The sequence below is a fragment of the Brachypodium distachyon genome, chromosome 1, assembly GCF_000005505.3.
Source record: "Brachypodium distachyon strain Bd21 chromosome 1, Brachypodium_distachyon_v3.0, whole genome shotgun sequence".
Taxonomy (NCBI): Eukaryota; Viridiplantae; Streptophyta; class Magnoliopsida; order Poales; family Poaceae; genus Brachypodium; species Brachypodium distachyon.
The window spans coordinates 60,368,085-60,429,382 of NC_016131.3; the positions used below are offsets into that span (position 1 = coordinate 60,368,085).

The window sequence follows — 61,298 nt, forward strand, 5'->3', positions numbered from 1 at the left end:
AATCACCAGTGGCGGATCTAGAGCCCGCCACTAGTGTCCTCTATGCACCTTTCAGAAGGTGCCGAAGGCATCTCCACTAGCGGGGATTTTACCCGCCTTGCTGCCCTATGACCACCAGTGGCGGGGATTTTGCCCGCCACTGGTGGTAAAAACACTAGTGGCGAGCGTGATCACTGCTACTAACCCTATTTTTCAACCGCCACTAGAGGGGTTTTCTGCAGTAGTGAGAAAAGAAGTTGCAGCACGAGCTTTTAGAAAATCTGGGAAAATTGAGATGTGTTCTAAGTATTAATAAGTTAGCCAAGTATTATACATATTAGCTATTAGACTGACCATTGAAGACATGGCAACAACATATAGCAAGCAGTTGGCTATATTATTATTCTTGTTTTTACTGATAGTTAGACTAGGGGGGATAAAGTGATCTCCAGGATGCTTTGAGTCACTGGTCAATATGGCCAATCCTCGATCAATTCTTCTCCTTTATCTTCAACAGGTCTGCGATAACCTGGCATATCTCCAAATCTCCATTGACTTTTATCTCATATATCAACAACTCAATTAGCAACCTAGGGTGTACCAAGGAAACGAGCCTAGTTCACTTGGTTGGGGAAGTGAACGTACAATTTCAACACTTGAGTTCAAACCCATGAAAAGATATATAAAAAAAAATTCTCCTACCTCCACTGGAGATTCTCACTAATGTGAGACCGTAGTGAGGCCGTATAGCTTTAGCACTTGACTTAAGCCTGCAAAAGGTTTGGTTCCTCCAATTGTTTGGAAGTCACAGAATTAAGTATAAATGGTCAAAGCATTGCTTTTGAAAATCACATGCATATTTAGCTATCGTTCATCACATTGACATTCCCAATACTTTCAAATGGATCTGGGATTTTTGTTGTAGCAAAACCACAAAGTCATCGTTCGGGTCCTGTTGGACAACAATTTAAACACTAGAAGAATGCTTCCGAAGAAGTATTTCAACATTCCTAATGAAGTGTGCTCTGTAATCACTTTCAAGTGGAAACCAACGATCACCTTTTCTTTACCTCTCTCTTTCCAAGCCGTGCTGAAACTATAGTAAAACCTGTTTTTTCACATGGAAATAAAAGGAAACATGCTGGCTTTAGGTCCTGGATAGATTTTTTTTATATACTCTCTCCTTTTCATAATGGTTGACAAATTTGATTTTGCTAAGGCAAGGGTTTGACCAATGATAACTCTATTAATGTGTAACTTGCATGATATGAAAAATATAATCAATAGGAGAACTTTTGAAGCCGAATTTAGTGATATAAATCTCATGTATGAAAACCACGTATTAATTTAGTAATTCGCGCTCATGAAAGTGGGACACCTAACAAGGAGGTCAGAAGAGTAACTAAGACTAGAAAAGGTCATTTATGAACAATTACACGATGCGTGAAAGATAGTTGGTCCTTTCTAGGACAAATGAGTCGAATCTAAAGGTGCAACATGGTGACGCTCAGTGTACCCTTTGACCCTACTTAGCTCAACCAAATGAACTAAAATTTTGAAATCAAAAACTAGTTCATTTGTTTGAACTAATGAAAATCAAAGGGTACCCTGAGAGCCACACTTTTGCAGCCCTATTCGAATCCAACACATGTAGTACAACTTTACAACCCCAACCACGTGCTTTCATAACTAAGTCGTCTGCGTTGGGACGCCTCCAAATTTCGATCGATCCAACGTATAGTCGCGTGCTATGTGCAGGCTATGTGCAGGGCGCCAATTGCTGTCCTTGCAGTTAATCTATCTTTGTCTGGATTGCATCCCAAACCGTCATAAGATATCGTTGCTGCGATCGATGCAACATATCACAAGCAACCAGGCATGGCGGCTACTCTATAACGGGCAACCATTGTCCTTTCTTGGCCGATTCCTTGGCCCCTAAAGCTGCATTCATATACTCTGTTAAAGGACTTGAATATTCATTTTTCCGCTAAAAGGACTTGAATATATGCACGCCATATCACCCATCACGATACGCAGGGCACCCGCCGGCCTCCGTCGCAATTTTGAGAAGGGTCGTGTTTATTCGATCGGAAATTCGATGTGCGATCTCCATCCGAGTATATGTGAATCATGCGTTAAGGTTGCACTACATGTTTTTCGTCGTCTAGGAGACGTAATTGTATATGCATCATGCGTATTTTTTTATTTCCTGATGATGCTGAAAGGATTGCATGGACATCCTGTCTGGCATGTGAATGGAGGATTATTCTCAATTTGTGTAGTGTAGGTAACACGTGCAAGAGCCGTGAGCACCATTTTTTCTGCTTCTTAACTATTAGGTGTACTACTTCGGCTTGATTCACCTTTACCTAGTTATGATTTTGTGGCAGATTTCAACTAATTTAGATTTTAGATTACCTTGCCCCGCTTTACCCTTTTTGAGAAAATGCCATCATGACTAGCTTTATTAATACTCAAATATGGGTAACATCATCAGCAAGAAGTGGAATAAGGAAACTCAAAGGATCGTCCAACCAAACATTCGGTGGATTGACCCTAGCTACCCTAGCTAACTCATGAGCAACCTGATTTGTTTTTCTCGGACAATGCTCTATGGCTACTTTCTGGAATTCCTTCAGAGGTTCAAGGCAATCAACATAAATTGCAAGATGAAGGCCAAAAATCACTCGTCATTTCTTGTACCACCTCCAAGCTGTCTGAGTCAATCAAGAGATTTGAACATCCCACTTTACCCCTTAGTTTGGACTTTGTTGCATTGTTTTCCCGGAATTGTGAAACCTGATCCACGGATCAGAACCACATAGCCTGACAAATTTTGACACCAAAAGAAATGAATGTCTTCAGTCTCAATATTTATTCTCTAGTACCAGTTTAAGTAAATAAGCTAAACTAGCGATAGAAAAGTTGTTTATACATTTTTTTTTTAGAAAACGGAAACCCAATAACTCAGAGAAGGGTTACATCCGGTGTCGATCTCATCAAGATGAGAACACCTTAACCAGCTGGTGGGACCTCGCATGCTAGAGGGTCCATGACTAACGCTATTGTGAAGAGATTGTTTAGGCTAGTCACAGTGGTGAGTAACATGCATATGTCACTAGTCTATGTTACTATTTCAACAGTAGGTAATAACATACTTGTAGTAACATAAAACCCCATAATTATTATCTCATAGACTCATTCTACCTTGAAATGTGTGATGTGATGGTAACATATCAAGTTACTCCAAAGCTCTCTCTCCTCATTTAATACATGCATACCACATCACCAGATTGCTTAGTTGGCGTTCTATGTTATCACCTATGTTATTCCCACTACGAGTAGTCCGGTGAATGCATTTTGCTTTTTTTTATTGGTTGGATTGCACATTGTATTTCGTCAAAATATATTCTGCCATTATGACCACACCGAATAGTTTCGACTTCGTCGCAGGGTCAGTGATGCGCTAGCTAGATCTTCTTGATTCTGTCTGGGCGGATCTAGGATCGTCATTCAGCCCTCTTCGTTGCTTTCTATAGGATGTTGGTTTGTTTCTCGTATCATTGTTGCCGGCGTTTTTTGGTTCTGACCAGTGACTTTCCATCTGCTATGTTTTCAACAACTTTTTTTTTTGCTCCGACGTGTTTAGAACTCTAGAAGCAACATCGAGATTCGCTCATGTGCCACCTGTGAGTGCAGAAGGAAGATGACATCTTTTTTGTTTTCACACAAAAATTTGAATAATTCTCTTTTAGTTTAAGGATAGTGCTATAAAATTTGGATAATTTAATATATGGCCTTATCTTTCACACGAAGTTTCCTCTTCCTCGAGAAAAAAAGAAGAGAAAAAATTGTGTGACGACTTGACGATCCACAAGTAACAGGGTCCGTCACGAACCATCACTGCAGTCGCCGAGGACCAAGGACCGAAACCGTTCCTTTTTTTCTTAAGAACAAAACAATGGAAGTTTTTTCTTTTGTGATAGCTCAATAGAAGGCTTTGAGCCTTTGATTTTAACTGTCGCAGAATTGTCCTACGGGCCTAATTCTCTAGCCCATTAGCGCTCAAACAAAACAAAACAAAAACTTGACCGGCGCATAATAGTTATGTTTAGCGTAATACTCCCTCCATTTCATAATTCTTGTCTCAAATTTTCAAAAAATGGATGGATCTATTCCTAGAAAACGTCTAGATACATGTAATATTTTGACAAGAATTATGAAACAGACGCGATATAAAATTTCATCGAAGTATCCCGAACAAACGGGGTGGTGGCGCAGTTGGCTAGCGCGTAGGTCTCATAGCTAATGCGAGTGATCCTGAGGTCGAGAGTTCGAGCCTCTCTCACCCCAACTAATTTTTTTTCCAGTCTGCGCTTCCACACACATTCTCCACATCTGACCAATTTCTTTTTGACAAGGACATCTGACCTTTTCTAAATTGTAAACCGTCCTTCTTAGTATATGAATACGATTCCGTCTTACCCGCACGTCGAATAAAGCATCGAATGCTCTTGAGAATAAAGCAGCCATGGCCGAACCGAACCGAAAGGTAGCTAGCAATAGCATCAATACAATCACCCTGCCATCCACAACGCATCGTACCATCCTCACCACACTCCAATGCGCTGCGCGCGATGCCTTCTTTCTCGAACGCTGGTACCAGTTGCTCACCTCACTTGATAAAAAGAATGTTCCTGCGCCGCCGCCTGTAGCCTACCTAGGCAGGCACGCGCTCTGAGTTCTGACTTCTGAGTTCTGACGGGCCAGCAGAGAAGCAGGCACTCTACCTCTCCTTCATCCGTTGATGGCGAGCGCGAGGGCGAGGCATGCGCGGACGACATGGTGCAGACACTGCGGCGCGTCCCTGTCGGCTGCGGCGAGCGCGCGCTCCGTCCGGTGCGCTCTCTGCCACGCCGAGACCCGCGTGGAGCGCCGGCCGCAGCACCAGGGCGGCCTGCACCAGGCCATGGGCTTCATCAAGGGTCTCTTCAACAACGCCTTCGGTTCCGCCTCCGCGACGTCGCAGCCGCCGCCCTCGTCCTCCGAGTCCATGCGCGCCGGCGACGCGTACGGGCTGCCGGCCAGCTACCCGCGCGACCGGAGCAGCAAGAAGCGCGCGCTCCTCGTCGGCATCAGCTACGCCTTCACCAAGTACGAGCTCAAGGGCAGCGTCAACGACGTCAACTGCATGCGCTACCTGCTCCGCGACAAGTTCAACTTCCCCACCGACTGCATCCTCACCCTTACACGTACGTAGTATGTGAGTCAAATTAAGAATCATAATTCGTAATTCACACTGGCGAGCTTAATTTAATCGGCCCTGCAAGTTGTTGATCTTGATTTATGAAGAAAATAAGGATGAATTGACTTCATTTTGTGATCGATCATCATCATCGATGCATGTTAATTACGTGCAAAGTGCAGCGGATGAGAAGGACCCGTACCGGGTGCCGACCAAGGACAACCTCCGGCTGGCCATGCGGTGGCTGGTGGAGGGCTGCACCTCCGGCGACTCCCTGGTGTTCCACTTCTCTGGCCACGGTGTGCAGAAGCTGGATAACAACGGCGACGAGATGGACGGCTACGACGAGGCGCTCTGCCCACAGGACTTTGAGGACCGCGGCGTGATCCTTGACGACGAGATCAATGAGACCATCGTCCGGCCTTTGGGCCCGGGCGTCAAGCTCCACGCCATCATCGACACCTGCCACAGCGGCACCATCCTCGACCTCCCCTACCTCTGCCGAATATCCAGGTACAACTTCATCACATGCAAATATATATGCGCCAATGCACGAGCTCACAAATTAAAACAATCTCACAAATAAACCTTAATTTTTGTGATCGACCTTCTCTCCAAGAACTGGCTACTGGCAATGGGAGAGCCAGGCACGTCAGCAGGAGACGCCGAAAGGCACGAACGGCGGCATCGCCATCTCGTTCAGCGGCTGCGGCGACAGCCAGAACTCGGCAGACACCACGTCCTTCTCCGGCTCCGCCTCGACCGGCGCCATGACGTACAGCTTCATCAAGGCGGTGTTGTCGGAGCCGGGCCCCACATACGGCCGCTTGCTCAGCGCCATGCGGGCCACGATCCGCGACAACGGCGGCGAGTGTGGCATCCCTGGACCCATCGGCTCCTTCTTCCGCCGGGTCATCACCTTCAGCTGCGCACAGGTACGAAATGTCGTGATCGATCAGTTAAGCGTAACCTTGAAAATCTGCTTAAACATGTGTGCATCCACTGAGATGCATGGTCGTGTGACGAGTTGATGATCCCTAATTTGCACGACCAATTTTCCATATGCAGGAGCCACAACTGTGCGCGTCCGAGACATTTGACATCTACAGAAAGCCATTTCTCTTGTAGTTAAAACAGAGAGCTCTAAAACAGAAGCATATTACTGTACATCTCTGATTGGCCAACGCCGTGAAGGCACTGTCTTCCGGCGCCGTGCTGGTGGAGCCGCTCGGCTCGACACCAATGCTGTGTGCACGCCGCACCTCGCGCGCGTATGTGTCTTGGTCCATTTCAAATTCAATACAGAGTCTGATTTGGTTTTTCTGGAGCAAATTAAATCCCAAGGTCTTCATTATGTGCATCCGAAGGAAGCCTTAAGCATTTTCTTCACAAAAGGAGGGAAAATACATTTTGTGGTTGTGTGCATCATTTTGATGAAGAGCCCGGAGGTTTCAACCTCCTTTTCGAAAGAAAAAAGTTTCATGAGAAGCAAACAAAAGACTACGCACTCTTTTGAACATTTATCATAAATATTATATTTGCAACCAATGGGTATTTATTCACATTTTCGAATTACAAACCAAAAAAGCATTCACAATTTTACGTTTTCAACGTTATATCACCGAAATATATCTTCGATGCATTACTTCATCACCATTTTGGATCATAACTGGATTGCCCTGCCATGCAATTTATAGACACACCAAGAATTCATGCATATTTTGCACAATAAAAAAATGCATGAACCTGAATTCCATTTATTAGGTAGATTTTCATATATTAGGAAGAAAAAAATTCAGCACGCATTTGGAAGCAAGGTCTATGGGCACATGGATAAATCATTGTCAGATGCAAAGTGTGGATCTTCATGGATAAATTGACTATGTTGGGTTTGGGCAGCAACAATGCAGTACACCAATTTACCCACACACCAAATTTTCATAGCACAATCCCGTCAACATGTACTGAACTTTGAGAGCAGATTCAACCAACAATTAACCAACGGAATAAACACAATGTAATGTTCGAGAGACATAATGATTTACATGGAAAACCTCCTCAAGGTGAAAAACCACGAGAACCGACCGGTTCACTCCAACTTCCACTATTAGTAAAATGGATACGATGGAGTTTTCTCTAAAACTTCAAGAGTAAACATCAACAAAACAAGGAAACACAATTTATGTGCCCTATGGTTTTCAGATTATTTCTCTTAAACAGCTGATCTAAATTGCGTGAAACTTGTTAGATATGTGGCACCGGGGGTCTTGAACACGGCATCAAAATTACAGCTCAATCTGACATCGTTTGACCTCTCAAACCGACAATATCCCAAGACTGCGTACCTATGAAATTCCAGCAAACAGATCCGACAAAACATCTGATTCTCTCCTCTCTTTGGGTTTGTGTGCCCCCCCCCCCCTCCTTGTTGGCTCACTCACTCTCAGTGAGGAGCCAAGTGTTATGGTTTTCGTCTCTCTCTCAAGGAGGCATCTTAGACATCGGATGGAACTGAACAAATTTCCCATATGAAATAACGAACAAATATGCAACAGTTTCTCCTGCATGTGTGAGAGAGAACGGATATACATCACTACCCATATCTCACTCCACTTTGAAAAAAGAAAAGGTAGAAGAGAATACTCCAATCCCTCTGTTCCTAACTAAATATAAGATGTTCTAACTTTGCTCTAAGTCAAACTTCTTAAAATTTGATCAAGTTTATATAAAAAATATATAAAGAAAATTGACATAGGAGAAAGCATCTACAACTATAATTTAGTTTTATTAAAGCCATGATATATATCTTCATATTGTACTTATTGCAGATACTTTGTCCTATGTCAAACTTCTTTGTACATTTTTTATAAACTTTATCAAATTTTAAGAAGTTTGACCAAATTTATAGAAAAAATATTAATATTTACGAAGATATTTGTGATGCAGATTTAATAAAACTATAATTTAGAGTTGCAGATGTTGGTAGGCTTTTGTGTAAACCTAGTCAAAGTACAAAATTAGAGCATCTTAAATTTAGGAACAAAAGGTGTATTATATTTAGGGATAGAGGTAGTACAAAACAAAGTATATATTCATACCTAACGTTGTCTACAGAGCTGAACCAAAAGAAAAACTGGAGAAAACCCCCCAAGATTCTCCGTGAGCCACCCTGAGACGACATGAATCGTATTCTCATGCTAAGCACACGTCGAAAGCAGCAGCTGACGGGCTGAGCCATTACCCAGTAGTGCTTCTTCGAATAAAGCAAGCGCGTTTCGTTTGCCTCCCATCCCAATATCCCATCCCATGGTTGGCATATTTGCCAGTCTCAAGGCAGAATTAATGGTGCCACGCATCACCAGCATCTCAATTGGCATACACGCACACTTGGACTTGGGCACGTACGTAATTCCAGATCATCGTGTTGCAGTTCCCGATCGATCGGCATGGGCAACACGGGGCCGCCGAGGACGAGGACGAGGCCGTGGTGCAGCCACTGCGGCGCGGGGCTCGTGGTGCCGCCCGCTGGCGCTGGCGCGGGGTCGAGCAGCGTCCGGTGCGCGCTCTGCCACCGCGTGACGCGCATCGAGCGGCAGTACCGCAGCGTGGGGGGCAACAGCATGCTGTCGGCGCCCTCCGTCGACAGGCGCGAGCTGCCCGCCGCCGGCGCCGCCGCCGGCTACCCCGTGGCCCGTGGCAACAAGCGCGCCGTCCTCGTGGGCGTCAGTTACACGGGCACCGACTACGAGCTCAAGGGCACGGTCAACGACGTCAACTCCATGAGGGGCCTCCTGTGCGACAAGTTTGGCTTCCCCAGCGACTGCATCCTCATCCTCACAGGTAAATCTACTACTCCGTAGTCACTAATACTCTCTCCGTTCTTAAATTCTTGTCGTTGTTTTAGGTCAAACAACGACAAGAATTTAGGAACAGAGTAAGTAGTAATTTTTCTCATGATGTTGTGCTCTTGTATGTGTCAGAGAAGAGCGATGACCCGCGTAGGGTGCCGACGAAGGAGAATCTGCTGGCTGCGATGCGGTGGCTGGTGGCGGGGTGCGAGGCGGGCCACTCGCTGGTGTTCCACTTCTCCGGCCACGGCGTGCAGAAGCTTGACACGGACGGGGACGAGGTGGACGGCTACAACGAGGCGCTGTGCCCGCTGGACTTCGAGGACAAGGGCAAGATCCTGGACGACGAGATCAACGAGACCATCGTCCGGCCGCTGGTCCAGGGCGTCAAGCTCCACGCCATCATCGACACCTGCCACAGCGGCACCATCCTCGACCTCCCCTACCTCTGCCGAATGTCCAGGTATGTATGCATGCATCTTCTGCACAACCTACTATGGTTTCTTCTACTTGGTCGCGCGCCAAAGGAAACAAATAATAACCTGACGAATTAATCTTGCTGCCCGTCGATTAATTCCCTCCAAGAACCGGCTACTGGCAGTGGGAGAACCACACCCGTCGGCCGGACAAGTGCAAGGGCACCAAGGGAGGCCTGGCGATCTCGATCAGCGGCTGCAACGACGACCAGAAGTCCGCAGACTCAAGTGTACGTACGCGCCTCTTCTCCTGTAAACTACCGCCAGGAACTCTGTCTGCATCTTCTGATCCTCTGCGATGGTTGACGTGCATATCCAGGGGTTCTCCGATCAGTCCGCTTCCATTGGCGCCATGACGGACAGCTTCATCAAGGCCGTGGGGTCGGAACCTGGCACGACGTACGGGCGGCTGCTGAGCGCGATGAGGTCGACCATCCGCGACGGCCAGGGCAGTGGCCGCCGTCTCCTCACCGGACGGTTCGGCTCCTTCGTCCGCAACATGATCGCTTCCAGCAGCGTGCAGGAGCCTCAGCTCTGCTCCTCCGAGGCCTTCGACATCTACCGGAAGCCGTTCCTCCTCTGAGGCTCCAATCCATCACACCATTCCCACACGTCCCAAAACAAGTTTACAGCCGCCACTATAATTCCGTCTATGAAAAACATAATGTACTGCAGTGCAATTATATTACTGATGTTTATAAGAAACATAATAATATACGCGTCGTCTTGGTAATGCAAAAGAACAAAGCGTCAAAACCGAACCACATGTTCTGATGCTCCCCGAAGAACACTCCAGTTGCTAATACCACTCGGTGAACCCATGAAATTGTAGTACATACTCTCGTGGACTGGAGCAGACCAGGGGATTAGACCAACATGACTCTGCCAGCATTTGGACTCACGTATTGTGCCTACTTGGGTTTATCTGTGAGACTCACGAGGGATTTCACGATGCCAGGACTGATCTTGTCAGCAAGGGCACCTTTCTCGGAGATCAGGAACGACTTCTCCTTGACAAAGCTTTGCAGCTTCTTGCTGTCATAGTCTAGGCGTTCTTGATCTGCACCGTTGTGAAATGAGATAAGAAATATAGCAAATACAGTAGTAAGGGGCTGGCTAAAGACGTGTAATTCAGAAAAAGGCATGCATAGATTTCCATTTGGAAAACATACAAATTGCACACTTCAACAAAAAAAATAGTTCAAGTTTTGCAAAAATGAAGGATAAATAATTTCAAGTGTCCACATCATCACAAGGACTTTGGATGCCAGAAGATATAATTGCTTAACATAAACAACTAAATGAGCATTGGACTAAGCCTGCTAACCCTGAGATCCCATAACAGTGATTTTAACAGTCCATCTGCAAAGAAAATGTAAATGCAAATTTTCAACACAAGTATGGAACTAGACCACTACCTTACATAGGTTATGGAAACGATGTAGTGAATATGAGTAATCCAACAAAATGGAATAAACTTGGTTTTCAAGGATGGCAGATACTTTGAGTGTAACAAACCTACTTCAGTAGTAAAAATAATGCACTGCATTCATGGATCAAGATAAAAGAAGGTACCTTTGTCTAGAATAGTGTGCGTTACATGAAATGGAACGCGGGCAAAAATATCTGATCCTGGAAACATTAACCATGTATGTTCTTTGGGGTCGTGGTTTCCACATGTTGGGCATATCTCCTTTATCAGCTCTCTGCCTGATGTTCCTTCCATCTCTTTCATTATGACATCAAAGGGAGATGGAACACTAGTTTTGGTTGTCCTGGCTTTTTTCCGGAGGGCCGTCAATGCCTCCCTGTTAGCATTCCGCATCTTGTCATTTTCCACTAACTGATAGTGACAAAAGAACAAACCATAAGATATCAACATTGTGATATGGCATGAATAAGTCAGCAACACATACATGCATATTGTTGTGACACGAATAAGTCAGAAGAAGTATTGTCATATGACCTGATGTCTTGCCAGAAGAAGTTGCTCTGCATCAGTTTCAATATCAACCAAAGTCTCTTGAAGGTGCTTCATGTTGGGATCCATGACGAAACTGCAAAATAACGTTACTTAAGAATACAATCCTCTCTGCATACCATACACGAATAACCAAAATTACACTCAAATCTTAAGAGTTTCAATTCTAGCAATACGCATGGTGTGTTATAGAGGCAACAAAGTGAGAAAAAAAAAACACAAAAAGAAGTGTGGTACAAAAGTGTGAGATCCCATCCCTTATAAAAGCGATCTAATATCCCCAGGCTGAAGGTCCTGCTCTACTACAATTTAAAATAATTAATATTACTTCCAAGTAGATGAATTCTCTAAATAGGGAATGAATTGTGTTTTATCTTACCAAACGAAATCTACGAGGTTGCTCAACAAATTGAATTAACAAGAATGCCTAAAATAGATAAGGTAATCAGTGCTAACTGTTAACCATGGACCACAAAGAAGTTAAAGATTAACATATGGCAATCATAATGGAATAGATCAATAAGCACTCAGATATGGGAGAACCTCAAACTACTTCAAGCACAGCTTGCTAGTTGGTTTGAAGAGATTTCTGAAATTGTACAGCGGTACTGTAATATGTGTATATATTAAGTTCTGTGCTCTGATGACTTTGTTCAATAGCCAGTTGGTTATCATGGTACAGTCCTTTTGCCTCTGTAACTACTAGCACAATGGCACGCTGTGAATTGGATTATCTAAATGCAAAGATAATGCCAGAAGCAAAACATGCAAAACAAAACATTTTGCAATTTACATCAGTGGCACAGTTATTTCAGTTCTCACTTTATGTGCAAATCCAAGCGATTATAACAAAATTAATCTAGACTCTAGATAATGAATTTGATAGATTATATGAAATAGTTCACCCTAATATACATAGTCAATAGAAGAAAGTAATATTAGTCAAACAAATAAACTTAAGCAGATTAGAAATAGAACAACTCAGAGGGTGCAATCGAACTAATTGTTGCACTATTGAGCTACACTACAATCAGTTTCTTTGAGAGTAAATTACAACTGCAAAGGGACTCCTCGCGATCTATGTATCTATAAACAACATATGGAGTTCAAGGTGTATCCCCTGTTTTAAGAGAGAAATTCCCACAGCAACCAGAAGAAGAGAGAAAACCGAGATCACTCGCTGGTCCTATGATGGCCACATGTTGTATAGAGATTGACAGTAAATAACAGAAGAAAAAAATTAGGCAAGAAAAGCCCCGACCATTGAATTAAATTGAAAAATTAATCAGATTAAGAAATAAGAGAGCCCTAGTTAGTACTACATGTCTAATACGAATTCCGACTAGATAATAGTGGTGCGGATTAATTCTGGAGAGAAAATATAGACCGGTTATTTTGGTATGAATGTTTTTTGTGGCATAGTACTTTGGAGAAATTATATGTCCATACAGAGAAAGGATATAATTTGTACTGGAAGGAAATAACTTAACAATTGTTGCAATTCTCATTTTCCTTGAATTTCTATTTGCATTTGCATGACCATTCTACAAGGGACAATGTATGGATCATACCTAAACAAGGAAGAATGTAATGGTGCAAAAAGAGATAATGAACCGTCAAAATAGACCAGCCTTGTGGACTTGATCGAGCCAACAAAAAAATTCAATCCACCATCTCCTTTTTACTACTTTTATGAAATTCTATTGTAAGCTTCACAGAACCTAGATACAATACCTTACTCACTACATTAAAGGGTCAAAAGGAAAATTAAAGGGGGGGGGGGGGGTGCGAAGGTAACATGGCAGTGCTAGCAAGGATTTCTAGAAATACGTTATGTCAAGCTCATTGTAAGTGTAACCCAACAACTCAGGTATATTTAATAAATTCCGTGCTACTTCAAAATAAAATCTACCTCAAACATAAACATGAATCATTGAACTAGAAAAACATCGACCTATTCCCTTATAATGCAAAACTATAACAGTATGTCCTCTGCATGTGAACGAAATTGGTAGCATGAAGATCCAGATCAAAGTTATCGGTAGCATGAAGTATCTTTGTGATGTGTCCCTCTCTCAAAGCCTTACTCCCTTTAGATTCATATAATTCCTTTCTATTGGTTGAGAAAACCACTCCATCAAAGATATTCAGCACAAATCATGAGCTTCTGTAAAGAACATCTTTTCTTACCACCCCAATAGCATGTGAACGAAATGTGTGTGTTTTAATCAGGACTGTACTGTGCGTACGGATACGACTAGATAATTTCTCTGCAAGGAAGTAAGTGTGCCAAACTGCTACAATACTAACTAGGCGATATGGAGGGACTGCTGTTCATAATTGAAAATAAATAAATGACCATGTCAGTATTTTCAGTCAATTTTAACAAACCGCACTACAAATTATCATATCTACACTAGGACAGCATGTTTCAACTCTTGGATAATTGAAGCATAGCAATATTATAAAAAAATTGTTATACTCCCAACGTCCAACAAAAGATGTCTCAAGTTTATCAAAATTTGGATGCATCTAGACATGACTTAGTGTATAGAGGCATTCAAATTTAGTCAAAGTTGAGACATCCTTTGTTGGACGGAGGAAGTACTCAAATTTCAGAGAGAAGGCAAGAAGACAAACCAAGTGACTGGAGGGGAATTAGGGAAGCGCCGCTGCAACCGTTCCGCCGTGGGCTTAGGGTTGCCCGTGCGGAGGACGCGTGTCAACCGATGCAGCCAAATATCAGCACGGATGCGCTTGTGCCCACCTCTGCCGATGACTATGAGCTGCGCAATGTCCGCCGCCCGCGTCTCCTACCTGCCTTAGGTGGTGCAGAGGCTATGGGAGACGCGTGGGCTGAGTTGCGGCGCAAGTAGATGTCTTTGGCAAGAGCAGGAGAAGAAGCAGTAGCTGCCTAGGAAGGAGGAGGAGATGGGATGAGCAAACAGCAGCTGTTGGTCTTGGACGGCGGCGGCGCTGACGGAGTTGAGGCTTCGGGGGCCGCGAAGAAATTGAGGGATTGAGGGAGAGACAATGGAGCGGTTGGATTATTCTGTAGTCTGGACGGTCAGGATTGCAAGGTCCAAACAGTTCCTATTTCCATCTGGGGAAAGAGAAAATTACGCAAAATCATCATTAACCGGTTAATTGTGTTTTGATGTAAAAACTGACAAATGGGCCCACATGTCGGTGCCACCGTGGCGCCAAGCTGGACAAGCCGTCCGAGCTGTCCGAACCCGAGCGCTCGTCTTCTCCGGCAGAGACGCCGCGGAGCTCTTCCGCCGGTCGCGCCCAACTGGAGCATACGGGAGGCGCCCGAGCCGGAGCTGGACCTGCTCCTCGTTGGAGAGCGCCTGCGACACGCCGGGCTCGACGACGCGTTTGGGGATGGGCGACGGCGGGCGTACTGGCGGACGGCCGTCTGTCGGCGGCGTGTACCACCATGACGACTCATCGGGCTAGCAATATCTGCAGCACCCGCAGCCACGGGATCTCCTCATGCTCCGCTGCAGATCCTCGTGCTCCGCTTCGCCCCAACCCACCCGCGCATCTTCCTCCATGACGCATCGCCGCGCTCTCCCTCTAGCGGACGTCTGGGCCACTGCGCCACTCTTCTTTGTCGACACCAACCTCCCCCGGCCTGTCTGCGCGACCACTTTGTTAAGTCGCAGAGCCTGGTGTTCATGGCTGCTTCCGGCAGCACGTTGGAGTCCTTGAAGTCACCGTGCACCACCTGGGACTCGCACTGCACGTGGAGGTACTCCAGCGCCTGTCCCACCTGTAGCGCCACGTGCACCCACCGTGCCCACGGCATCGGCACCGGCACCGGCGAGGAAGCTCCGCCCTGCGGCATATTATCGAGCACGTTCCATGCACGGAGCTATATAGCTGAGCTCTATGTAGGCCATGGACATGGAGTTCGTGGCAGAAGCCATGAATGGAACATGCGGACGATGTGGAGGTGGCTCCGTGCATCTCCCTGGACCCATTCCTTCTTCCAATTTCAGGAAACTTCGACGTTCGACCAACGGTGAACGCCCCAATTCTTCGCCGTCGGCTGCCGTGAGCTCGGCGTCGTCGTTGCAAGCGTGCAGTGGTACAGGAGCTTCTTGTGACGCGCTGCAGGAAGGTGAACAGCACGATGTAGATGGGCTGCGTTGAGTTCCTGCCCCGCGCATCGAGCCTCCCCCATGACGCGCAGCTCGTCCGGCCGCCACACCTCGCCGTCGCTGGGCTTCTCCAGCGCCGAATCTGCCTCTCCGCCGCCGCCGTTCGCGTTGCTGTACCGGCGCGCAAGCACGGCGCACCTCGGCGCATCGAGCAGCGCCCCCGAAGCCCGGCGCCTCCTTCTTCTTCCCCATGCCCGACGACCGTCACCGCCATCTTCTCCGTCGGCCACGCTGTATTGACTCGCTGCATTGAACCGCGATGGGCAGGTCGAACGGTCATGGGGGGCGGAGCGGCGGCGCGGATGGAGCTGCGCGGCGAGCTTGAGGACAATGTAGGCGACGGCGGACGGAGCAGGGGAGGGTGCCCCGGCGTCGGCCAGGCTCGTCCACGACCGCGAGCTAGGGGCCAGCGGAGAGGTGGGCGCCTCCGGGACGAAGTCCACCGTCGGCACAAAATTCATGATTTTTCTTTGCTGTCCGTTGAGCACTGATGTGGCGCCACGCTGGCTCCGACAAGTGGGTCCAATTGTCAGATTTACCGTCAATCGTGTTCAACCAAAAAATTGGTGTTCGGAGCGACCTGTATCCTCAAAATTGGTGGCGATTTACAAACAAATTAAAAAAAAGGTGGTTTTCATAGAAGGTTGCTCCAAATGTGGTACTTTTGCGTAATTTTCTATCTGGGGAATTTGATTTGTTATCTCTCATAAACTCATTTACTCCGTCCCTAATACTCCCTCCGTCCCATATTTAAGTGACTCAAATTTGTCTAAATTTGAACGTATTTATATATTTAAATATGTCTAGATACATGTAATATTTTGACAGCTAATATGAGACTATATTTGCCTTAATTCATTTAAAAAAATTGATCAATTTTTTTAAATTTTTTTGATCAAATGTATATAAAAATCTACCAACATATAAGAAGAGGACAGGAGAGGAGCAGAGACATAAAAGTTTACCACTTAATCTATCGGTTCTACTTATTGTACACAACTTCTTTTTTCACGGGGATTATTGTACACAATATTGACTTATTTAAAAATTGATGTATCATAATTGTATTAGTTTTGTGCATGATAGTTTGCACCAACAAGATTAACGGGTAAACTTGTGTATGTCTGACTCTTTTTGTTACTAATTAGTCTTCAAGTTTTGAAGTTGGTTTTTGTTAAGTTTTCTTGGGAGTTATAGTTTCTCTTGCTCCATCTCTTGAATATGTTCTGTGCAATTTACTAAACTCAAGAAAAAGAAAAACCTCTAGAAATAGAGTCTTAGAAGTGAGATCAGCCGTTTCTTAGGCTCGAGCGTCCTCTGTGTGTCCCTGCCTCCGTGGAGAGTTTGATCTGTTCACTCTAGAGCCTTAATTCAATAGACCCCCCCTCCCCAAACTTTAGAAGGTTTTTTCAGGCTTTTCTTTCTTCTTCCTTTTGCTCTCCCATCGCCTGCTATTTCCTTCCTCCTACCTCCTTTTTCTCGCAAGGTATCCGCTGTCTCGAGAACTGTTTCGACGATACCTCCGGTGAGAATGTTCGGAATTGTGTCTTCTACGACGTTGTGGAATTTCATCGCGATCCAACGGTGAAATCTCCGGACAATACCAAAATACCGAGTGTTGTTCGGATTTCTTACGGCTGTGCGCGATAACATGCTGTTCACATGTTTCCCGCTGATTCGAGCAATGTTTCGACGATCTCTCGGGTCCTGTTTCCGTCCACCTTCAAATTAATCTTTTTTGGAAGGGACCTTCAAATTAATTGAATTCCTATTCAATACTCTGCCCCGACAGAACATGAACAATATTCCTCCTGATCCACACCTCCAACAAAGTAAAGTAGCAGACAGTGCTGGCAATGATATAAGATACCGCTAGCACATGCACGTGACATTCTTAGCTCGCAATTTGCAAACAGTGCTCGCAGTCATATAGTAGTACCGCCTTGCCCTGATTAATCTCTAGGGCAAATCAAATGAGCGTTCAAACACTGAGGAAGCAAAGCTCTGAACTTGAACGCAGAATGCCACTATGTGGCATTTGTGGTAGTGGTTCCTGGAATCCTGTGCCCACTTCCTCCATGCCGTCTGTTAATATATTGACCATCGTGCCGTTGAATGCGATCCTCCAGAAATAAATTAGCAAAGGGAAACCCAAGAACGATGGTGCAAAAAATGCTCAATGCCGATGCAAATCTTTGGCGTTGGCCGTACGATTTGGCTCTATAAAAGGGGGCATGGAGCTGAGACACTGAAGTAAGGCAAGCAGGACAAGGCAAGCACCAGGCAGAGCAAGCAGCTTAAGCCACAGCGAGCCATATATATGGAGTGTGCCCAGTGCGGTGCATGGTTCACCGTCCCGCGGGGCGCGAGCAGCGTCCAGTGCGCGCACTGCCACGGGGTTACGCGTGTCGAACGTCGCGGCGCCACCGGCTTCGTCAGGGGCGTGTTCCCCAACATAGGCTGGGGCGGCCGCACGAGGCCGCAGCCACCGGCGGCGGCGCCGCCCAGACTGTCCGTCTACCCGCCGGTTCACGGTAATAAGCGTGCCCTGTTGGTGGGCATCAACTACGCCGGAAGGGAGGACGAGCTGCCCGGCCCCAACAACGACGTCAAGTGCATGAGCTTCCTGCTCAACCTCAAGTACGGTTTCCCAAACGACTGCATCCTCATCCTCACCGGTAAGGGCATAAGGGGTCGCATACATCCAGAACTCCCGCAGTTTTATTATTATTCAGAGTTGACACGTCTCTCATTTTTTGTTTCTCCTTCCTTCTGTTAACTAGATGAGGAGCGCGACCCGCACAGGAAGCCAACAAGGTCCAACATCCTGCTGGCGATGCGATGGCTGGTGCACGGCTGCAGCTCCGGGGACTCCCTCGTGTTCCACTTCTCCGGCCACGGCACGCAGGCGGAAGACCAAGACGGCGACGAGCTGGACGGCCAGGATGAGGCCATCTGCGCGCTCGACGGGATCATCCTGGACGACGAGATCAACGAGGCCATCGTCCGCCCGCTCCTGCCCGGCGTCAAGCTCCACGCCATCATCGACGCCTGCCGCAGCGGCACCGTCCTCGATCTCCCCAACCTTTGCGACATAAAAAAGTAGAGTACAAAATTGAGTAAACCAGACCGGCCATTCGACCTGCTGTACTTGGATCGGTACCATTACACTAACACGCATCTATTTTTTAGAAACGGGAAACCCCAGTGGAAGGATCACAGTCCTCCCACGGGGGCCTGGAAGAAGACGAGCGGCGGTCACGCGATCCTGATCAGTGGCTGCAGGGACGATGAAGATTCCAACGATGGTTACGGCGACGATGAGTCGATGGTCATGGGAGCACTGACGTACAGCTTCGTGGTGGCGGCGTGGTTCGCGCATCGCCCGCCCACGTACGGCCAGCTGCTTGCCACGACCAAGGCAATCATCGCTGACGTCAACGGGGACAGCCGGATAAACTCCAAGCTCCCCGCGCCCATCTGCGCGCTTGTCCGCAAGGTCGTCAACTTTAACAACGTGCAGATGCCTCTGCTGTCTTCTTCAGAGAAGTTCGACATCAACCGGAAGACATTTGTGCTATAAATTAACCATGCGCGCGCTTCTAGAGCCTACTGCAGCAATGCCAGCTTAATGCTCGTTGAATAATTTCCATCTTGTTAGACTTTTCAACAAGGTGACCGGTGTGCAAATAAAACTAGGCGTCGCAGGACTAGTTCCTTGTCGTAGGCCTACTTACAGGGCTGCTACCCAACAACAAACACTCGTAGCATATACCCTGGAATGTAACCTACTCTTTCAAAATCGTGTTCTAATTTGGAGTTTACTTTGAATAATTTCTATAGTGCCGCCCGCTTCCACAGCTCCACCCAACCACACGCCGGCTCCGCTGTCCGGCTCCCGTGCGCCGGCCCCACCTGCTAGGTCAGGGACTCGCATCGGCAATGTCTGGCCGTCGAACGTCGGCCCACGAAAATTCTAATTTCCCGGAGCCGGTACCTACCGGAGCATTCATCCTCTCGTTCGATATTCGTTTTTTGTTTTCAGGTTCCGTAGATTTTTGTTGGCTATAGCTAGCTATCCAGACATGGATCTCAGGGCCCTAAATGCGACGTGGTTGCTGGTTGGGGAAGGCAACGATATACAAATACATTTTGATTTTTGCACAAATTATTTGAGGGTATAAACGAACTCAAAATTTGATGAAAATTTTCAAAAAGTTTTGAGCAAGTTCAAAATCTCAGCCGATCTCCACCGATACTAGTACTACACTAACACGTTTTGATAGTTGTACAAATTATTTGGTGGTCCAAACGGACTCAAAATTTGATGAAAATTTGATGGTTGGTTTAAGATGTTGGTTCTGACCTACAGAAAAAGTTTCAAAAAATTTGGAGCAAATTCAAAATGAAACTTGTTGTAGTAAAATAAAATCCTTCTATGGGCCGGACCGTAAATCCTACGTGGCGACGACCAAGTCAACGTTTCCCAAGCACGAGTCAAGACGTCCACGTGGTACGGTCAATTCTACGTGGCAAAGGAAGACAAGTCAACAAATCAAATCTCTCGTGCCATGGTCAAATGGTCAAATGAGCTAGAGTAGGGGCAAAAAAGGTGTGGGATGAGACTTTTGGTCCATGGACCATCCCTCACTTCCCCCTCTTGGTGCACACAAAAGTTATGGACCAAAAGAGTTACTTTTACCATTTTGCCCTCACTTTTCTCTCTCTCTCAAAGATAGCCATGGTCTTTTGTCATGAACACCTAGGCTATAAATACTCCCCATGGGGGCATGTACCATTCACTCTTACTTGAATAAACTCAAGGAGAGAGGGCTATAGTGCTCCCTCTAAGGTTCGCTCTCGCGCGCCGCTCTCGACTGAAAGTCGATCGGCCTCGAGGAAGCCTTTTAGGGGACTCTAATTTCAAGGCTCCGAGCTAACCTTGGTTGGCACGGGCTCGAAGGAGAAGGGGTTGGGTTAGAGTTCCAAGGGTATCCTAATCTCGATACTTGGAAAAACGCGTTCGGTCCAAGTACGAGGCGGCCCCGACGAATCTCTCGCCAAAAGGTTTCTTGGGAAGATCCGCTCGGCCCAAGCCCTTGGCTAACAACCCCCTCGAATTCTTTCCTAACATAGGATTAAGTCGCACCCGCAGGGTCGATCGAACCTATTCAAAAAATATCGACGTGTCAACTTGTCCAAATGTACGGCGACCTTCGCTATAAGGCCGGCGTACACACTCTACTTTTATACCCGCACTTGTGCCATCGAGCATTGGCACCTCTTACTCTAATTGTTGTCAAGAACAACAACAAAACTTTCATTGAAACAATAGTGTTGCAAGGATTGCCGATAGAAACATTGGTGTCCCAATGAAACTTTCCTATGCAATTTCAATTAGATAAGAATGCCGATAGGAATGGTGTCTCAATGAAACTTTCTTATAAATTCCAATCACATAGGAATGTCGTTCGAAACATTAATGTTTTGAGGAAAGTTTCAAAAAAATTGGAGCAAGTTCGAAATGAAACTTTCATTGAAATATTAGTGTCGCAAGGATTACCAATTGAAACATAGATGTCTCAATGAAACTTTCTTATACAATTTCAATCACATAAGAATACCGATTGAAACATTAATGTTTTAACGAAAGTTTAAAAAAAATCGAGCAAATTCGAAATGAAACTTTCATTGAAACATTAGTGTCGCAAGGATCGCTGATTGAAACATCGGTGTCTTAATGCAACTTTATTATACAATTTGAATCATACAAGAATAAGTTTAACTTTTGTCGCTTGAAACAATAGTGTTTCAATGAAAGTTTCCCCAACCGCAACCATTGAAATTATATGTGAAAGTTTCATTGAGACAGTAATGTTTCAATGGAAGTTTCATTCAGAACTTGCTCTAAATCTTTTGAAACTTTTTTTGTAGGTTGGAAACACCATCTTAAACAAATCCTCAAAATTTCATCAAATTCTGAATTCGTTTGGACCATCATATAATTTTTACAACTATCAAAACGTGCTAGTGTCGTGCTAGTATCGGCAGAGATCGACAAGATTTTGAAATTGTTTGAAATTTTTTGAAACTTTTTCTATAGGTTGAAAATGCCATTTTAAACAAAACTTGAAATTTTTATCAAATTCTGAATTCGTTTGGACCATCAAATAATTTGTGCAACTATCAAAATATGTTAGTATAGTACTAAACCAGGCCAATCCCAACCAGCGACCATTCCAAAAGCAACCATCTGGGCCTCATGTCCTGCCAAATCGTGAGATTCTCCGTGCCTTCACAGAACCCATATAGAGCTAGCGTGAATCTTGATGCATATTAACGGACGATTAAAATCTAGTAGGTACCGGCTCCGGTAAAAAAATCGCTTTACCTCGACCCAGCATACTAGCTGTCTGGCCGATTGACCCACTCCCTGTCTCACCCTCCAAATCCCCAATCGGTAGCGCTGTTTCATATTAATTTTACTGAAGGACAGGACGAATAATAGAACATTATGGGGCTCTCAAAAACCAGAGGCACTGTTGATTCTATTATCTAGAGTAAAATTGGCTTCGGCTTCTCAAAAGCAAAACGTACACAGATATTAATTTGTGTGAAGCCTCTGCATGTATCGTTTGGATAGTTTCGCCAGTTGTAACTGTACAAGGCTTTAGTTGATTCATGAACACTCTAGCTGAAATGCATTAACTTTGCAGTAAAATCACTCTAGCTGAAATGCATTAACTTTGCAGTAAAATAATTGATTGCATTACTTTCATGCAGAGGCCGAGGCCATCCCCTTTTCGAAAAAACCAAGACTTTAGTTACCGGGCAGTATATTCGGTTTACGGAACAAGAAATCTCATTTTCTTGAGAAATTTGAATCTAAGCCACAAATAAACATACGACCTCAAATTAGGATATACTGTTGCATCCACTAATTTTTTTTGTTGTATTTACAGTATTACATACACGCAATACATAATCATTTATTTGTAAAAAAAATGCATAATCATTTTTGAAAGAAAAAAAAGGCGAATTCAAAATTTGATAAAAGAAAAGCCATTCGGAAAAAATTTTATTCATTGCTCTGCCCCAACAGAATATGAACCGTATTCGTCCTTGTGATTCTACACAAGCAAAGCACTGGCAGATAGGGGCATAGTGCTTGCAATGATATGAGTAGCCAAGGCACAGAACCTAGCTAGCCTGCATATAGTGCTAATTAATTGCAATCATTGACTGATCTCTGCATTTCAACCGAGAACCTTGCGTTCTTACCTCTCACGTTCCATTGAGAAAAGATGAATGTGGTGGTTTATTGGTTCTGTTTCCAGAATCCTGTGCCCACTGACTCCTCCATGCCGTTTCTTAATGTTCATCATGCTGCAATGCATGTGATTCTCAAAAAAAGTTTACTAGTAATAAATTTTGAAAGGAAGACGCATGCATCCGCAGGGATATATGTTCCTGCTAAAATGCTTAATGTCTCTGCAAATCTGTGCTCGTTTTCGGTCCACTTTGGCTCTATAAAAAGGACATGGAGCCGAGAGACGGAAGAGGCACCCAGGTCAAGAGAAATAGGCCAAAGCAAGTAAAGTAGCTATAGCCTTGATCACCAGCTAGGACACATGGAGTGCGGCCAATGCAACGTGTACCTTGTTGTCCCGCGGGGCGCGCGCACCGTGGAGTGCCCGCACTGCCGCAGGGTGACGCGCGTAGAGCGGCGCGGCGCCGTCGGCATGGTCATGAACGTGTTCGGCAGAATGGGCGGCGGCGGCGCGAGGCCGGCCGCGCCGCCGAGGATACGGGAGGCGGGCTACCCCAGAGTCCACGGCGACAAGCGCGCCCTCCTGGTCGGCATCAAGTACACGGACACGGATCTGCCTGAGCTGAGCGGCCCCATCAACGACGTCAAGGGAATGACCTTCCTGCTCACTCAGAAGTACGGCTTCCCAAGACAGTCCATCCTCGTCCTTACCGGTAAAACAACTGTGCGCGTTTTACGTTCTATTAATTTTTGCCTTGGACTCTGCAACAAGTGCACGCACGTACATACGCATACGTTTGCTCTTGTGCTGCTTTGCTTGGCGTAGATTTTTTTTCGAAAAAGGGTGGAAGCCCCGGCCTCTGCATAAACGATGCACAGTCATTTTTATTGTAAAGATAAAAATTTGCTTGGCGCAGATGAGGAGGAGGACCTGTACAGGAGGCCAACAAAGTCCAACATCCTGCTGGCGATGCGGTGGCTGGTGCATGGCTGCAGCTCGGGGGACTCCCTCGTGTTCCACTTCTCCGGCCATGGCGGCCAGGTGGAGGACGAAGACGGCGACGAGCTGGACGGCAAAGACGAGCTCATCTGCCCACTCGACTCGGACCCGGAAGACTACAGCCACGACATCCGGGACGACGAGATCAACGAGGCCCTGGTCCGCCCGCTCGTGCACGGCGTCAAGCTCCACGCCATCATCGACGCCTGCCACAGCGGCACGGTCCTCGATCTTCCGAACCTTTGCAGGATCAAAAAGTAAACACACACGCGCGCGCGCGACGCACCATACAACCTTAGGCCACTGTACTTGTTGTTGTGTTACCTTAATTGGCTGTTTTACCATTAATTCTGCAGGAACGGGCAGCCTGAATGGAAGGACAACCGCCCTCCCACGGGCGCCTGGAAGCACACGAGTGGCGGAACGGCGATCCTCATCAGCGGCTGCGCCGACACGCAGTTTTCGGTGGAAGGGGACGTCGGCGGTGAGCAGCCGGTGGGCATGGGAGCCCTGACGTACAGCTTCTTCACGGCGGCCCTGTTCGCGCAGCAGACGCCCACCTACGCCCAGCTGCTCACCACGATCAAGACCATCATCCGCGAGCGCAACGGTGATAGCCGGGTCAACTGCAACCTCCCCGCGCCCATCTGCTCGCTCGTCCGACAGGTGGTCAACTTCAGCGGAGTGCAGGAGCCGCAGCTGTCTTCGTCCGAGAAGTTCGACATCAATCAGACCAAATTTGTGATGTAATAAAGCTACCCCAGCTGCGGCTTAATAATGCCAGTGCTGCCACATGTGACTCAAGTTGACCCTAGTAGTTCAACTATAAATAACGAGGGCCAATCCCTCGTCCCGAACCTGCATGTCGTGGCAAACACGAAGCCTAGTGAACTTACGGACGAGAGAAACAACCATAACTCATAACTCGGGTGGTCAGCCAGCCAGGTGTGCTGGCAGCCCACTAGAGTTCGATCCTCGAAGGTCGCAATTCAGTGTCTCATTTTGTAAAAATTATATATCTATATACTGTCGGACTGCAATCGCGCAGCTCTTATAGTTTAAAGTAAAAAAAAAGAGACGAAATGAACACCATGAGTCTAGGAGGATAGCTGAAATTGAACTTTTGGGGCTTTTGGCAAAAGGCCAAAACCGTCGCGCGGGGAAGATTGAGACAAGAGCTGTTAGAGTTAAGGAGGCATAAGACAGTGGTGGGTCCCACCAACTTGCACATTGGTTTTGGTCATGTGCTTGTTTTGTTGATAGGAAGTGGGTCCCACCAACTTGCCACGTCGTCGATTGTTTTTCCTGGCCGAGCTCTTGCCCTAGCCCCTGACGAGAGAAAAGCGGCGGCGGCGGCGGGAAGGCGGCTGCGGCGTGGGCGAACTAGGCGCAAACGAGCTTCGTCGGTGAGTGAATCATCCCCCAGGACAGTCCATTTTTCTCAGTTGAGTTCATGAGCTACATTTCTTTCGATCCCCTTTTCTAGGGTTCGTAGCCGGAGCACGATTAGAGAGATGGAACCACCGGTAGAAGAAGAATTGAGGTAATTTCTTGCCCGTGTACCCTGAATTTCATTCCTTTAGGTAGGATTTTCATGGTGCCCTGCTGCAATCGATCAATTTTGTGCTGTCGCGTAGGATTGAACCTGGGGAAAATAAAGAGATAGTGGCAGTGAAATTTCATCCATGTGAAGGTAGGCTAGATGACAGCAGCAAGGTTCGGATTGGATTGGATTGGATTTCGTGGTTAAATTGAAAGTAGGGGCAACGGAGATCACAATGCCGAATTTCATAGAGGAGTTGGGGAAGACGGTGGCTTGGGGCAGAGGCCAAGAGGTTGAATTTTGCTATTATGGGCCGAAGAAGAGATATGAGATGATCCTTACAACCCAGCAGCTGGTTAAAGCGATTGAAGCCTCGAGCAACTAATTTGTGTTAGTATCGTTTCTGGTAGGTTATGTTGTTCCATCTGGTTTCATCTACTCCCTCTGTCCCATATTAAGTGCCGAAATTACATGTATCTAGACCTATTTTAGGTTTTTTTTCTTCAACCACGTAACTCAACTGCTAATGTGTTAGTGGCACACTACTAGCACCTCGTATTGTTGGAGATGCTCTCGCACAACTACCCAATAAGCGTCTAGTTTGTCCAATAAGGGATTAGAGAAAATAAAAAGTTACTCTATGTTTGGACCTTAGAATTTGTGCAAGGGTTGTTTCTTAATCTACTCACAATCTTATTCTTTCTCTTCATTTAATACTTGAAGTACAACAGAGGAGGCGGCGTGGCTGCGCCGTTGTACTACAAAGGAGGAAGCAGTGCGGCGCCGGTGTACTGCTGTGAAGAAGCCTTCGTATGGCTGTCCCGAGCAGAGCGTCGTCCGTGCTACTTCTCTGCGTCCCCGCAAGATTGTTCTTGATGCGAGACATGGGTGCTGGTGGGGAGCCAACTCCGGCGGCAGTCCGTCAGGGGAGGTCTAACATGGTACAGCAGGAGGAACCCGCGGCAATAAACTATGGGAAGGAGGATAATTTTGGGGTAGATGGATGAAATTGGAAGCAAAAGGATGGATCCAGTGGTTTTGGTAGGTCCCTCCTGGCTACTCCCTCCGTTTTTTAAACTATGGCGTATATTGTTTTCTTTGACCGAACATTTGATAAAAGATTACTCTGTTGACGTGTGATACATATTATAACTATAAACAAGTACTTGTGAATACGAATACAGTGATATCAATTTTATCACACAAAACTTATATATTAAAAGACTAATTTTTGGTCAAAGGTTCAGTCAAAGCCAACAATATAGGCCTTAATTTAAGGAACATAGTGAGTAACAAGGATGCCTGGAACAACTAATTTGTGTTAGTATCGTTTCTGGTAGGCTAAATTGTTCCATCTGGTTTCATCTACACCCTCCGTCCCATATTAAGTGCCGAAATATTACATTTATCTAGACCTATTTTAGGTTTTTTTCTTGAACCGCGTAACTCAACCGTTGATGTGTTAATGCCACACTACTAGCACCTCGTATTGTTGGAGATGCTCTCGTACAACTACCCAATAAGCGTCTAACTTGTCCAATAAGGGATTAGATAAAATACAAAGTTACTCTATGTTTGGACCTTAGAATTTGTGCAAGGATTGTTTCTTTCTCTTCATTTAATACTTGACAGTTGACATATCATCAAAAGTTTCTGGCAAATTAACCAAACAGTATTATTGGAGATGTTCAAAATAGGAACAAAGAGAGTATTAGATAGACAAACATGTCTTAAAAGAAACTTCAAGCTGATCTTTTTCTTCTTCCTTTTACGGTGAAAACTTGTCCAATGACTATGTGTTACGGACTGCAAATTTCAGAACTTGCCAACTCGCCTTTCTTCCGTAGCTTCGGTTGGGCGCAAGCAGCGTCGCCCTTTATCTGATCGATAAATAAATTCCTGTATTCCAGAAAAAAGAACTTGTATTTCTTCCCTTATTATGTCCAATCCCTGGCTCGCGTGATTCCGCCAACTTTAGCTGCACTCCGAAAGTGAATTCGATTGCCAACTTGGCTTGTCAATAAAGCAGCAACTGATGATGCTCGTCGCTGCAGCCAGGTCACTGAATCTTTTCATCTTATCACCGGAGTTACCGCCATTGCCTTGGCCGGACACGTTTCTTATCGAGAGGAATGAGGAATATATATCATCATATCAGCATGGTCGGTATCGGTACTCGGTCGTGATGTGCTTGGGCTAGGCAGGCTCAATGCCCGTGTATTTCAATCAGAACGACTGTCTTCTCCCCCACGAACTATTATTTTAAGATGAACTGTCCTACACGAATGAAAATTTACAAGCTCTTAAAAAACATTGCAGATTTATATCATTATATGAGTAATGTTTTTCGCTCTCAGCTCAAATTATTATTAATTTATGAATTTACAGTTCATCTCAGAAGTGCGGGCTAGCTTCCGATCCGATAATATGTACGCTGGGGCGGGCAGTTCTAGTTTGGAGATATATGTGCACTGTCAACGAGCAGATAACTTGGATTCTTTATTTTTGCTTGATGGGTAAGGGAATTTCTCTTTTTTCTGAGTAGTGAGAGAAACTTCTCAGATTTTTCTCCGGCGGGACATGCATCAATCAGATTCCCTCTGATCCACTCGTCCACATTTGATAGGAACAAAGTCATTGTGAATCCTGACCTGCCATGTTTTTTATCTAATTTGAAAACTAAAAAAATAAGTCTGTTTTACCATCATGAATTCATCGAGAAGTTCCAAAAACATCAAGAACTACGAAAATGGGTATTCCCCCCTCCACCCCCCACCCCCAAGCTATTGAAACCGTGCACCCGAGCCCCCTATGCCTGTATCTTGCATTTTCTCTCGGGTTTAACCATGTTGACTACCACGATATGATGGCACCGTCACGCTTGCAAGTCATCGTCCTCCTTGTTCATCCCTGCCCCCTGCGCCCTCTCTCTCTAACAACTCAGGTGGAACCCTGGGTCGTCACCGCCGTCGGCAACTGAATCTACTCCCGCCGCCGCCCAGCCTCCTGCTCATCTCCGCCGCATCTAGCCCCGTGCTGCCCTGCGACATGCCCCGTAGATGGTGGCAGCGGATCTCAAAAGGGCATAGGGGTAGGCCGGAGGAGGGGGCTTCATCAGGGCCTCGCAAATTATTTTGTGTCTATAACAACTACACATACATAAATCTCTATGTAAAATTTCTGTATCTTTTCTATGGTGCAATGAAAAACAACTTCTACTAATGATTCGTGTGTTTTCAAGTCAGGTAGGAGTCGCTATGTAATGGCGTCCTATTTATGCATTTTTTTTCTTTCTATTTCTATCGTTTTAGAATTCATGTGATCCAGAGAGCCCACAAGAGCGCTCGGCTCAAAGGATGATCACACTGCATTCTACCAATGGTTGTTAGCAGGGTCACATGGCAATTTCCTGAAAAGAAAAGGAAAAGAAGAATCGTCCTAAAAAGGAAAACATAATGAGAAAAGAAAAGAATCAAGCACCCATTTCCACTTGTCGTTTGGAGTATATACATAGCACCTTGGGCGCTGTTACTCGATCCCCTGAAAAAAAGCAGAGAGAAAACCAACAGAAATGTTCCGGCGACAACAATATATGCCCATTTCCACCCAAATAAATCTTTCTCCGCAGAGAATAATTGAAACAAATCATTGGCACCCCGGCCGATGCTATCTCTGTCTCCTTGCGCTGATTCACGTGCTATATAAAGGTGAGGGAGGAGGGAGCGGTGGAGGCAGGCAGTGCAAGCGCGAGAACAAAGAGCATCCAAAAAACGCACACGTAGCGCTTGCTGATTAAGCAGGGAGGTAGCCAGCCCAGCCATGGACTGCGGTGGAAGGCGTCCCTCCCAGGGTCCCGCGGCGACGGTCCGCTGCAGGCAGTGCAGCGCGGGCATCACCGCGGCGCCCGGCGCCCGCGCCGTGCAGTGCATGCAATGCAGCTGCGTGACGCGCGTGCGTGGCCAGCGCCTGCGCCCTTCGCAGATGATGATCCCGCAGCCGCCTCCGGGCTTCTGCGGCGGGCGCGGCAAGAAGCGCGCCGTGCTGATCGGCATCAAGTACACCGGCAGGCGCAACTGTGAGCTGAGGGGCCCCATCAACGACGTCAAGTGCATGAAGTACATGCTCACCGAGCGCTTCGGCTTCCCCAACGACTGCGTCCTCATCCTCACCGGTAAAATTTGACTTCAATCCATGTCGTCCTGCTACCTGGATATATAGGAGTGCTTAACGGTGGATGTGTAATCTACGATTCTACATGTGTGTAGATGAGGAGAGGAACCCGTGCAGGCTGCCGACCAAGGAGAACATCCGCATGGCGATGCACTGGCTGGTGCAAGGGTGCAGCTACGGCGACTCCCTGGTGTTCCAGTTCTCGGGCATGGGCGCTCAGGTCCCCGACGAGGACGGCGACGAGAGGGACGGCATGGACGAGGCCATCTGCCCCATGGACTCCTGCCAGCAGGGGCCCATCCTGGACGACGAGATCAACGAGGCCATCGTCCGCCCGCTGGTTCCGGGCGTCAAGCTGCACGCCATCGTCGACGCATGCCACAGCGGCACCGTCCTCGATCTCCCCTACCTTTGCACCTCCAAGTCAGTACAGCACTAGTAAATAACCCCACCAGTTAATTAACTCCCATGCGTGTACACAAATTAAAAAATTAAAACATGGCGGTTGTTTTGATCAGGACCGGGTGCTGGAAGTGGGTTGACGAGCGCCCTCCTACCGGCGTCTGCAAAGGCACCAACGGAGGCCAGGCCGTGCTCATCAGTGGCAGCAGCAACGGCAAGAGCAGGCCTGTCTCGGTCAGTACTATTTCTTGATTTCTGTTCTGACTGATGACATATACAGTACAATTTGTTGTTATTTTGGTGAATTTACACACATATGCGCGCGCACGCACAGATCCCTGATGCCTATGCCACGATGGGCGCCATGACGCACAGCTTCATCAGAGCTGTGGAGTGCCAGCCGCGTGCCACCTACGCCAGCCTGCTCACTTCCATGAAGAACACCATGCGCGAGGGCGCCGGGAACTGCAACCTGCAAGGCCCCGTCGGCTCCTCCATCCGCAAGGTCGCCAACTTCAGCGGCGTTGAGGTCTGTCACATTCCATCTCCCTTCTTCAGGATTGTGCCGTGAGCCCGCCCGTGTCACATTAATTTTACATATGTACTGTATGTGGTTCATTTTGCAGGAGCCTCAGCTGTCTTCAGCTCGGGTGTTTGACCTCACCCGTGAGCCATTCTGCATGTAGAACCCGTGGCCGTCGACGCAGCCTACTGCAATCGACGAATTGCTACCTAAGCATCGACCCTGTCGAAATAATCATATCGATCACCGGGTTAATCAACTAAATACGATGCTTTCTCTACTACTTAGTGTGACGAATCACCTGCCAGGCTGCATATGCGCCATCAACAATGGATCGGTACTATCTCGTAGGCTCTCGAGGACCTGTTTCTCCATGCCTACTGTACTGTAACAAGCTGTAATAAGGCTCTTGTGTGTGTGTTGTCTCCTTAAATAAATCAAGTGCTACTATATACAGTATGCTGCTTCATATCCAAAAGATATTTCAGAGCAGCACAGATTGTGACACAACTATGTTATCAGATGGAGTGAAAAAACACTGCGTACGTATCACGCAGCCATGATGCTTTCGCTTTTCTTTTGGAGCAAAAAATCTCTGACATTTTTTTTTACATTTCATTAAGGAAAAAAGGGTACACACGATGGAAACCGATAGAAATGTGCTTTAACCTGTCTGTCTAGCTAAAGCAGGCCCAGAGTCTGCGCACATGACAACGACCCAGAGAAACACAACAAGACGGGGTACCACCAAGAACTCACAAGCTTAGCTCGAGGTCAAACTCTGACATTTCATTAAGGAAAAAAAAAGGGTACACAGGATGAAAGCCGATACAAATAGGCTTTAACCTGTCTAGCTAAACAAGGCCCAGAGAAACACAACAAACAACATGGAGCATTCTAAAAAAACATGGAGTACCACCAAAAGTGCAAAAACTGGGACATGAGTCCTACAGCACATGACCAAATTTAATCCAATAATCAGGACCACAGCACTAGTTTTTTATTTTATTTAGACTTCTAAGTTTTTTTAAACAATCCGCATTTTATCTCTCTTTCTAGGATTTGATATTTTTTTAATGGTGTTTCAATGAAGTAATGATATACCATTTCATATATCATTGATATATCAATAAAATAATGATATGTCTATTTAATATATTATTAGTTTATTAAGGAAAAATCAGTGATATATCAACGGACAATGATATGTTCATGTACGTAACAATACACGTATAACAATACACATATAAAACATGTTCTAAGTGAATAAAATAGGTTATCTCACAGTGCCCTATCTTATAACTAATTTTTAAGTGAATAAAATTAATTAAAAAACGTGAAGAAAAGATGAATCTGCTACTAGATAAGAAAAATGATTCATACTTATTGTGAAAAGATCATCTCTTAGTTAAAAGAAGTCCCAAACATATTTTTTTCATTTCTCTCTCTTCTGCGTCAGCGATTCATCCTATATGGCACTGTTAAAATAAGCTTGGCATCATCTATACGCGCCTTAATCTTTTGTGCAGAGTGTGCTTTTAAGAAACTACTTTAGAATCGGACTCAATAGGTAACGACCACCACAGTGGCTCCGGAGCCGATGGAGTGGGCGGCGAGAGAGGCCGCAGGGAGGAGAGATGGCAGTTAGGGGTCATGGGACAGTGGTGACCTCAACGCCGGTAGTCAGGTGAGGGCTGCGCTGAAGAGCCAGAGGGACGGGGAGAGGAGGGGTTTGGGAATCTGAATCTGGATCTTTTCGGCATTGTCATGTTCAGAAATCTGAACCCACAGTCATTTCCTTTCAACTTGTCAAAAATTGGTAAGAACAGAGCAAACGGTTGATCGTCTACTACTCCGTGCTTGCCTTCGATTAGCCCATCACATGTTAAAACATAATATATTTCCCAGTCAATGTAGTTACAATGGTTTTATTACATCAGCTGCTCAAAACTGAAGAGGCCATCATAACAAAACTGTGCAGGCCTCTTTTCTAGCCACTGGAGATCCCCAAGTTCAGAAGTATCCACCATTAATGAATCTCCACCTCCTGATGCGATAATCAAGGATAGTTAATGGTTTAACCGTTGACAATATGCATGCAAAATTCCATGTTCTGTTGTGAACTATTACCGGCAGAAAACAATAAATCGTTTGACCTGTCAATTGCTCAAATGTGCAGTTTCTTTTTTTAGAGGAAATAACATATAGCGTCTGAACTTGGTCTAGAAATGTGGACTTAGCTACCATAGGTTTGAATCTGGACAGACAAATCTGTTCGTTTTCTGGTTTTGTGGAATGTGTTTGTGCTTAAGTGGAAGGAAAACAAGCAATTCATACCTTCTCCCAACTTGAATCGTCACAAGAAACCGGTTCTTGCAAATGCTCTATAATGTTAGCGCACACTTCCTTGTCTTTCTCTAGATTGACCGCATGCCCCGCGCGCTTTATGACTACTAGCCGAGAATTTCCATCCAGATGCCTGCACGAGGTTGCAGTGCTTTTTAGTATACAGGTAGGTATTATGGTTGATTAATCAGTGTATCAGAAAATTCAGGGGGAGGCATGAGAGGAACATGCCTGTTCAATCTATGAGCCAGCTCCAATGGGAACACCTTATCTTGTTCACCCCAAATTATCAATGTTGGCTGCACAATTATGTGAAAATGTGAAATCACAGCACTGATGTAATTTCTCGACTTATATGCAATGAGCAAACCTGGCTAATTTTAGGGAGATCTGAAAGTTGCCGGTCGTTGATGAGAGCACGGAGCAGCTCGGTCTTTTCCTCGATATGATCTGAACCCATCACCTGATGCATCCAAATTAAAGACGAGCCAGAGAGTTACACGCACTTAAGCGAAATGTTAGAAACAATTAACGACGAAAGTAACAGAGATTGTACGTTTATGTAGTCCTTGAGAAAGCAGGAGGGCATGATGGGCGGCGGTCGGACGAAGGTGAGCCTGACGAGCCTCCTCACGTCGGAGGGCCGCCTCGGGATGAGCAGCTCGGCGGCCTCCTCGACGCCGGCGACGGGGAAGAGCCCCACGGAGAGGTCGCTCTCCTCGAGGCAGACGCCCGCGCACACGAGCACCGCCCGCTCCACCGCCTCCGGGTACATGGCGGCCATGCGGTGCGCCACGAACCCGCCGTAGCTGACGCCGACCACGGCGAACCGCCGCACGCCGATGGCGTCCATGGCGGCCTTGACGGCCCTCGCCTGGAAGGTCTCGGAGCGGTCGGGGGCCGGCGAGGCGGAGTCCCCGAAGAAGAGGAGGTCCGGGACGATGGGGTCGAACCCGGCCGCGATGAGCCTGCGGAGGTACGGGGCCCACTGCCAGGTGGCGGAGGCGCCGAAGCCGTGGAGGAGGAGCACGGCGCGCCGCGCGGGCTGCGGCGGGGCCCAGAGGCTGACGGTAGTCCCGGTGCCGCTGCCGGCGGAGGAAGGGAGGCGGATGGAGAAGGGGCGGAGGCCCGCGGAGTGGAAGCGGCGCCGGAGGCAGCGGTCGCGCGCCACCGTGAAGCTGAGGCAGGGCCGCTTCCGCTTGGCGGCGGCCGGTGGTGGCTGTGGAGCCTCCTGGGACTGGGAGGGGAAGGGAGCCATCGCGATCGCCGGCGGGCGGGCTCCGGCGATCGCTGCGGTGTGGGCTGGGCGGGCGAGGATTCATGGCGGGTTGGGGGGCTGTTTTAAATTGGAAGGTGCTATTTCTGGTGGACCTCTCGGGCTTGCTCGGCGGTGCTCCGCCCATGGTGACGCTGGGCTGGGGTGGCACGTGGAAGAATAGCTAAGTTGGGGAAAAGGGGATTCCTCTGTTTAGGTTATGTTTTTTTGGAGCCCTCCATTTATATTCGAATGTTTTCTCTTCTTTTTTGTTTTGGCGGGGAAGAGGATCGGTTCCATCGGGACCCTCGTAGGCTGATGTATACATGTTCAACAGTTGTGATGTCAAGGTGGATGGCGAGATTTTCCGGCCAGGACGTCAGGCCTCTACATTTTGTTGTGTTTTCTTTAATCAAGAAGATGGAGGTGATTCACGGATTCTTGCTAAATTATAAGAGTTGGAACCTTGTCCAAGACAGAGAGGAACTGAAACGTTACAGGCTTACAGCGTGCCACATACCCATGCCTCTGATTAAGAATGGCTCAACAAAGATGCCATCAGCTCACAGCGCGAAGGTTCAGATTCAGGGAAGACAAAAGATTAACGGAGCATTTTGGCATGAGTTTTTCTCCAATCATTAGCGATGGCCAACTACCAAACTCCGCCTGCGTGGGATGCGGGAATTCCATTCGAAGAGCATCCAAACCAACCCTTCTGGAAAGAGCGCTGAAAGTACTTCTACTAGTAAAACCAGTGCACTGAGTTACAGCAAAGCAGTAGAATAAGTTAATAACTGGGTTAAACAGTGAGCGGCGAACCACCAGCGGAAAATAATTTACAAAACTATAGTGGCTCGACGAACTACAAGCTACGCAGCCAGCAATCTGACCTAATGTTTGACTTCAAAATATCACCAAATAGCGGGCATCTGCGCATCGTCTCTGCAGATCAAGTCCTCCAGCCCGGTCATGAAATCACTCCCATCGGCGCCAGCTGCCTCGCTTAGCATCTCATCCTGCATCACCTGTTCAAAACCACCATCGCATCTGAGTATAACTAGACCAAGATATTACCCAGACATGTGATGGAAAACTGAATTCGTGCATACCCTAGACTGTTGCATTTCAGCCACACAGGTCGTGAGCCTTTGATACTGTTCCCTTGCTTCTGGATATTGAGCCATGGAGTGCACACGGGCAAGCGCTCTCTGCAGTCTGGCTTCTGCCTGCCTTTTGCCATCTTGCAAGAAATCGTACTCATCTTCTGCATTGGCAGGTTGGATCTGCGATGGACCTTCGAGCTGCTTCTCAGTTTGGAATGCACGCAAACCACGTCTCTTTCTCCTCCACCTCAGTATAACTTTCTCGACAATGCCAACTGACCAGATGACTTTTCGATAGCTTTTCCTCACTTGATGTCCTCGCACATGAGCCTAATAATAACCAAACAGAAGATTAATATCAGCACTGTCGACATTTTCATGGTTGCCAAATCAGCGTAGGATACATGTAACTGATATAATGTAACGTGTGCCCAAAATTACTACCTTCAGAGCAGGATATGTATTGCGTGCATAACCTACTCAGATACAACAACATTCGAGGTTGACAAAAAAAATCTGCGTCATTTGAGCTACGCTGCTGTGGTATACCATCAGAGGAATAATTTAATTCTTTGGAAACGAAAGCAGAGATTGATCCATAGTGGAACAAGGACTAGTTATTAACTATCAGATTGCTGGAGAGTGTCAGCATTGCAGGTCAGGTCAGCTAGATGACATTATGTTCAGCCCTATATAGTCAGAAATTCAGTAGGCATGCATGTTAAGATAAAAAAAATACTCCCTGCCATCCATAATAAGTGTCGCTGATTTAGTACAATCAGCGACACTTATTATGGATCGGATGGAGTAGTTTATAGGTCAACAAGCAATACCTGTAACTTGACAATCCTCTGGCGAATGATCATAAACTCCCGTTTTCCCTTCCATCCTCGGAACTTGTTTTGGATACGAACAGCAGCAGAATGTAAATGTGTATCATGATGTCCAGGTTTGACATTTTTAAGAGAAACAAGTGAAAGTGTGTGTTCATCAGATAATCCACAATCGTCATCTCCGTATTCCACAACCTTCTTTCTGTGGAATGACTCCACCCTGAAGGCTTGAAATATCCTAGCTGCAGCTTGAGTGGATTTACGAACAGCGCTTAATGAACCTTTTAGTGATTCAGCATGAGAATCATCTAAGGCAAGCTGTGAAGAATTAGTTTCAGTGAGATCTTCAGCGACTGGTAATCCACAAACTTCTTGCACACCGCTATCCTTTGATTCTCTTATAGTAAGTTGTGACAGATGGCTTGTCAAAGCAGATTCCGCAAGAAAACCAGCAATGCCCTTGTGTCCATTTGCTGAGGCTAAATCTGCTGGGGTTCTTCCAGAAGGAAATTCAGAAGAAGGATCTGTCAATGCACCTGATGCAGCTCCATTTGCCATAAGAATGCCAACCGACCTCTCTCTACAAAGCATATAAGATATGGGTTAAACATAACAGAGAAAGGATAGCTGTGAAATGTCTATTCTTTCATGCGATTCACAACACCATAAATATTCCTGTTTGAAACAGCTATTGGTGCAATATGTTTGACAATACCTTCCACATGATGCAGCCCAGTGAAGTGCAGTCCATCCATGAGCATCCCTAAAGTTCACATTGACACCAGCAACAATTATGGGTCTTATAGCCCAATCATAGCCCAGTGCAGCTACCAAATGAATTACACCCTGTCCTTCCTTGCACAGTACATTTGGACCCTTCCCATCATCGTTTACTTTACAGATGAGCCAATAGTGAAGCCTGTCTTTCACAAATTTCTTTGAACTTTGGTCCCTTGCAGTGAAGACTTCTTTCCCATCAGCTAGTGATCCCTGGTCTGACCATTTCTCGTCAAGCATTAAGGAATTAATAGCATTGATTAGCTCATGTTTCTCATTCCCACTGCTTGAAACAAGCACCTGGTGGTCATCTGGCCTCAAAGAAAGAAGCTTCTCAAGACGAATATGTAGGTGCATTTCATTTATACCATTGGTTTGAGAGTAAGAGGTCTCCATGTACTGGTAGTTAGAATCTCTATACTCAAATTCTCGCACTTCACTACAAGCAACCCTGTTTGAGCAGGTCACATAAAAGGGAACTCTACCAGATTGATGTGCTGGTGCATAGCAGCGTAGGGTGCCGTCCGTTAAAACCTCAGCTGGTACTTCAACATCCCCAAACATACACGACCACTTACAATCTTCCATGTGCTCCTTATTTGCCAAGAATGTACCAGTAACTGAAACCTGCATAATTAGAATAATTTAATAACTAGAAAAACAAGACATGTCTGCAAATGCCAAGTAACTAACTACTCCATCCAATCCATAATAAGTGTCTCAGGTTTAGTACAACTTTGTACTAAGTACAAAATCTGAGACACTTATTATGGATCGGAGGGAGTAGATTATAATTACCAACCTACAGATGCCTGAATCGACTAACTGTGCATGCTGAAAATGATAATAATTAGGAACATACAAGAACTTGCATACCTTTGTTTTTTCATCAATATATGCACAACTTGGTGAAACGTCAAGGATGCTGAATAGTTGGTCTTGAGAAAGTGAAGGGTTCACTGCATAAGCATCTAGCTGTTCATTAGTTGGCATACTAGAGCCATCAGCCACATTCACAGTCTCAATACTACTCCAGAAAGCATCAGAGTTGGATTTGATGTCCAAATCAACCACCTCTGGAAGTTCTTTACTCATCCATCTTGAAAAGCTATCATGTTTCTTCAAACCAGTACACTCAAGCTTAAATAGGTCTAATGATGACTGCCTCAAGAGTGGATGTTTGATGCTTCCTTCTGTATATCTATTGTTATTCATCTGAAAAATTGGTACAAGTGAATTATTGATAAATTAGGTCACAAAACCTTGAAATGCGTGTACCCATAAAAATAGAAAACTTAGATCTCTAATAAGGACCAATATAGTTTTAAAATTGCATTTTCTTTCATAAAATGTCTTTCTGGTGACAGTTTCTTATTTATACCTTGGTTTGCAACTTAAGAACTCCTTTGGATGAATGTGCCCCATAACAGTTATTTAAGAATATAGACAAGATTCATCTAGGAAAAGAGTGACCTCAAAGCGATTATCGGGGTAGGATTCACAGGGTTTGTGAAGTTCCCTATGGCTACTCCCTTTGTTTCGCTATAACTGTCATCAAGCCACCATGCGCACAGACCAAGTTAATACTCCCTCTGATACATAATAAGTGTCTCAAATTTTGTACTCCCTCCGTCCCATATTAAGTGACTCAAATTTGCCCAAATTGAATGTGTCTATATCCAAAAAACGTTTAGATACATGTAGTAATATGTCACTTAATATGGGACGGAGGGAGTACTAACTTAGTACAAAGTTGTACTAGGTCCGAGACACTTATTATGGATTGGAGGGAGTACCAAATATTTTTTTAAAGGGTTAATAAGAAATGACCATGCATACGCCTAGTAAATGGCATGCTGCAAACATTTAATCTCAAAGCATAAAAATGGAAACATTGCAGTGAGTACATGCTTGATTCCCTCAACGGCTAGATACTTCCAACACAGACTCTCAAGTCCAAGGACAGGTAGTGAAACCCAGGGAGTATGTTGGGGTGTCTACATTCTTGAGCCACTAAAACACGCAAAGAAAATTCCTAGCTCCCTGAAGAAACTCAAGAGAGTAAACAAGATAATAATGAAGTACCTCAGATGATGCCATGCCTGCAAAGCTCAATGCATCAGCTTCCTTCTGGCTGAGGTTATTAGTGTACAGAGCCTCAGATATAAATGTCTCCAGGCAAGAGTTATCCTCCAGACTGTTAGCCTCTATGGTGGCAAATGAAGAATGAAGTGTTGGCTCAGTGAACCCAGCTGGATAATTACCGAAGGGTTCCTCAAATGGCACTGTATCAAACAGAGTTCTGGAAATGCCTCTTACTCCAGTGCTGTCATCATCAAACAATCTATCTATGTCATAGCGAGCAAATGAATGATTATCTAAATTAGCTGTTCTTGGCAGCAGTTCACGATGATGACCTGAAATGCTTTGCAAAAAAAAATTGATTTAACTGGTTGTATTAGCACAAAAACTAAAATGTAGAGGAGTTTATCTTGCCTTGACTACTACCAATAGTTGAAGCAGAAGAGTATAACATCTTATCCATCATGACTCCATCCAAAGGTTGCTGCACCTCAGTGAGAGGGTAGTATCTGGAGCTTGCTCGGAAATTATCTGCTGCACCGAATTTCGCTTTAGATACACTGAAAGAAGGTGCATAATTGAATATGCATCAGTTAATCTATACTTAGTGTAGATGATGCAGAATATAGATAGACAAACAGCAAGACCTGATTCAGCATCTTCATACTCAGACATCTGTCCACTTATTGGGCTTTCAGCAGCCACCTGGTTCTGACTAGTGATAGAATTTGAACACGAGGGACTATCAGCATTTAACCCCTGCATTGTCTCATCTTTCACACGATTGTAACTTTGCTTGCCGCCCTGGAAAGATACACGAATAAACAACATAAATAAAACTGTTTATGGGGGGGGAGCAAGGCACACAGACACACGCGCACCTGTTCTCACACAAATGTAAGTATGTAACTACACTCATATCCACACCTCGAGGATACTTATATCTGATAAAAAAATGACAATTGATGGAACGATAAGGACAACTTTGATTCGAAGGACTTTTTGAGGATTGAATACTTTGGAAGTTTTCCTACATGAATTGCTTTATTTGTAGGATTGCAGTCCATATGGATTTTTCCCAAGGATACCTTTGCACTAAATTTGTTAGAAGCACATGGTAATTTTTAGCGACGTGGAGTAATAATACTTCTAGGCAGAAAGAAACTTTTTCTGCATAACAAACTCCAAGCTTGATGTCAACAATTTAGCATGGCAATTAGCCATCAACCATGCATGCAAGAGTACTCACAGTCATGAACTTTTTGAAATTCCTTCCGTTATCAGTTTTTATAGGGCTCTCGGTTATCAATTAGGAAAGAGAGAGTTCTGAGATTGCAACGATTAAAAGACATGAATCAACCATGCAGCATTGATGGGCACAGATTACTAATTGTGAGAGAAAGAAATCCAGCTTGGGAGAAGTAAGTTTGGTGATGTGGCTAAAGGCATGGCCATTGCGATCTTGCCTGTTTGAAGAGAAAGGGACATATTCTGTAGTAGTGTACTATTGCCATCAAATGAAGAGGCTGATGCTAAGTTAAGTGGGTTGTAGCATGAGATGCAAGGGAAGCTGCAGTGATAACCATAGCTTGCCAGTGCCGAATTTACTTGTCCATGAAAGAGAAGGCAGTGTTACCTGGATTTCAAGGTAGTGTACAAGAACAATGTGTGTGAAATCCCTGCAAAGAGAAGTCCTTTGATTATACAGCACAGACCTTACTAACAAAATCAGGCCAACTGGAATTGCGTCATGTACTCCTATAAAAAAGAGATATAACACAACATTGAGCACTTACTCTTCCAACAGCCAGTAGGTTCTTCTTTGGAAGTTCTCATTTTCCTCCCCATGGGCATAGTAGCAGTGTAGTACATCAATGCTGCCAGCCTACAATAACAAGCTTAAGCTTTAGCAGACAAGTAATGATAGGAAAAAATAGAGCTAAAACAAAAATATGTGGGCATCAATGAAAAAAAAGCTTTAGCTAGCAGTACATTCCTATTAAGCACAATAGAACAAAGGAATCTTCTGCTCTAAGTAGAAATCCCTAGATGGGCTGGGGTATGCTTTGGCCTGTTTGGGTTGTTGATTGCTCAAGTCTACGGATATTAGCGGTGCAACAAGTCATTAGCAATTTGAGAAGTACAGCCGACATGTTGGGTTAAAACGATACAAGCTTGTCAGGAATCAAGATGCAGCAATACCAGAATGATACAAAATACCCCATTACATACACAAAACCACTCTCTATGCAACTGTGCAAAGAGTGGTTTCTCATAAATACATAAATATCTCACATTTACTTACTTTTAGTTTCTCGTGAGCTTCTTTAATAGTCTTCCCATCCTTTTTCTTCCTCCAGTTGTGTCCATCCTTTCTGAAGTATCTCAATATTTTGCGATCAAAGAGGAAAAGAGAACCACCTATAGCAATGATACGAAAATTAAGTGGAAGAAACAGGGAAAACAATTTTATCAAACATAATGATGGAGCTTGCGTAAAAGGGGAGCATGGCTAACCACAAATGAATAATGCCTGATAGAAAATCACCCAGAGATTGATTGTTTTAGATTTAGTGCATGGATTATTACATATAATATTAATGATGTAACTTGAGATTAATTTTTTGTGATCTGGTGCCAGCAAGGTATAATTCCCCCCAGAACTACACTTTCTTTCAGGCCTTTCAACCAAGCAATACAACCTCGTAGGGCACCTTTTGCTAAAACTCGAGCAGTTTCTTGAAAACTTGCTTCAGATATGAACTAAATTATGGGAAGCTTTTGTTATTCCCAATAAGATTGCCCAATAGTAGCTGCTGGTTCTATCATTTCCCACTGTAACTGTACATCAAGACATCAAGTTTTCAGCGGTCCAATTCCAATTGGAAAGCACTTCTCATGGCATCACAGATCACATAATTCAAACACCTATTGCATTTCACCACAATCTATATATCAAATATATCACTCACATGATATATGCCAACAGTCAACAATTGTACATCAACAGACCGTGTTCAGAAGCTACACCATCGCAATAAAACCACTGAATAGACAAATAAGAACCATACTTAGAGGCATGTTTGGTGGCTCTGGCGCAATGGAGAACAACTTGTAGTTTGAGAGTATTCCGCAGATTTCGGTAGGTCGAAGCCATCGACTTCTAGCGTCCAACAGCATCTGCGAAATATCTGCAAATTAACAATTGAGATTAGCCCACCACATCCACTAGTCTCCCACCTTTTGCCCAACTTGCGTGCAGTCCTCGTTTCTTGTTTTTAGAGTTGAATAGCATTTTTGTCCGTTTTGAATAATTGGACTGAAAAATCAGAATACAAACGCAGGAAATTGCACCTAATCTAACTCAAAATTCTGGAAGGTGGTCACCAGTTTGTAAAACCCAGGAACAAAAATCAAACAGGACAGAAAAAAAAATCGTACAGAAACTTTGATGCATTCTTCATCAGACCGTAACATCCAAAACCCGTACTAGTCACATTCAATTGACATGAGGCATCTAAAACACACCCAAAAACCTCAAATCACCATAACAACCTACAATTTCACCACGCACCGCAAACCCTAACCGCGGAGGCAGAAGCGGGCCACCCGTAGGCTCGAATTACCTGGAGGTTGGTTGGGCATCAGGAACTTGCGAGCCTCCGCCATGCGACCAGCCGATCAATACCCGTCCGTCTCCGTCTCCGTCTCCGCTTGACCGCTTCCCGGGCTCCTTCTCCGATGGCCGCTCGTCGGAGGGCGGCTTAAATCGGGAAGTGGTCTGGGGGAGTTGGTGGTTTTTAATTGAGGATTGCGAAGCTGCGACGAAGCAGAGGAGGGGGGGACGCCCGGCGCCGTCGCGTTGGACAAATTTATGTAGCTGCAGTGCAGAAGCGAGTGACGACGGGACGAGTGTGAAAGGGAAGAAAAGTAAAGGCGGGTGCGGGGGTGTCGTGGCGCGGGGGAAAGACGAGCATACCCCTGCGAGACTGTGACAGCGACGGTGGGTGCCCACCGGATGGTGCGCGTTTGTCGTCGCTACTGTTCGGATGCTTGACTTTTTTCCCCCTTTTTTTTCCAAGACCAGACGAGGGTTTATCTTACCTTAAACGCTGGGAGCCGTGTTAGAAAGTCTTACCCTTCTATTTTCTTTACAAAATCAGTAATAAATTCATAAATAGTTATGTCTAATTATGTGATTTGGAAAAGAGGTAATTGCACCGCTAGCCCAACAACTTGAGGAGTGGGAGCATTTTAGTCCAACAAGTTGAAAACTGAGCAAAACTAGTCATAGAACTTGAGATGCGGATTGCTTAGTGGTCCAAGCGAATCAGGAGGTGACATGTGTCATGTTTAGAGAGAAACTGGATTTGTCTTTTTGCTGAAAACCCCTGCATCATTTTTAAATTAGTTCCGAAATAGTCCTCTTCTCGAATAGTTTTCCTCTCCAATTCTCCCTCCTCGCGCCCTGCCCCGACCTCCTCTCCCTGCCACGCTGCTCTTCCCCCTTATGTCCCCGCGCTGGCGCGCTGCTCCCACTCCTCGCGGTCTGCCTATTCTCCCTGTCCGAGCCCTTCCTCTTCCCCCTCGGTTCCCCTCTTCTTCTCCACCCGCGCCAGCTACTCCCCGCCGACTAAGCCACCTCCTCGTGACCCCGCGAAGCCGCCGATCCCCTTTCTAGCCCCTGCGCGTCCCCGCACTGCCACCCACGTCTCTTCTTCCCCGCCTCCGGCTGCTCACCGCCGTGGGCCGCATCCATCGGTCCGGAGTCTACAGCGCCCTGACGCCTTGCGCAGGAGATGCGCGGTGCTTCCCCGAGCCCGAATCCGCCGTCGTCCGCGCCTCGCGTGCCTCGAAACCTGCCCCGCGATGAGCTCGCAAGACCCCTGCTCGCGACCGTCGCCACCGCCCCGCCCTGCTCACACCAAGTTTGCACCACAACCGCCGCTGGGCAGCAGCAGATGCGGCCCGACGGCGCGCGCCCACCCTCGATGCTGGTCGCCGCCGCCGGTCCCCAACCTCCTGCCGCCGCCCCCGCATCCGCCTCGTGTCGCAGGTCTCGCACTGCAGGCGACGCCGTGGGAAGAGAGGCGTCAGGGTCTGCCGCCAAGGTGGTAGGAGGAGGGGGATGAGCTCCGGTGGTGTCTCCGGCGAGGGGGACGACAACAAGCAAGAGAGAGAGAGAGACGAGCGAGCCAGAGAAGAGAACCAAACAGACCGGTAGCCTGTGCACGAGGACTTCCGTCCAAAATGTTTAAGTATGGGGGGCTTTGTTCAAAATTACCTTGGGGCCGAAAACACTTCCTGCAGGTGCCACATGTCCAATTCAGACTAAATGGACTAAAATGCTCCCTCATGTGAAGTTTTAGGACTAGTTTTGCTCAGTTTTCAACTTGTTGGACTAAAATGCTCGCACCTCTCAAGTTGTTGGGCTAGTGGTGCAATTACCTCTTTGGAAAAATATAAATATCTAATTAGTTGATTTTGAGAAAGTTAACCTTTGAGCATTTCGCTTGGTATTCAAGTACTTTTATTTCAGTACGCATGAACATTCTGAGTATCAAAATTTTGATACTTGTGAACGTTTCATATATTACTGAACTTTGATAAATAAATATCTTTGGAATTACATAGATGTTTATATAAATATAGGTACATACATTTGTTTTAACATTCATGTATATCTTTAAAAAATGCATAACCTGTTGTTGTTCTCGACAACAACAAGAGTAATGAAGCCAATGTCCGATGGCATAAGTGCGTATAAAAGTAGGGCATGTACGCCGACCTTATACCGAAGGTCGCCGTACATTTGGACAAGTTGACACGTCGATATTTTTTAAATAGGTTCAGTCGACCCTGCGGGTACGACTTAGTTCTATGTTAGGAGAGGCTTCGAGGAGGGTGTTAACCAAACTGTTTGTGACGAGCGCGTATTTCCAAACTACTTAGAGAGAGATCCTTTGGGGCCGCCTCGGACTTGGGACGAACGCGTCTTACGATGTAGCGAGGTTAGGATACCCTCAGGATTTTAACCCAATCCCCTCTACTTCGAGTTCAGGCCGAGCGCGTCTTCCTGAATCTCGAAACTAGAGCTTCTTAAAGAGGCTATAGCCCTCTCCCCTTGAGTTTATTAAGTTGAGAGTGAATGGTACATGCCCTCATGGGAGGTATTTATATCCTAGAGGTTCATGACAAAAGACCATGTCTACCCTTGATGGAGAGAGAGAAGTGGGGCAAAGTGGTGAAAGGAATTCCTTGGTCCATAGCTTTTGTGTGCACTAAGTGAGAAAAGTAGGGGTTGGTCCATGCTCCACCATGGACCAAAAGTCTCGTCCCTAAACTTTTCTTGGCCCCTACTTCACCTCTTTACACGCTTTGGCCATGTGGCATGAGAGACTTGACTTGTTGACTTTTCATGACTATTGCCATGTTGGCCTGACCACGCCATGTTGGCATATTAACCCATGTAAAGAAATGTTGACTTAGTCGCCGCCACGTAGGATTTAAGACACGACCTATGTAAGGGTTTTATTTTACTACAACATAAACATCTTACTTTTAATAACATATGCTCCCTCCGTACCATATTAAGTGACTCAAATTTGCCCAAATATGGATGTATTTATATCAAAAAGTGTCTAGATACATGTAATATTCGTCACTTAATATGGAACGGAGGGAGTAGAAAATTACACAAAACCTCATGTTCATGTGCACTTATAGCAGTTTACCACAACTTTTGACAATAACAATTCTTTTGCTAATTATTCATAAAACACACAAACCATCATCTAATAGCAATATGACACTTTGCATGACGGGGATAGATAAACTAGACGGGGTGAATAGACTGTACAATTTTTGTCACTTTCTTTTCACAAGATTACGCTTTGCGAATAAAAAAGGTGAGCCTAATGCAACTATGTGAAACACCTTGTATGATGAACAACAACTTCAAACACGAAGGTTATGTGGCATATATTTTGCAGCGATAACTTTAATACTCATGAAGTTTTTGTAGCAATAAATAAACATCTTTGAAAGTACATAGATGAATATTTATTTGAAATACAAATACACACATTTGTTTTAACATTCATGTATATTTTTTTTGGAAAAACATATTCTTTTAACACATTAGCCTCTCCTACTGTTTTTGGTAAAAAAAGAAACACATTAGCCTTTTTTTTTGGGGGGGGGCATATCAACATTCATTTAAATATATGTGAACCCAAAAGATATTTTATCCATGTTTTTCTAGGGAGTCAATTACACTTTTACCCTCTCTAAAAAAAGTGTCTGGCACATTTTACCTCATTTAGCAAAGAATCTTTCATTCCCCCGTTTAGGAAACTTTTGACTTGGTTTTATCCACTTTAAGAGTTTTGACCATCCAGACAAAGTGGCCTCACATGTCAGGCCTATGTGATGCCTTCACGTCGGAGGTGCCCCACAAAACACCTCATTTTATACAACTAAAATCACTTCTCATATTAGTGTTTTAAAAAAAGAACACTAATTTTGGGATAGAAAGGGTTTTTGAGAGTTTTGGGTAAACACTCAATCCCCTCAAATGTCAATACACTAGTGCCAAACAAGGCCTATAGGGTTCCAAATGGGTCGGCCATTAGTATGGCCGCTTTGTCCCAGTCCACCTTTTTTTTAATAAAAATCCAAGAAAATGAAACATTCCTCAAAAGAGTGTTCCACTTTTCAATCCTTCTAAGCAAAGTTTCAAATCCTTGTTTTGTCTAATTTAAAAAATTTTGGCCCGGTTTTACGCCTTTAATATTTTTGCTCATTCTCTTGGATTAACCCCACCTGTCAGGCCTACATGGGGCCTCCACGTCCAAAATTTATCTCCTGATATGCTTCCGAGCAGGTTTTAAAATTTGAGCAAACTAAAATTTCAAAATTATCCAAAATTTAGGAAAATTCAAAAATCATTTTAGTATTATCTCCACCAAAGTTCATTGAATTTTGAGCTAACTAATTAAATTTCAAGATTTTTTTAATCTAAGTTCAAATTTTCAATGTAGAAGAAGTTTTGGTACCCATTGAAATTTCCAAAAAAAATTACCTGCTTCCGATGGGCCTAGGTCGCCGAGCCCAAGATGGCTAAGCCATACCAGCAGCCACTCTATTGGATTCAAACCAAATTTTAAATAATAAAATTTAATTTGGTCAAATTTTATCTCAATTCAATAAACTTTGGTCAACATAATGTCTTGAATTTTTTTTTTAAATATGGGCTGCCGAAATTTTAAACCATGTCGAAATGTTGTTAGGATATAGAAAACTAGAGATAATCCCCTCTAATCCCTCGCTACCAAACAATCATTTGATATTTCTAGTATTTTTCAGTTTTGGAGTGAATAATACCTTAGGAAACACTACAAAAACACCAGTGGACAAACAAGACCTGAGCCAATAAATCACCTTTTTTTAGAATAGCGATAGATCACCTATTTGCCGTTCCTCCCCGTTAACTTTTTTTTTAGCACAACGATCTGGTTTTATTTATTCAACGAATAAAGTACATCTGATCGAAAAAACTAAAACGACAACAAAGATTTCGGTTAAACCAGAAGTTACATAAAAAAAATCTTTGAAGCCAACTTCTCTAGCTGTGTCTTTTGCATCTTGATGTTTCTCCAAATATCTAGTGGCGAAACAGTAGAAGACCAAACCTGCATAAGATGAATTAATCTTGTAGGTTTTACTGAGCCGCATGAGCCGCCCACCCCAACGGTGAGAACTTAAGATCGTTGAACGCACGGTGGCCGGGGACACACCCCTCGCAAAACAAGTTGTCAAACCATTGAATTATCGCCGAACCGATGAAAATGAAGACCAAAATCACGAAATTACGAGCCGTAGGATCCACAAACTTCATAGAGTAGACCATGATAGCCACGCCGGAGAACCCGTTAGCTTGTCAGGCTTGGGTTATCCCGGCCGGCCTGTGGGCCTTTCATTCTAAAGTCAATCCAAGCCCAATAACATCTCGTCTCCCAAAGGCCAAAGCCTCTCGGCTGGGACAACTGAATCCGAACCATTTCTGCTTCTCAGCGAAGCGACTCGACTCTTGTCTAAACCCTACGGCCCCCGCCGACCACCCTTCACCGCCGCACCATGGGTAGCCGGCTGGGCCGCCGCGTTCTCCATTTTGCGAACCTCCCCATCAAGCTCATGCTTCCCCCGGCGCCCCTGTCCTCCGTCCAGGAATTCGCCGTCAAGACTATCCCCTCCGCCTCGAAGGTCGACATTCGCCGCTGCCTCGAGTCGATGTACGGCTTCTCCATCGCCGAAGTCCGCACCCTCAACATGGAAGGCAAGAAACTCCGCCGGGGTCCGTTCCTCGCCGCCAAGCCCGACTACAAGAAGGCCTACGTTACTCTCCGGGCCCCGCTCTCCGTCTCCCCCGACATCTTCCCCATCGGGGTGATCCTCGGGGAGAGGGAGCGGAAGGCCAGCGCCGCCGCGGCGAGGAGGAAGGCGGTGGAGGGTGCGGAGGTCGAAGGGGAGAGGGATGGGAAGGGGAAGCATTGGATGGAGGACGAGAGGGAGGGGTTCTCCAGGGCCGGCTGCGGCAAGGTTGTGTATGGAAACCCTGGCAGGCTGGGGAAGAAGAGGCGAGGGCGTGCCAGATTGAACGAGGAGGCTGACGAGGAGAAGGAGAAATTCCCATGGAATGGGATGCGTCTTGCTACCGAGAAGCCTACCAGGTTAGTAGTCTGGAAGTATCTACATTTATTGATCACAAGTACTAATAGCAAAGATCGGCTGAGCAAATTATTCTAGTTCTACCGTTGCGAAATGTAGTTTCTAGGATTTTCTACCGTCAGAGAACTATGCTGGCCTAGAACAAACCATGATGGTAAGGTAGAGGCAGTGCCAAATGGTTTTCGAAGTTATATCCATCGGGTAGAGGCAGTGCCAAGAGGTATACCTGTCGTTCACTTCCTAGTTTTGCAATCTTTGAGTTTTTTTAGTAATGGTTTTCCAATGTAACTCCTCAAGCTTGAGACTTGATTCCTCAAGTGTAGTGTTATTGAGATTTATATCCCACTTGCAAATGGTCGTTCTTTCTATAGAATCACAAAACCTACAGTATTTGATTGGATATAGACAAGCTTATCCACCATCTTTCAAGTCAGTCGATTCCTCTTAACACTGAATTTATCAATAAGTGATCTAGTTCCTCTTGGGCGACGAGCTAATAATTGACCGAGACAAAACTTTCTTCCTCACGTCTGCCAAATCTGTAATTCGTGCACCGCAGTTTAATCACGAATCGATTGCGTCCATTATGACCGCATCAAGTTGAACAACCGGCATTGCAAACATACAATTTTTTTTCATTTAGTCATTGAACAGTCATGCAAAGCTTTTGCTTAGTTGCATCTTCTGCTATTTTTGCTGACGGAAGCAGATTTTCAAAGCAGCGGCGGCTTTGGAAGTGTAGTAGAAGATGTATGTAGCTAAGCAGAAGCTTTTGCGTGAGCAATTAATGGCTTCATCGTAAAGGGTATGTTTGCTATGTTGGCTATTCAACTTGGTTGTTCAACTACAGTGCACAAACTCCATATTTGGTAGACATGAGGAAGAAAGTGTTGTCTTAGCCAATTAGCAAACTGGAGCCCTAATTCGTACATTCACAATGTCAAGAGGAGCCGGCTGATCCAGAAGACGACATATAAGCTTGTCTATATTCACTTGAACGTAAGGCTACAGACAAGGTCCACTTTGCAAGTGGGATATAGATTTTGATAACACTACACTTGCGGAATCAAGCCTCAAGCTTGAGGAGTTACTTTGGAAGAACTTGAACGGTAGTTTTGTTGATGATCATCTAGCTCTTGATGAAGAAACACCGCCAAAGAAAGTTGAGACGATTGCAAAAACTAGAAAGTGAATGCTACTTTAAGGTGAACTCTTTGTTAGTTTTTTTTTGGTGAATTATTAACACTTAATGTTTTTGCTTGCAAGTACATGAAATATGTGTGATGGTTAATGGAGCACCAAAGTACTGATGTAAACCATCTCTACTTGTGTTTAGTTAATTTTGAGTTTGATGTTTCTATATGAATCATCTTTTTGACGCGCAAAATGTGCCTCTGAACTTATATTCCTTTAGCCCATATCGTTGTGACTTTTGTGGTTAAGTCTAGATACTTCAGTTAACAATTAGAGAACTGAATTCAATTGAGTGACTTAAGTTGCATGGATCCAATTTCATTAGGGTCGTTTACCACAGTCTGCGATATCGTGCCTGGGTCATTGACCCAAAATTGTCTGGTTCATGGCAACTATGGTTTGAATATTTGAATACAAAATGTTAATGTTTGTTGCGCAAGAAAAGCGGTAATCGATTAACCACAAAAGCTTCTCGACCTAGTGAGGAGTGTATCATCATCCAAAACTGTTTGGTTCACGCCCCATGACCTGAAGAGGTATATACCTCATCCTGGGGCTGGGCGGCATCCTGCTACCGGGGTTCCCATGGGCAATTATGGCTTGAATATTTGAATACTTTTGTTGTGCAAGACAACTGGTCCTCTGGTAAAAAAAGAGAGAATACAACCAATTAATCACAGAAGCCTCTCTGCATGGTCAGGGGGCATAAGTGAACTAGAATTTGTAACGGAGCTTAGATTTCTGGAGAAAGAGAGTGCTATTGTGTTTTGGGAAGAAAAATTTGGCCCATACTGTTGCTAGAGCAAGTACAGAGTGATATGTATGATTTTGCTGCTATTTATCAACCCAGATGCTTTTATTTCTAGTTCAGATTAGGTTATTTGTTATTAGAACTCATACCCTACAGGCGGGTTTTCAATAGTTTGCTTTGGATATGGAAAAAATGGAGAGCTTACATGGCAGGTTACTGCCTCCCTAGGTGCACCTGACCAATGATCACTATTAATATGGAGAATGCACTTTCCATACCATTGTCAACCTCTTCCTTGACATGCTTGGTCTATGATTGTAACAAGCAATGAGTTGCATCAGCATGGACTAAATGTTTTGAGCGATTTTGATCTTATGTTGAAGCAAGCGTTGTAAACACAAGTAGATTACTGGAATCTTGAGTTCAAAGGGAAAGAATGGAGCAAAAAAAAAAGGCTAAATAAAAGCTAGTGCAAGGCAAAAATGCAAAAACCTGGTGCAAGCCTTCCTTAAAGATCGAAAACAAGTGCTGTGTGATATGATCGGAGGACAAAACTAAAATAAATACAAATTTTGCATATTTTTTGCATTTCAATTTTAGTCACATTAAGTGGCTCTATTTCTTAAAACTAGCTTTGTGCCCGTGCTTTGCTACGGAATCGTCAAGATTTTTTTTTTACAACTAAAGACAACATGATAGTCAGCCTATGAATCAATGCCATAAAATCTGATGATAGGTTTTGTTGAATTTGAACTCTGAATCCAAACTCATAGAAATTGGAGAGGAAAGACAGCAGTACTTGTCAGGGTGACAAGAAAAGGATTAGGAATAAGTGAATTGACGACCACCAGCTCCAAACTTTATAAGTAGGAAAGATACAATAAATTTTGCATTATTTCCTACTTCCTTCGTCCAACAAAAGATGTCTCAACTTTGACTAAATTTGAATGCATCTATACACTAAGTCATGTCTATATACATCCAAATTTTGACAAACTTGAGACATCTTTTGTTGGACAGAGGGAATATTTGAATTTTATTGCATTATGTGGCTCTATTTTCTGGCATGAATTTAGAAGTATCTGCATTTACACTTTGCTTTTGTGTTATGGTTAAGTTTATGCTATAATATTGTATCAGGAAAAGACACTATCCTCCAAAGAAAAAGGGTGGCATGGTCTTGAAGCAGAGATCACACAGGGGGTCAGCGCTGCGTGCAAAGAATAAGTTGGAAGCTTGAAACTCATTGCTGGCTTGCTTCGTCTCGACCTTAAGAGAGCACCACGCCTTGAAGCAGGATTCAATCCATGGATCCACGAGTACGCTGCCGGATTCATATCGTTTTGTAGTCACATAATAATGTGGAGATGTTTTTGTATTTATACTTGGCTTTAGTGTCTTTTGCTATCAAATCTTGTTGGGATTCTATGGGTTATCTCAGGCATGGCATGGGGTTGCTGAGGACCGGAAGGTGGTGACGCACTCACGCCGAGCTGTAACTGTAGTAGCCCTTGCGGTTAACTCTTTTTTGAATATGCCTCGACATCAAGACTCCTAATTACTGCAGTACAAGAGAGAGAATGTACACCTGATTCGTCCTTGTTTGCTCTTTTTCCTTTCTGTGTGTTTTTAGCTGGCTACATTCACCTGTTGAAATTTCCTGCTACATGAATCTGTTCAAATTACCTGCTATATGAATCGTTCGCTGAAGTGTGAAACGGAAATTTTGTGGCTGCCACGTCACCAAGTTCGCCAACAAAATCGAATGGATATCAAGCAGGCGGTGGGCATGCGAGAGCATAGCTTATGGTACATATCAGAACAGCGAGAGACGTGCTAGTGTGCTACAGCAATGGAGCCTGCGGTAATTACGACGGGAGCAACCCTTGCCATCTCCGCAGCCAGGCGCATCCTTGTCGTCCCGTCTCCCCGCGTCTTCGCGTCCATCGGCGGTGGCGGCGGGGGAGGCATCCGCTTCTTTGGTGGCGGCGGCGGCGGCGGCGGCCGGGAAGGAGGAGACTCTGGTGCCAGCGGTGCAGCGGCGGCGGCAGCCGCGGCAGCACTCGGTGAGGAGGCTGGGACGGCGGACGCCGATGTCATCCTGCTCCACGTCGAGGTACCTGATGCTACAGTACTTAATTCCACCACTGGTCATTCGTGCCGCTGTGCAAGATATTGAGGCGCTTGGCGTGCATTGCAGGGGATGTCGTGCGGTGGATGCGCCGCCAACGTCAAGCGGATTCTCGAGAGCCAGGTTTTGATACTCAATTTAATTTTCGTTTGGTTTTTAGTTTTTGCAAACACATTACCTGGCGTATCTCTCTGTGTTTGGGCTTTAGCAAAGATTTTTTTTTTTTTGCCGAGAATTTAGCAAAGATTTTAACTAGAGTCAAAGTAAACCCATCTTCTCTCTTAAGTCTTAACCATTCTGGATTAAAATACACATCGAGGATTATAATCTACCAATGAAAGCATCAGGGCTTTGTAGTGCCTGGTAAAGAAGCACTTGCCGCGGATAAAAAGAAACATGACCCGTGAATTGTAAATTCAGTTACTCCGTACTAAACTTCTGCAGCCTGAGGTTGCTTCTGCCACGGTCGACTTTGAGAAGGCGGCTGCGGTCGTGTGGACAACACCTGAAGCCAAGGCAACAAAAGACTGGCACAAGCTACTGGGTGAGAAACTTGCGAACCACCTAAGCAGCTGTGGATTTCAATCTCATCTGCATGGTAAGGAAATGTGTTTTTATCTTTTAAGTTCCAATAACGTGTTATTTAATTCCACATAGCAGTGGATCGAAACAGTTACATTGCTTTGTCAGCACTTGTGAAAACAAGAAATGGCCTTCTCTTGCATACTCAACTCACTCAAGTACTTTTATCTTTCTTATATGCAGATGAAGCCGAAGGTGAACCAAGTCAATTCGGCCTTAGCAGGGCGTAGTCTTGAAGGTTTTACCAATCTGAAGTTTTTAACTAGTCATGTTAAAGTTGGACGTGCGGCTATCTGAAATACGTTTTGTTTGTGAGTTCTGTAGTTCCAGGTCATTTGTTTTTTGCCTGTCTCTCACCAATCACCAATGACAATTGACAAAGTATTCCATAAATCCTACGTCCTAAAGTAATTTCCAAGAGCTTTTATATCTCCCGAACGCTACGCCACTATTTCATGGGGCCTTCCATCACCATCCCCACCATCTTTTCCGCTTAAAGTCTTCCACAACAAGGAGGCCACTAGAAAAATAGCCAATTGGATAGTGTAGTAGACACCATTTTCCCTTGCTCATATGAAGGGTCGCCACCAAATCCAAAGTAATGGTAGACTTCCCGACCACTCATAGAAAACTCCCCAGAGTTAGGCCCTCCAACCATCGTTGTACCTCGTGCTCGGGCGTTTCCAAATTCCGAACGGCTAGATAGAGCCGGAGCCATCGTTGTCCTCACTAGTCCCGAGGAAAAAACCCTAGTGGAGTGCCTCTCACTTTGATTTGCCACCAACAATATGGAATAGTATGACATACTTTTTCTCGAGTTCCGCTTGGCCAAGCATGAACATTGGTCAGATCATCGTTGAAGGACTCCAATTGGTGGTAAACAAAATGGACCAATTTGACCAATGTTTAGATGAAACGACGAGAACGATATATGGAGACAGTTTGCAATATGCGATATTTCACTAGGCCTGGGACGCGTTATATCCAAAGAGGAGAAAATCACCAAGCCAATAAATTAAGTGACTTAGACCAATATTTGCTAACATGGCATCTTTTTTCATTTTTTCCCGAGAAAACATGGTTTTTCCCCATAATTTTGTAAGCCAACTTTGGTCTCCATACCTCAAACGTCGCTTCAAGTATTTAAAGAAACAAGCTAAAAAAAGTATTTAAAGCAAAAATAACTTTAAACAAACATTAAAGAATGAGTCCCAAAAGGAATTTCCTGCATAGCTCTATTGATCGTGCGCGCGTGGGGATTACACAAAATAGTCTTTTAAATATACAAATCAGTGTCAATTCTATCTTCAGATTACACGAAATGTTAGCCAGAACGAACAGAACAGTCACCTTCACGAACAAATTCACATGTCAAAGCTAACTAGTCAATGGTTACATATTTCTTGCTTGTAACTGACCAACGACTGACGGTACACACTACGCTTGATGGCAACGGAACTGCTTAACCAGATTATAGCGATGACTACCCTATATGAACAATTCCGATCTTGATTCTCCACCAACCATCTTCAGTAATTTTCACCATACTGCATAGAAGAGGTTTGGTGATTGTTGTTCTGCAAGGTGCAAATTGCTCATGATGGTCACCATGTTAAGTGTGGTAGTAGCAAATGAATTTGTATCACTGAGAAAAAGGGGACATCTGCGAACATGAGAATTTAGTGACAAGGATCTTCAACATCTCCAGCCACTTGGTCTGATGGCTGATGGAAAAGCAGAAGAGCTATAGACCGATCAATTGGATTTGTCTGCGTCTCAATCCTCCTACAATCAACAAACCTACAAAACCGAAACGTCACCATGGAGAGGCAACAAGATATCAATCAGGCTTCTTAACTCCAATGTAGTTTATCATTCTACAAGAATTGATTATATCCAGTCAAGAATTCAAGATGATGATCACACTCAAATCAAGAATTCAAGATCATGTCAAAAGGTACCAGCTCTATCTAAAGGTCCATTACCGTTTATGATCTTACAGTCTGTGCATAGACCTTCTTAAGTAGTAAGATATCATCATTTGTTTTCATGAATATGATTCAACATTTTAACCGAGTTATAAACCATTTGCACAGAGGACAAAGTAGAAACACGTGGACATGAATAAGTTTGCAGATATTTACTGAATAAAGACAGTATTCAAAGCCGAAAATAATGATTACAGAAGTATGGAGAACATCTTTCACGAGAAATTTAACATACTTGCCCAAAGCTTCTGCATTTTGTGTATCCTTTGTATCCTGGCTATCTCCGTGGCTGTCAGTCGCATTTGAAAAAACAGGTCTGTTTTGTGCACTTCTCGCCAGGCGGTATAAACCATCTCTAATGCACAGTTTGGTTTTCACATCCAACTGAATCAGCAATGGGAAAAGTAAGTAAGCTCAATAGTGCAAACCATCTGATTACAATGCAATTTAGTGTTCACCAGGAAGCAGGACACAAATAGGAACATTTGTTGCACCACTATTATAGGCCTTGACACGGTGTCCAATCCAAGATTATGTTCATTTACGGCAATCAAAATGCCCAGAGACAAGAATGTGGAAACATACAAGTGAAGATGTTGAGAGAAATCCCGTCACAAAACCAAAGTTGCTAGAATAAAGGACAATGGCCAGGGGCAAGATATTTCAACTTCATGAACCATATACATATATAAAAATAGGGGCATAAAATAGGCTTGTACCTGACCAACTGCATCCTGAAGTTGTCGAAAGCTGTTTTCTTCAACTGAGTTATCAGAAGAAACAGACGACAAGAAAGAGCCATCCACCACCATTGATGTACCCAGGGGAACCTGTCGATCCCCCATATTTCTTTTTCCTAAGCCCTTCTTTTTAACGTCATAGTTCTCACAAGCAAATGAAGCTCTTTTTGCCAATATTTGATGACCAGGATGTTCTGTATCATTTATAGACTGTCCTGGTTGTAAATTGGCCACTTTCTTCTGCACTACACTCATAAAATTGCATCGGATAATTAGACCACAAGGTAAACATAATATGCTCGTTGTAATTACTAGAAAATATCCTGTGCAATTTGTTTTACATATTTTACCGTTCAAGTTCCTCTGTGCAAAAGAAGCTTCAGATGGACTGAACTGGTAGTTTCTTGCTGGATAGGACTCAGAAGTGATGTTACTTGCCGAAGTTGAATCTGAGTGCTGCATGTGCTTTAGTAATTTCTGAGAAGAGCTTAATTGAGATCCTGAAGCTACAGAAAACTTCCTGTCCTCAAGCTGTTGCATGGAATTTTCAGATGAATGTCGCTCTTCAATCTGCAATATTACCATGGCAGTAAATCAGTGAAGAAGCTGGGTAGAATTAAAATATCAAATGGACACTATTTAACTAAAAAGAGGTCATGCAGTAATAGTAACAGGTGATCTCTTCCCCATACGGCACTATCCCTTAAGCACTTGCAATCACCGTGGCTGTACATGAACATCAATTCAACTATTCAAGTGGCTTTTGGCCAAAATAAGTGAATGGAAGGTACAGACCTTAAGGACATGTAGATTACTTAAATCAGAGCAGCAAATTACCAAGAAAATCTAATCGCAACCTTATATGGAAGACCGTAATTTATTTTGTTTCATGGGTCCCAACTTCTCAGAACAATGGTCATAGATGAAATGAATGTATCAGGTACACTGAAACTGAAAGCATGATTACTTGCCTAGGAAACACACCACCAACAACACGGCAAACAGAACACAATGTAATTTATTTAATATTTGACTAATCGAAAGGTGAAATTACCACATCAAAGCTTCCAAATTGGAACTTAAAACGCGAACCACTAGCTTACTTATTCTATAGAAAACATACCTTGACCTACCAAGCAATACACGTTTTTCTAAAAAATGTTCAATTTACCATGTCAATGTTTCGATCTCCATTGCATATCTGGCCAGCGGACAACAAGTCCATTGCATCCTCTTGGTAAGCCTATGGTACATAGTCAAATATTAATGGTGATAATAATATAATACAGGTTTGAATTGTGTCAAAAACAAAACCAAGAGAAAAAAAGGATATTCAGTTTACTGGCCTGTCCTCCATATACATTAATGTTATTTTGCTCATTGAATGGATAGTTGCCATTGAATTGCTCGTCGCATACAACAGCTGAGGGGTCAGCTGTTGGCAGGGATTTATCTTGTTCACAGTGGAATGCTGACAGGTCATCCAGAATACCATAGTCTGAATAAGAAGAGTCAAACCCTGCCTGCAGAGCAACATCAGAAGAGTAAATGGCATCTGAAGAAGGTATCCATGACAGCTCATCAGTGTTCTCCAGTTGTTGTTCACCATAAGTGGAATCACACCTCCTTTCACGGAGAAAATTCGATTAGCCAAAAAGGGACTAGAGTTCGTGTCTCGCTACTGATTTGTTTCTCTACATATTTTGATGTAACATCTTACGCACAGCAAGCAATGAGAGCATTCTAAATACCTGAATAAGGTATCAACATCCTCGAAATTAACAATGCTAGGCCAGTCAATGAATAGATCATTATCTCCATAACTGATGTCACTTTGTGGAACACTGTGATTATTGAGAACAGCTGAACCATTGGTCAGTGCAAACTGACAACTGTTCCAGTTTTCTGTTTGGTATCTGGTTCCAGATATAGTATCTTCTGTGCTCAAGGGAAAAGCACTTGATTCAGCTTTGCAGTCTCCAGCACGATCATCAGCACTGTTGATACCCTGGGGACCTATCACATTGGTAGAATGGATGCGCTCTGAGTTACATTTCTGTGGATCTGAATTATTTGCACCAGACATGACACCCCCCTTGTTGTTTTCACTGGCAACCCCAACCCCATGCTTCAATTTTTTATTGGAGATATTCAGAAGCCCAACTTCATCGTCTTGTTCGCGGTTGTTATTCTGTACAAACTCATCCTTGAATTTACCCTCAAACTGTAAAAACATTACATGCTTAGTCAGAAGTGAAGAACAGGGAAATACTTGTATGGAGTATTAAGGAAAAAATAGAATATGAAACGACTTTATTACTCAGAAAGATCCGAATGCAGTTTAATTAACTGACTAGATTTGACCCATAACAGAGTTCAGCTGGCTGATTATACCATGTAAGATTGCTCTATCACTGGAAAAACATGTAACTAAGATTGCCTAGGAGAGTTCACTGCTACTGAAAAGCTAACTTAACAGAGTTCAGCTGGCTGATTATACCATGTAAGATTGCTCTATCACTGGAAAAACCTGTAACTAAGATTGCCCAGGAGAGTTCACTGCTACTGAAAAGCAAACTGCAATATGAGTGGTCACCCCACTAGCCCCACCCATTTACGCACAGCAAACAAACTGCAGGAGACAATAGTTCAGCACTAAGGAGCAGCAGCACCACTTCCTGAAGAGAATGGACCGAATCGATGGCAACACAACATTCATATGTCCCCTTTCTCTTGGGTTCACCCTGCTTACTAACAAAAGATAAGAAGGCCTAATCCGTGATATAAGTTAGCTGAACAGTGAAACTAAAAAGAGAACTTGAAGGATAATATTAGCTGTCCTAGAGAACCAAGCATAGCTTGGGTGATCGGCCAGTGAGGTATGCTGGCAGCCCACTGGAGTTTGATCCTCGAAGGTCGCACTTTGGTGTCTCACTTTGTAAAAATTATATACCTATATACTGTCAGACTGCAATCACGCAGCTTTTACAGTTTAACTTCAAAAAACATTAGCTGTCCTAGAATACAAGTACATAATCTAACCTACCGGGCTAATACTAAATCCTCCAATTTTGGTTAAGTATCTGATTTCCAGTCCCTATCCAAGCCAGGTCCAATAAGGACACAAAACTCATACACCTAAATTTCTAGCGGATACATGTAACAACAATACAGTATCATATTCCGCGGGTACGAAAAATATGCCATGCCATATCCACCAAGATATCGAGATTCGTCAAAATCAGGAGATCACCTCGCCCACCTTCCAATCTGGCATCACTACAACTTCTATCCGGGCCCGAAACTGTACAAATTCAACGGATTTGATATCATATTCAACTGATGATCCCCAGTGGTTGATTAATCCTGCAAATAACGAAAGCTAACAATTAAGTTGAGTAGTGCAAAAATTTGAAAAACATTAAATTAGACCAAACGAGATTCTATCTACTAGTAGGCTGAGTACAGCAGGAGCGCTTGTAAGCTACACATGCAAAAATAGAGGCCAGAGACTGAATTTGGGATTGCTCACCTTGCCAAATCCAAACGATTTGGGTTGGATCAAACCTGCAAAATGAATGGAAAATACCATAAAATTACTAGAAAAGTCACATGAAAATATAACAAGCAGAGGGCGCTTCGAATCAAACACGACAGATCGAGCATGCTCCCAAAAGAAAAATGAAGAGAAAAAAGCCGATAAACAGCTACTAAACCGAACAAAGCACCGGGAAACCAGCTATTCAGATAAGCCACCCCAGGGAATTTTTTTTACAGAGAAACAAATCTGAGGAACAATCACCGCAAAGCAGAAGCAGCAAATCACACCGAATGGAGCAAAGGAGAAGAAAAAATCACCGCGAAGAAGCTGAAACTTCCGCCGCCTTCTCAATCCGCTATGTTTCCGCCGCCGGGAAAACGAATCCGCGGGAAGCTTCGAGACGTATCCGCGCGTAGCAAGAGGACGAAAGTGCTCGTTCGCTCCACCCCTCAGGGTTTGCTGCTGGCCTCTAGAGCCTTCCGGGGGGAGAAATCCTAACTAGTTTTTCTCTGGCCTAAAAAATTTGTCCCCTCACAATTTGTTTTTTCGAGTAGAGTAGGAGCGGGGGAGCAGCAGGATTGCAGCCACGGCGGCGCATATGCGTATGGCGACGAAATGGACAGGGGAAAAAAAGGTTAAATAAATCAGGGGAGATTTTATATCTTATTTGCGGCTGGTATGGGGTGCGGGGGGTAGATTAAGTAGCGGCTGAGAGCGGCTCGGGGGTGGGACCAGGGGCGGTGCGGGAAGTAGTGGACGCCAGGCGCCGGCCGGGATCCGATCACTTGCTCGCCCCTCATTGGTCCCCCGGCCCGGCCCGCGTGGTCGAACCTCCTCTCGTGGAACGCGGACGCGGGCGATGAGTGGCTCAAGTAGCGTTTCGCCTTTTTTTTTCTTTTTTTTTTCTGTGAGCAGTGGCGCAAGTCGCGTGAGTCATGACGCAACGCGGCGGGCCGAGGTCATGCGGATGCACGCTAAGCAAGGTACGTTTGGTTGCATGGACACGTCGAAATAGAGATGTTCATAAAAATGTTGGCAGGTCAGTGGAAAGTACGAGTAGTTTTTTTTAATATTCTGGAATGAGCTCAGTGACACATGTGATTGTCGATGGTCTCAGGGCATCTTCAGCAATCCACTAAACACCTGACGGCTTGTATCGGTACTCCTTCCGATTCTAAATTGTTGTCGAAATATTTCATGTATCTAGACGTTTTTTAAGAATAGATAGATTCATATTTGAACAAATTTAAGTCAATAGAATCAGAGTGAGTATTAGTGTAACTTTTTAGTCACTAATGTTTTTGTTATTTGAGTGTTTTGGGTGGTTGAGTGACTCAAATTTGACCAAGTATGAATGTATCTATGTTTAAAAACGTCTATATGGGACGGAGGGAGAGAGGAACGGAGCAAGGACATCTTCAAGAGAAACCCAAATCCTCCCCATTTTGTCCAAATCTGTCTATGTGGAGGTCCATGAGCAAAATACACAAAACCAATGGAAACCCTATTTGTCCAAATTTGAGGAGAGTACGAGGAGTTTCCATTTGTGCAAAACTCATCCAAATCTTATCCACTTGTCTTCTTGGACCATATGTCAAAAACTCATGAAAAGATAAATGAGAGGTTGCCATTGGACAACT

The 61,298-nt window shown here is 44.7% G+C and overlaps 11 protein-coding genes and 1 non-coding gene across 20 annotated transcripts; 8 read left to right on the forward strand and 4 right to left on the reverse strand.

Moving 5' to 3' along the window:
* The first annotated feature begins 4,245 nt into the window (after window positions 1-4,245).
* TRNAM-CAU lies at window positions 4,246-4,332 on the forward strand. Its single transcript is given in 2 exon segments — window positions 4,246-4,283; window positions 4,297-4,332. It is a non-coding gene; the product is annotated as a tRNA-Met (tRNA).
* A 210-nt stretch (window positions 4,333-4,542) lies between these two features.
* LOC100824424 (metacaspase-1) lies at window positions 4,543-6,632 on the forward strand. 3 transcript variants are annotated; one of them, XM_014900072.2, is made up of 4 exons: window positions 4,543-5,231; window positions 5,407-5,737; window positions 5,849-6,159; window positions 6,293-6,632. In XM_014900072.2, exons 1-4 carry the CDS (start codon window positions 4,787-4,789, stop codon window positions 6,322-6,324), a joined length of 1,119 nt encoding a protein of 372 aa, XP_014755558.1. In that variant the 5' UTR covers window positions 4,543-4,786; the 3' UTR covers window positions 6,325-6,632. The 3 variants fall into 3 exon arrangements, with proteins under 3 accessions (XP_014755558.1, XP_024312583.1, XP_003557789.1); XM_024456815.1 differs by having other exon boundaries at window positions 4,544-5,242; window positions 5,844-6,159; XM_003557741.4 differs by having other exon boundaries at window positions 4,546-5,231; window positions 5,844-6,159.
* A 1,816-nt stretch (window positions 6,633-8,448) lies between these two features.
* Window positions 8,449-10,265, forward strand: LOC100832520 (metacaspase-1). Its single transcript, XM_003561531.4, has 4 exons — window positions 8,449-9,064; window positions 9,205-9,535; window positions 9,658-9,778; window positions 9,868-10,265. The coding sequence occupies exons 1-4, from the start codon at window positions 8,671-8,673 to the stop codon at window positions 10,129-10,131; spliced, it is 1,110 nt and encodes a 369-aa protein (XP_003561579.1). The 5' UTR covers window positions 8,449-8,670; the 3' UTR covers window positions 10,132-10,265.
* LOC100824728 lies at window positions 10,214-14,590 on the reverse strand. 2 transcript variants are annotated; one of them, XM_003557742.4, is made up of 4 exons: window positions 14,170-14,582; window positions 11,515-11,605; window positions 11,124-11,391; window positions 10,214-10,608 (listed from the first exon to the last, which is right to left on the reverse strand). In XM_003557742.4, the coding sequence occupies exons 2-4, from the start codon at window positions 11,596-11,598 to the stop codon at window positions 10,460-10,462; spliced, it is 501 nt and encodes a 166-aa protein (XP_003557790.1). In that variant the 5' UTR covers window positions 11,599-11,605; window positions 14,170-14,582; the 3' UTR covers window positions 10,214-10,459. The 2 variants fall into 2 exon arrangements, with proteins under 2 accessions (XP_003557790.1, XP_014753327.1); XM_014897841.2 differs by lacking the exon at window positions 10,214-10,608 and adding an exon at window positions 10,679-10,910 and having other exon boundaries at window positions 14,170-14,590.
* Window positions 14,591-17,842: 3,252 nt separating this feature from the next.
* Window positions 17,843-19,540, forward strand: LOC100826480 (metacaspase-1). Its single transcript, XM_003557747.3, has 3 exons — window positions 17,843-18,376; window positions 18,482-18,800; window positions 18,891-19,540. Exons 1-3 carry the CDS (start codon window positions 18,019-18,021, stop codon window positions 19,279-19,281), a joined length of 1,068 nt encoding a protein of 355 aa, XP_003557795.1. The 5' UTR covers window positions 17,843-18,018; the 3' UTR covers window positions 19,282-19,540.
* A 3,706-nt stretch (window positions 19,541-23,246) lies between these two features.
* Window positions 23,247-25,024, forward strand: LOC100825856 (metacaspase-1). Its single transcript, XM_003557745.4, has 3 exons — window positions 23,247-23,681; window positions 23,886-24,225; window positions 24,325-25,024. Exons 1-3 carry the CDS (start codon window positions 23,330-23,332, stop codon window positions 24,716-24,718), a joined length of 1,086 nt encoding a protein of 361 aa, XP_003557793.1. The 5' UTR covers window positions 23,247-23,329; the 3' UTR covers window positions 24,719-25,024.
* Window positions 25,025-29,230: 4,206 nt separating this feature from the next.
* On the forward strand, window positions 29,231-31,169 carry LOC100825337 (metacaspase-1). Its single transcript, XM_010230243.3, has 5 exons — window positions 29,231-29,682; window positions 29,777-30,104; window positions 30,200-30,317; window positions 30,418-30,612; window positions 30,710-31,169. The coding sequence occupies exons 1-5, from the start codon at window positions 29,331-29,333 to the stop codon at window positions 30,767-30,769; spliced, it is 1,053 nt and encodes a 350-aa protein (XP_010228545.1). The 5' UTR covers window positions 29,231-29,330; the 3' UTR covers window positions 30,770-31,169.
* Window positions 31,170-32,444: 1,275 nt separating this feature from the next.
* LOC100826169 (2-hydroxy-6-oxononadienedioate/2-hydroxy-6-oxononatrienedioate hydrolase) lies at window positions 32,445-34,323 on the reverse strand. Its single transcript, XM_003557746.4, has 5 exons — window positions 33,509-34,323; window positions 33,323-33,415; window positions 33,184-33,251; window positions 32,944-33,085; window positions 32,445-32,653 (listed from the first exon to the last, which is right to left on the reverse strand). The coding sequence occupies exons 1-5, from the start codon at window positions 34,208-34,210 to the stop codon at window positions 32,636-32,638; spliced, it is 1,023 nt and encodes a 340-aa protein (XP_003557794.2). The 5' UTR covers window positions 34,211-34,323; the 3' UTR covers window positions 32,445-32,635.
* Window positions 34,324-34,891: 568 nt separating this feature from the next.
* LOC100825033 (calmodulin-binding transcription activator 3) lies at window positions 34,892-42,891 on the reverse strand. 2 transcript variants are annotated; one of them, XM_010230245.3, is made up of 13 exons: window positions 42,629-42,891; window positions 42,074-42,193; window positions 41,308-41,423; window positions 40,799-40,887; window positions 40,639-40,681; window positions 39,650-39,806; window positions 39,417-39,533; window positions 39,006-39,337; window positions 37,797-38,135; window positions 36,859-37,547; window positions 36,144-36,723; window positions 35,317-35,640; window positions 34,892-35,232 (listed from the first exon to the last, which is right to left on the reverse strand). In XM_010230245.3, exons 1-13 carry the CDS (start codon window positions 42,669-42,671, stop codon window positions 35,119-35,121), a joined length of 3,063 nt encoding a protein of 1,020 aa, XP_010228547.1. In that variant the 5' UTR covers window positions 42,672-42,891; the 3' UTR covers window positions 34,892-35,118. The 2 variants fall into 2 exon arrangements, with proteins under 2 accessions (XP_010228547.1, XP_010228546.1); XM_010230244.3 differs by having other exon boundaries at window positions 39,417-39,536.
* Window positions 42,892-48,027: 5,136 nt separating this feature from the next.
* Window positions 48,028-52,291, forward strand: LOC100826794. The gene is made up of 2 exons (XM_003557748.4): window positions 48,028-48,733; window positions 51,817-52,291. Exons 1-2 carry the CDS (start codon window positions 48,141-48,143, stop codon window positions 51,914-51,916), a joined length of 693 nt encoding a protein of 230 aa, XP_003557796.1. The 5' UTR covers window positions 48,028-48,140; the 3' UTR covers window positions 51,917-52,291.
* A 110-nt stretch (window positions 52,292-52,401) lies between these two features.
* Window positions 52,402-53,809, forward strand: LOC100833142 (copper-transporting ATPase PAA1, chloroplastic). Of its 2 annotated transcripts, none has more exons than XM_024457751.1 (4): window positions 52,402-52,792; window positions 52,877-52,930; window positions 53,228-53,405; window positions 53,573-53,809. In XM_024457751.1, exons 1-4 carry the CDS (start codon window positions 52,529-52,531, stop codon window positions 53,617-53,619), a joined length of 543 nt encoding a protein of 180 aa, XP_024313519.1. In that variant the 5' UTR covers window positions 52,402-52,528; the 3' UTR covers window positions 53,620-53,809. The 2 variants fall into 2 exon arrangements, with proteins under 2 accessions (XP_024313519.1, XP_003561581.1); XM_003561533.4 differs by having other exon boundaries at window positions 52,412-52,792; window positions 53,252-53,405.
* A 785-nt stretch (window positions 53,810-54,594) lies between these two features.
* Window positions 54,595-60,293, reverse strand: LOC100827099 (protein LNK1). Of its 4 annotated transcripts, none has more exons than XM_010230249.3 (10): window positions 59,976-60,293; window positions 59,650-59,684; window positions 59,380-59,483; window positions 57,869-58,341; window positions 57,464-57,743; window positions 57,289-57,360; window positions 56,468-56,687; window positions 56,097-56,362; window positions 55,613-55,761; window positions 54,595-55,189 (listed from the first exon to the last, which is right to left on the reverse strand). In XM_010230249.3, exons 3-10 carry the CDS (start codon window positions 59,392-59,394, stop codon window positions 55,069-55,071), a joined length of 1,596 nt encoding a protein of 531 aa, XP_010228551.1. In that variant the 5' UTR covers window positions 59,395-59,483; window positions 59,650-59,684; window positions 59,976-60,293; the 3' UTR covers window positions 54,595-55,068. The 4 variants fall into 4 exon arrangements, with proteins under 4 accessions (XP_010228551.1, XP_010228550.1, XP_003557797.1 ...); XM_010230248.3 differs by having other exon boundaries at window positions 57,464-57,740; window positions 59,371-59,483; XM_003557749.4 differs by having other exon boundaries at window positions 59,371-59,483; window positions 59,976-60,292.
* Between the last annotated feature and the right edge of the window lie 1,005 nt (window positions 60,294-61,298).

What these genes read in the sequence shown, in the direction of transcription:
- LOC100825856 (XM_003557745.4), top strand. Translation starts at nt 23,330, where the DNA reads ATGGAGTGCGGCCAATGCAACGTGTACCTTGTTGTCCCGCGGGGCGCG. An exon ending in GTCCATCCTCGTCCTTACCG is followed by an intron (nt 23,682 to 23,885) that starts GTAAAACAACTG and finishes TGCTTGGCGCAG; the next exon opens with ATGAGGAGGAGGACCTGTAC. An exon ending in AACCTTTGCAGGATCAAAAA is followed by an intron (nt 24,226 to 24,324) that starts GTAAACACACAC and finishes TTAATTCTGCAG; the next exon opens with GAACGGGCAGCCTGAATGGA.
- LOC100826480 (XM_003557747.3), top strand. Translation starts at nt 18,019, where the DNA reads ATGGAGTGTGCCCAGTGCGGTGCATGGTTCACCGTCCCGCGGGGCGCG. An exon ending in CTGCATCCTCATCCTCACCG is followed by an intron (nt 18,377 to 18,481) that starts GTAAGGGCATAA and finishes TCTGTTAACTAG; the next exon opens with ATGAGGAGCGCGACCCGCAC. An exon ending in AACCTTTGCGACATAAAAAA is followed by an intron (nt 18,801 to 18,890) that starts GTAGAGTACAAA and finishes TCTATTTTTTAG; the next exon opens with AAACGGGAAACCCCAGTGGA.
- LOC100833142 (XM_024457751.1), top strand. Translation starts at nt 52,529, where the DNA reads ATGGAGCCTGCGGTAATTACGACGGGAGCAACCCTTGCCATCTCCGCA. An exon ending in TCATCCTGCTCCACGTCGAG is followed by an intron (nt 52,793 to 52,876) that starts GTACCTGATGCT and finishes CGTGCATTGCAG; the next exon opens with GGGATGTCGTGCGGTGGATG. An exon ending in ATTTCAATCTCATCTGCATG is followed by an intron (nt 53,406 to 53,572) that starts GTAAGGAAATGT and finishes TCTTATATGCAG; the next exon opens with ATGAAGCCGAAGGTGAACCA.
- LOC100825033 (XM_010230244.3), bottom strand. Translation starts at nt 42,671, where the DNA reads ATGGCGGAGGCTCGCAAGTTCCTGATGCCCAACCAACCTCCAG. An exon ending in AAGCTCACGAGAAACTAAAA is followed by an intron (nt 40,888 to 41,307) that starts GTAAGTAAATGT and finishes TTGTTATTGTAG; the next exon opens with GCTGGCAGCATTGATGTACT. An exon ending in AGAGGATTGTCAAGTTACAG is followed by an intron (nt 35,641 to 36,143) that starts GTATTGCTTGTT and finishes GGTTATTATTAG; the next exon opens with GCTCATGTGCGAGGACATCA.
- LOC100826794 (XM_003557748.4), top strand. Translation starts at nt 48,141, where the DNA reads ATGGGTAGCCGGCTGGGCCGCCGCGTTCTCCATTTTGCGAACCTCCCC. An exon ending in GCTACCGAGAAGCCTACCAG is followed by an intron (nt 48,734 to 51,816) that starts GTTAGTAGTCTG and finishes ATATTGTATCAG; the next exon opens with GAAAAGACACTATCCTCCAA.
- LOC100832520 (XM_003561531.4), top strand. Translation starts at nt 8,671, where the DNA reads ATGGGCAACACGGGGCCGCCGAGGACGAGGACGAGGCCGTGGTGCAGC. An exon ending in CTGCATCCTCATCCTCACAG is followed by an intron (nt 9,065 to 9,204) that starts GTAAATCTACTA and finishes TGTATGTGTCAG; the next exon opens with AGAAGAGCGATGACCCGCGT. An exon ending in AGAAGTCCGCAGACTCAAGT is followed by an intron (nt 9,779 to 9,867) that starts GTACGTACGCGC and finishes GTGCATATCCAG; the next exon opens with GGGTTCTCCGATCAGTCCGC.
- LOC100824728 (XM_003557742.4), bottom strand. Translation starts at nt 11,598, where the DNA reads ATGGATCCCAACATGAAGCACCTTCAAGAGACTTTGGTTGATATTGAA. An exon ending in TTCTTCTGGCAAGACATCAG is followed by an intron (nt 11,392 to 11,514) that starts GTCATATGACAA and finishes TGTCACTATCAG; the next exon opens with TTAGTGGAAAATGACAAGAT. An exon ending in GCACACTATTCTAGACAAAG is followed by an intron (nt 10,609 to 11,123) that starts GTACCTTCTTTT and finishes ACAACGGTGCAG; the next exon opens with ATCAAGAACGCCTAGACTAT.
- LOC100827099 (XM_003557749.4), bottom strand. Translation starts at nt 59,394, where the DNA reads ATGCCAGATTGGAAGGTGGGCGAG. An exon ending in TTCAGGATGCAGTTGGTCAG is followed by an intron (nt 55,762 to 56,096) that starts GTACAAGCCTAT and finishes TTGCTGATTCAG; the next exon opens with TTGGATGTGAAAACCAAACT. An exon ending in AATGCAGAAGCTTTGGGCAA is followed by an intron (nt 55,190 to 55,612) that starts GTATGTTAAATT and finishes TCGGTTTTGTAG; the next exon opens with GTTTGTTGATTGTAGGAGGA.
- LOC100826169 (XM_003557746.4), bottom strand. Translation starts at nt 34,210, where the DNA reads ATGGCTCCCTTCCCCTCCCAGTCCCAGGAGGCTCCACAGCCACCACCG. An exon ending in TTCTCAAGGACTACATAAAC is followed by an intron (nt 33,416 to 33,508) that starts GTACAATCTCTG and finishes TGGATGCATCAG; the next exon opens with GTGATGGGTTCAGATCATAT. An exon ending in ATCTCCCTAAAATTAGCCAG is followed by an intron (nt 33,252 to 33,322) that starts GTTTGCTCATTG and finishes ATAATTGTGCAG; the next exon opens with CCAACATTGATAATTTGGGG.
- LOC100824424 (XM_003557741.4), top strand. Translation starts at nt 4,787, where the DNA reads ATGGCGAGCGCGAGGGCGAGGCATGCGCGGACGACATGGTGCAGACAC. An exon ending in CTGCATCCTCACCCTTACAC is followed by an intron (nt 5,232 to 5,406) that starts GTACGTAGTATG and finishes TGCAAAGTGCAG; the next exon opens with CGGATGAGAAGGACCCGTAC. An exon ending in TACCTCTGCCGAATATCCAG is followed by an intron (nt 5,738 to 5,843) that starts GTACAACTTCAT and finishes CTTCTCTCCAAG; the next exon opens with AACTGGCTACTGGCAATGGG.
- LOC100825337 (XM_010230243.3), top strand. Translation starts at nt 29,331, where the DNA reads ATGGACTGCGGTGGAAGGCGTCCCTCCCAGGGTCCCGCGGCGACGGTC. An exon ending in CTGCGTCCTCATCCTCACCG is followed by an intron (nt 29,683 to 29,776) that starts GTAAAATTTGAC and finishes ACATGTGTGTAG; the next exon opens with ATGAGGAGAGGAACCCGTGC. An exon ending in GCAAGAGCAGGCCTGTCTCG is followed by an intron (nt 30,318 to 30,417) that starts GTCAGTACTATT and finishes GCGCACGCACAG; the next exon opens with ATCCCTGATGCCTATGCCAC.